At 44.4% G+C, this 72,089-nt stretch overlaps 1 protein-coding gene across 1 annotated transcript; it reads right to left on the minus strand.

Annotated features, from left to right (window-relative positions):
* Window positions 1-741: 741 nt before the first annotated feature.
* Window positions 742-49,037, minus strand: GLDC (glycine decarboxylase). Its single transcript, XM_040417150.1, has 24 exons — window positions 48,729-49,037; window positions 47,623-47,701; window positions 32,910-33,045; window positions 25,664-25,828; window positions 25,473-25,550; window positions 23,228-23,375; window positions 22,626-22,822; window positions 21,603-21,699; window positions 21,280-21,385; window positions 19,975-20,114; window positions 19,344-19,424; window positions 19,003-19,100; window positions 18,790-18,916; window positions 16,262-16,404; window positions 16,032-16,107; window positions 14,499-14,624; window positions 12,452-12,601; window positions 11,009-11,121; window positions 10,595-10,736; window positions 10,374-10,485; window positions 9,954-10,049; window positions 8,382-8,554; window positions 1,770-1,850; window positions 742-1,301 (listed from the first exon to the last, which is right to left on the minus strand). Exons 1-24 carry the CDS (start codon window positions 48,966-48,968, stop codon window positions 1,158-1,160), a joined length of 3,048 nt encoding a protein of 1,015 aa, XP_040273084.1. The 5' UTR covers window positions 48,969-49,037; the 3' UTR covers window positions 742-1,157.
* Window positions 49,038-72,089: the final 23,052 nt, after the last annotated feature.

Genomic DNA, 72,089 nt, shown 5'->3' on the forward strand with positions numbered 1-72,089 from the left:
ATGCCTCCTTGTTGGACAACTGTTCTTTGCTATCCATATAGGAGGTTTTATCTATAAGATGACCCATCAGCAGCCATGTGACCAGATATACCACTCATTCATCATTTGAACATACTGCACTAAACTGCTGAGGTGATGAGTATTTTATGGACAAGACCTCCATGTGGACAACACAAAATACTTGGCCAACAAGGGGCCCCATCTTCTCAAATCTGAAAAGGATTTCAACAAAGACTAGAATTAGTAGGTACCATATACTCATCTTACAAACACACTGAACAGTACCAGAAAGTGGCCAACCTCTTTAAACTCCAACTGTATGGATAGAAAGAAATAAAATACCTCCCAAAGCCCACTGTGTCTTACACTGGTCTAATGTATAAAAATTCCACAAAACAAATGGGCTTTATCCTATAATTGTAAAACTATGCCCCAGAAATTCTTTTAAAAAATGAGATCTTTATAATTGCCTTAAAGAGGACCAGTCATGATTTTGAATATTTAAAACTAGCCAATTACCTCAGCAGAGCAACGCTAGTTCAGGCAAGCAGCTAGTCATGAATATTCAAACTGGTAGCAGGGACTCTAACCGTTTAAAAGATGTACTTATGTCTAGACCATAAAAGCATCTGAAGAACAGGTCTACATCTACAGGATGGCAAGTGGACCAACGGCAACGTGTCAGAAGTAGACTGAATTTAAATACATAAATCTACATCCTGGTCTCAAAGGGGACCGGAAAAGGGAGGTCAACATGTTGCCATCCTCACAAATAAAAGTTTACAATGAAATCCTTGATTAAATAATGCGCAGTTATTGAAGTTTGTAGTGGCAGGGCAAAATAAAAATATTCTAAATTCCTTTACCGAATAGCAGATTGTGCTACAAATTTGAAAACTCAAGAACAGAACACTGCTCCGGCTGACAAGTCCAAAAAAAATAAAAATAAAAAAAAGACACAAATGCACATTATTTAAGCAACAGTGATGTTTTTTCCACAGGGTTGCTGAGTGGATAATCATTCAACAGTATGAAGACATCAGTATTAAAATATTTATACACCACGTTCCCCCTCTGAAAGGTGGGAGAAACAGCTGCCATTGGCAGGGGTGAATGACAGTCTGGTATTGGTGGTCACAAAGGGAGAGTCTGTAACACTATGAAGAAGCCCTTTTCTGTTCACTGAAAGGCGATTCATACGTCTCCATGGGAGGACAAGTGCACATCAAATGTTGGTCGCCATAGATGTCATCAATACGAGCAATTGTAGGCCAGAATTTACTCTCTGGTTTGACAAATGGCTGGAAGGAGGTGAAGACATAAAATTACTATTCATATACATGTACTACATTTTAACCATTATGTATACTAAGTGCATAGGAAAAAACATAATTGTAGACACATTGGGAGAAAACTGTGAAAGAAGGTTCCGTCCACTGTATAGTGGCCGTGCAGGAATATAGCAGCTCAGCTCCCATTCCCCCCCCCCCCCCCCCCCCCCAGCCTGAAGCCAGGGAAGTTTTAAACCACTTTAAAAGGCCATGGATACATTTGAAATGGTTTTTAAATTAATGTAACATACAAGTGCCCCAAGTTTCAGGCTGCATTATTCTTTACTTCATTCAATTTTCAGAGTCCCTAAGATACATTTAATGATAGGACAGTCATATCTAAACGTGTTGGGTTACATTCTAGTAAACATAACTCATTGGGCGGTGAAAGGTTGAGGGATAAAAAAGGTAAGGTTGTAGCAAACAAAGAGTCCTTACCAAGGGGAATGCAGCCACCTCCCGCGAGTATGGGCGGTCCCAGTTAGACGCTGCAATGGAAGTTAGTGTGTGGGGCGACATCTGGAAAAACAAACAAACATATAATTAGAATAAATCTACAGCAAAAAAAAATAAAAAATAGTTAAATGTAGTAAATATGTGGTCACCATAACACATGATTGGCTGCAGATTGGTAAGATTTAATTATATGTGCGAAGTTACATATAAAAAAAAAAACAAAAAAAAAAACAGTACAGACCAAAAGTTTGGACACACCTTCTCATTCAAAGAGTTTTCTTTATTTTCATGACTATGAAAATTGTATATTCACACTGAAGGCATCAAAACTATGAATTAACACATGTGGAATTCTATACATAACAAACAAGTGTGAAACAACTGAAAATATGTCATATTCTAGGTTCTTCAAAGTAGCCACCTTTTGCTTTGATTACTGCTTTGCACACTCTTGGCATTCTCTTGATGAGCTTCAAGAGGTACTCCCCTGAAATGGTTTTCACTTCACAGGTGTGCCCTGTCAGGTTTAATAAGAAGTGGGATTTCTTGCCTTATAAATGGGGTTGGGACCATCAGTTGCGTTGAGAAGTCAGGTGGATACACAGCTGATAGTCCTACTGAATAGACTGTTAGAATTTGTATTATGACAAGAAAATAGCAGCTAAGTAAAGAAAAACGAGTGGCCATCATTACTTTAAGAAATGAAGGTCAGTTAGTCAGCCGAAAAATTGGGAAAACTTTGAAAGTAAGGGCTATTTGACCATGAAGGAGAGTGATGGGGTGCTGCGCTAGATGACCTGGCCTCCAGTCACCGGACCTGAACCCAATCGAGATGGTTTGGGGTGAGCTGGACCGCAGAGTGAAGGCAAAAGGGCCAACAAGTGCTAAGCATCAAGACTGTTGGAAGACCATTTCAGGGGACTACCTCTTGAAGCTCTTTAAGAGAATGCCAAGAGAGTGTTCAAAGCAGTAATCAAAGCAAAAAGGTGGCTACTTTGAAGAACCTAGAATATGACCTATTTTCAGTTGTTTCACACTTGTTTGTTATGTATATAATGCCACATGTGTTAAATTCATAGTTTTGATGCCTTCATAGTCATGAAAATAAAGAAAACATTGCTTACCGGTAATTGTTTTTCCTCGATACCCATGACGGCACCCCATGCGACCAGGGACCTCCCATCAGGGACAGGAAACCTGAGAAGATAAAAGGGTCACACCCCCACCAAGCACCAGTGATAGTAATAAACAGTACTCTGGAGGTGAATACACGTAAGAAAAAGAGAGAGATCCAATACGGTACATTATATCTCTTCAATACAAGAGAGAAAACTCTCAGAAACCAATAAGGAAGTAGCGGGCTACTCCGCATATAACCTAATAAAAGGACAACTAAAGGATTTTTTTATTTTTTTTATTTTATACTTTTATTATAGGGAAGGGAAAATTTCGGGGGTGCCGTCATGGGTATCGAGAAAAACAATTACCGGTAAGCAATGTTGTTTTCCCCTCACCCATGACGGCACCCCATGCGAGATAGACTATTAATGAGAAACTAGGGGGGGACAACCGCCTGAAGCACCTTCCTACCAAAGGCGGAATCCGCGTGAAGTTGGAGCCTGTAATGTTTTAAAAAGGTATGTTGAGAGCTCCAAGTTGCTGCTCTACAAATCTGGGCCAGGGAGGCATCCGCCTTATCGGCCCAGGACGTAGCTACCGCTCGGGTGGAGTGGGCTCCAAACCCTGAAGGGGGCGAGAGACCCTGCGCTAAATAGGCTTCGGAAATGGCCCTTTTAACCCATCTAGCAATAACAGCCGTGGACACTTTCCGCCCCTTATTTCTACCCCAAAATTGAATAAGGAGGTTTTCTTCCAACCTCCAGGCAGAGGTAGACTCTAAATAAGCAAGCAGACATCTTTTGACGTCCAGGCAATGATACTCCCTTTCTAAACTATTAGAGGGATTAGGGCAAAAAGATGGAAGGACCACATCCTGACTTCTATGGAAGTCCGAAACCACCTTTGGCTGGAAGGACGGGAGAGGCCTAATAATAACTTTGTCGTCCAAGACCTGAGTATAAGGAGGAAAAGCCGAGAAGGCCTGAATTTCTGAGATCCTCCTAGCTGAAGTAATGGCCAGTAAAAAGGACATCTTGAAAGAGAGCATATCTATGGGTATGTCTGACAAGGGCTCAAAAGGTTTCTGTGACAGAGCCGTCAAGACCGTGTTAAGGTCCCAAGGAGGGGACAAGGGTCTTATCGAAGGGCGGATCCTGGAGGCTGCCGACAGAAACCTTTTAACCCAAGGATGCAGGGCCAGCTGGTAATCGAAGAAGTAACTCAAGGCTGCCACATGTACTCTTAGGGTGGGTGGAAGCCCTAAGCCCCTTATCCAAGCCAGCTTGTAAAAAATCTAGGACCCTAGAGACATTTGGGAGGAGAGAAGGGGTCAGGATTGATCCCTAAAAAGGAGGAAAAGACTTCCCAGATTTTATTATATTTTCTGGCCGTGGTGGCTTTCCTACTTCCCAAAATGGTGGAAACTACAGATTGGGACAAACCCCGACCTAACCAAATCTCCCTCTCAGCCTCCATGCTGCCAGATGCAAAATTCCTGGATTGGGATGCAGGATCGGGCCCTGATATAATAGATCCTCCCGAGGGGGCAGAATCCAAGGGGGGGGCTATTGCTAGGTCTAGGAGGCAGGAGTACCAGGACCTTTTCGGCCACACTGGGGCCACTAGGGTAATCGTTGCTTTCTCCCTCTGGACTTTTTTCAGGACCCACGGAATTAGGGAAAACGGAGGGAAGGCATAACCCTCCTCCTGAGTCCAGTTCTGTGCTAGTCCGTCTAAGGCTGTTGGATCGTCCAGACGACTTAGGGAGAAGAACCTTTCCACTTTCCTGTTTTTTCTGGAGGCAAATAGGTCGACCGTAGGGAGGCCGAATTTCTGCGTTAACTGGGAGAAGACCTCTGAGTTTAGGCACCAGTCGCCCTGCTTTAGCTGGGTGCGACTCAGAAAATCGGCTACTATGTTCTCCTTCCCCTTTATGTGGACTGCCGACAGGGATAGATGTTTCTGCTCTGCTAGCTGAAAGATCTGGTGACAGAGTATCGCCAGAGAAGGTACTCTTGTTCCGCCTTGATGGTTGATGTATGCCACTGTAGTCAAGTTGTCTGAGTATAGGACTATGTTCCTGAAGGATACGTCTGGAGCTATCGCTTTTAAGGCCATCTCTACTGCTTTCAGTTCTTTGAAGTTCGAGGTGGCTTTCCTGGTATTCAAATCCCACCTCCCTTGCCAACTCTTGTTCTCCGAGTGGGCCCCCCAACCCCACGGGCTGGCGTCTGTTGTAATTACCATCGGATCCCGAAAGGCCCATGGTACTCCTCCTGAGAGATTCTCTGTCACAGTCCAAAGAAGAGACACTCTCGCCTCTGCGGATAAGTGGAAGGGTCGGTCCAACGACTGCTTGCAGCCGTCCCATTGGCGCAGGATGCATGACTGTAGCTTCCTTGTATGAGCCTGTGCATATAGGACCGCTGGAAAGGTTGCTGTCAGGTGGCCTAGCACTGCCATTGCCCTCCTGAACGAGCAGAGGTAGGATCTGAAAAGATCCAAAACATGCTCCCTGATGGAAAATATCTTGGTGGGCGGGAGAAAGGACTTCTACTCGGGAGTCTAAAAGGATGCCTAAAAATACACAACTCTGGGATGGTGTTAGGCAAGACTTTTTCCCATTTATTTTCCAGCCCAGGCTCTTTAACAGGGCGCAGGAAACCTCGATGTTTTGAATCAAGCCTTCCTTGGTCTGGGAAACAAACAGGAAGTCGTCCAAGTATGGCAGCAACGGAACCCCTGACAACCTTAGGAAGGATGCTACTTCTGCAATCACCTTGGTGAAGATTCTGGGGGCTTGAGAAACCCCAAAGGGAAGGGCTCTGTATTGCAGGTGTAGACATTCCCCCTGAACCCAGACTGCAGTCCTCAAATATTTTTGGGAGGACACATGAATTGGCACGTGGTAGTACGTGTCCTCTAAGTCCAGAGTCGCCATCCATTCTTTGATAGGAGATCTATGGCCGACCTTATGGTCTCCATGCGAAATTTTTTGTAGCTGAGGAATCTGTTTAATTTCTTCAGGTTTAGGATTACCCGGAAGGAGTCATTGGGTTTTTTACTAAAAAAAGAGGAGTGTAAAAACCCAAGCCCCTCTCTGCCTGCAGAACCGGGACAACCACCCCTTTTCGCAGAAGCAGCAGGACCTCTGATTCTAAGGCCTGTCTCTTGACTAGATCCTTGGGGTAATCTGTCAGCCTGAACGAGTCAGAAGCTCCAGCCGGAACCCTTCTCCAACCTTACCCAGTATCCAGCCGTTCTTGGTTATGTTCTTCCAGGCTGGGAGGAAGAGATAATCTTCCCCCTACCTGGGATTCGGCGTCATTGCTTATCTTTGGGCCTTTGATCTTGGGGTTTAAAGAGGAAACCTCCGGATTTCTTAGGAAATCTATCCTTTTCTCTTTTATCATACTGCCTACCCTTTTGCCTTGGTATCTACGAGAAAAGGGAGGGCGTTGAGGAGCTGGAAAACCCTTCTTATCTGAGGCCTTTTCAAGTATATCATCTAGGGAAGATCCAAAGAGCCTGTCACCCTCACAGGGGATAGAGCACAACCTAGCCTTAGAACCCTGATCCGCCTTCCAGGACCTTAGCCAAATAGCTCTTCTAGCTGCATTGGATAAGGCGGATGATCTGGCTGAGAACCTAACAATATCTGTGGAGGCATCGGCTAAAAAAAAAATCAACAGCCTTAAAAAAGGTGGGAAGAGAAGCCAAAACTTCTTCTCTTGGTTTCTTCTCACTGAGATGCTGCTCTAACTGTTCCAGCTAGATATGTAGTGACCTAGAGACCCATGACGCTGCAACCGCCGGCCTCAAGCAGGTAGAGGATGATTCCCAGGCCTTCTTCAAATAAAAATCCGCTTTTTTATCCAGAGGATCAGATAGGTTACCAAGGTCATCGAACGGTAGAGCAGACTTCTTGGCAATCTTCGCCACCGGAGCATCAACAATAGGGGCCTTGTCCCAACAGGCTGCTACCTTCTCATCAAAAGGGATATTTCCTTTTGACAGAGCTTGGAACAAAAAACTTCCCATCAGGATTCTTCCATTCCTTTTTAATTAATGCCTGCACATTCTCATAAATGGAAAAAACTCTGCTTTCTGGGACCTAACCCCTGAAAGGCAACGTCTGCTGTCGACTTAGCCTGTTTCACCTCTTCTAACTGCATCGTCGCTCTGACCGCTTTAAGGAGGTTTTGGGTATCTTCAGGCGAGAAAAGGGATCCCCCTATTTCCTCTTCTGCTGACGAATTAGTATCAGAGAGTAACTGGCCTGCTTCTCTTTCCTCCACGTCAGAATGGTCTATATCCGAATCCCTCATATCCGGAGATCTTCCCGGAGACCGCGGGCGATTCGTAGTTAAGGATTTTAGGGAGGCTTTCACTTCAGATCTTATTAAAGATCACATATTCCTGGAAAGGCTCCGTGACTCCTCCGCCACCAATTTATCAAGCCATGGAAAGCATAACGGCTTAGAGTAGGAGGAAGCTAGGGGGACCTTACATCCTGCACACTACTTATGCTTAGTCTTTGAGGCCGCTTTTTTGGGGGGCTTTGCCACCTACACAAATCAAGCAGATAACACCCCATTAATAAAAAAAGGATATATCTCACCACCTTTTTTTAGCCCCCACTCCTCAGGACTGGTACCGGACTCGCGGGCCTTGAGGGTTCCAGGGGTTCGGCGCGTCCGTCTGCCGGCTCTGACATCTTGCTGCCACAAAGCCTCTTCAGCACCATACTGTGTGCCACATCAGCCGGCTGGGTTCCCCCCCTCTGCCCCATTTATATTTTAAAAGACGCGCCAGGGCACACATCGGCGCTCAACCCGACTTCCGGGTCAAGCCCTGCCCCCCCGCGTCGGGGCGCGCGCATGCGCAGACGCCCCTTCCGACGCCGACAGGAAGACGGGCAACCCGGGAGCAAGGAGGGAAGCCGCCTGAACACGGCCACAGCGGCTCCCTCAGGCCAGCACCGGAATGTGGGGGAAGAAGCCCAGACTGTAGGCAGCAGCCCCGGAGAGCATGACGCCACCTGGGGGAGGCCACCCACCGGATAAGAACCTGGGCCTCCCCCCGGCTGTAGGTGAGAACCAACGTGAGCTTCCCAGGGACTTCCTATCCGGAGGACAGGAAACATGAACTGGTGCTTGGTGGGGGTGTGAACCTTTTATCTTCTCAGGTTTCCTGTCCCGGATGGGAGGTCCCTGGTCGCATGGGGTGCCGTCATGGGTGAGGGGAAAACTCTTTGAATGAGAAGGTGTGTCCAAACTTTTGGTCTGTACTGTATATAATTATTAGACTCCTCTGGGGTGCAGTACTGCAGTTAGTCAATGGCAGAAGGGTCTAAGTTGGATGTTCTACAGCTTATCTGGACTAAAATGTCCTAACAGCACAAACTTGTACACATCAGCAGTTCCCCAGACTGCTCCACATTTGCAATAAAAATTTTTTAATTTTTTTATTTACCTTCAGAGGATTCATTTTGGAATCCATTCTACCCTCTTCAATATCAGCGATTTCCTGTCGTATATTTATCATGGCATCACAGAAGCGGTCCATCTCCGCTTTGTCTTCAGACTCTGTTGGCTCAATCATAAGAGTGCCAGCCACAGGCCAAGACATGGTTGGAGCATGGAAACCTGAAGTAAAAGACATTAGAGCGCACTGAGGAAATACGAAAAAAAAAAAAACTAATCCCCCCCACCTGTTTTGTTGCCAACTTGAATTTTACTTCTACTTATTCTAGAAAACTTATCCAAATATCATGGACAAACATTTTTTGTTAACTTATTGGAAAACCACTACGAATCCTAATAAGCAACACGTCTTATAGCCAAATACACGGAAACGAGTCAATGACCAGCATTAATTGTAGGCTATAAAGTGACAGTTACAATGGCCTTCACAACTAGTCTCAAATAATACACTACTAAAGCCTCATTACAGTGTCCAGATATTCCTGGACAGTTGACAAGCCTGCTCACCCTATAGATTTATAAAGGGGCAGCTGTAATCTGATCCTTCAGTCAGCAGATAGTCCATCTTGGTCTCAAGACAGACAGATTCAGCAGAGAATGCAGAAGAAAAAAAACAAACATTTTGCATAGGAAAGTGGGGGGTGAAGCTGATCACTGGAGAAAGTTATTTTTCTCTGATCAACTATATTAAAGTTTGCTATAATCATAGAAACATAGAATGTGTCGGCAGATAAGAACCATTTGGCCCATCTAGTCTGCCCAATATACTAAATACTATGAATAGCCCTTGGCCCTATCTTATATGAAGGATGGCCTTATGCCTATCCCATGCATGCTTAAACCCCTTCACTGTATTTGCAGCTACCACTTCTGCAGGAAGGCTATTCCATGCATCCACTACTCTCTCAGTAAAGTAATACTTCCTGATATTACTTTTAAACCTTTGCCCCTCTAATTTAAAACTATGTCCTCTTGTAGCAGTTTCTTTTAAATATTCTCTCTTTTTTACCTTGTTGATTCCCTTTATGTATTTAAAAGTTTCTATCATATCCCCTCTGTCTCGTCTTTCTTCCAAGCTATACATGTTAAGGTCCTTTAATCTTTCCTGGTAAGTTTTATCCTGCAATCCATGTACTAGTTTAGTAGCTCTTCTCTGAACTCTCTCCAAAGTATCAATATCCTTCTAGAGATATGGTCTCCAGTACTGAGCACAATACTCCAAATGAGGTCTCACTCTCCCTCTTTCTACTGGTACTAATTATTAACGTAAAGTTGTGTGAAATGTTATTAACCATTTAAGCTCAAGTAGATCATAATGTTACAAATCTAGTGGTGGATGAAAACACAAAAACACCAGGTCCATCAGGATCAGAAGATGGCTAGATCAAAATAATTCCAAAGCTGCTTCTCAAGATAAACCCATATGTGAACTAGAGTGAAAATGTAAGTCTTTGCTATACACTTATTTGCTACTGCATTTTAGAAAGGAAATCTGAAGAGTCTAATGTCTAAAGTGGTTTGGAGGATAAAAAAACTTAGTTAATACAATTCCCACATTTACCATAGTCTTGCAGTCTTTTTGCGATATCTACAGCTTCTATGTTAGCAGATTTCTTAAATGGTCTTACATCAAGAATGAATTCGTGAGCCACACGTCCTGAAAGGCATATTTAAAGCCAAATAAGCCAAGCATCAGAATCTTGAGAGCCTCAAAAAGTTAGCAACTCTAGTTGTTACAAGTTAAAAAAATAAAAAAGTTTCAATTTCTAGATATTTCATAAATGAAAGCCAACATGAATACATTATGTAATACAAGCATGTTCATCACTTGATAAAGTCTATTGTTTAAGTTACAATATATACAGCTGGATTACACTTGTAATCCAAGTATTGAACCTATGGGAAATACAAGTCTCCGTCCATAATGTGCAGACTTTCATTATATTTAGTTATATATGGAGAAAATACATTCCTAACTTGCCTCTAGATCCTCGGAATAAGATTTTGTAGTGTTTTTCCAGCCTTTTTGACATGTAATTTGCATTTAATATGGCAATTTCTGTTGCATGCTTAAGTCCTTTTGCACCCATCATCTGTAAGAAATTGAATCCTTTCTATTAATGTAGTCATTTTGCATAGACTTGTCAAACTAGTAAGTTATAAAGGGAGAACACTACATTAAAATCTCTAAACTACACCAACCTTGATGTAGGCCCATGAAATGGGCAAAATTGCACTTGAGCCCCATGGGGCAGCACTTATTGTGCCCAATGGTCGAGCATCATTGCCCTGCTGCAAGGGTATTACTGGATGACTGGGCAAATATGGCGCAAGATGCTTTTTTCTGAAAAAGGAATTAAAATTATTCAAGTACGTGCCTTGTTAGTCTTCCCAAAGAATGTTAATTAATTGTATTTTTAGTTATTAGGTATTTGCTACCATTTAAGACAAATATAGCATGGATACTATTTAAGGCATACTTAGCACAATATCTGCCCCAACACTTCTATTGTGCCAAAAGCACGTCCAATCTTTTTTTCAAATTCTAAGGCGCTAAAAAATATATATTTATTATTTATTATATATTATATATATAATATTTAGGAAATTACTCACACTCCTATAGGTCCCATTCCAGGACCCCCACCACCATGGGGTATACAGAATGTCTTGTGAAGGTTCAAGTGTGACACATCAGAACCATAGTCTCCAGGTCGGCACAGCCCAACCTAAGTGTAAGAGAAGAAACTACATTAATATGCTAAACTCTTTGCAACACAAAGTTGATGCCATATGTGGCTCAGCATCAAATAAGGGTGAAATTCCATTATCCATTGAAGCATGTCTCATTACAACCTCCTGGGCACCCCCTTTGGGAACACTTAGGGCTGTTTCACACGAGCGGATGAAGTGCGTGGCATCCGCTCCGTGAAAGTGTGTCAAGACCCGATGCAGACAGCAGAAGCACGGAGCATTAACATGACTGATAATGCTCCGTGCCTCTGATTTCTTTACTACGAAATCAGTGACAACTGTGATTTCGTAGTAAAGAGATCACAGAGAGGCACGGAGCATTATCAGTCATATTAATGCTCCGTGCCTCTGCAGTCTGCATCGGGTCTTGGCACTCTTTCACGGAGCGGATGCCACGCACGGCATCCGCTCGTGTGAAACAGCCCTTAATTCACTGCACTGGAGAGCTGCTTGCAGAATTGATTCAAATTTTAATTTAGCTTAATAAAAACTAATTTATTTACAATGTCTAGGTCAGTGTTTAAAAAAAAAAAATACTGAAAAGAACGAAGTGTAAAGCGTTTCACAAAAATTAATTACTTTCCATGCCAGTAAATATTAGATGAAGTTATAACTTCTGTACATCAAGACATAACCAGTATAAATGTGAATATATCTAAGCTTGTTGGCCTAATGGCGTGCCAGGTGCATGTTAAATTGTATCTTATTCATACTGGATTCTACCAGAAGCAGGAAGTTTCAATAAGGTGGGTGCTATTAACATTGGGGTATTTGTTGCCATTAAAGCAGTTGTGGCCAGTTTGAAAGTTATACCCAATCCACAGGGCTGGTTCAATCGCTGGGACCCCCACTAAAACAGACAACAGGGTCCTTCGCCCCCTCTTGATGGAGTGGTTGGTCAAGCATGTGATGTGCTGCTCCATTCATGCTGTATGGGGGCTGTCAGATGTAGTAAAGTACAGTGCTCTTATTTTCAGCAGTCCTACAGAGAATGAATGCAGCAATATGGTGCATGCACGAAGGGAACCCCCCCCCCCCCAAACAGACCTGTGAATAGAGAGGGTAACTTTTAAACTTGCCACAACCCTAAGATAAAATGGTATTGCAGATCAGTTCCATTCACTTCAAGGTGATATATTTCTCATCTTGGACAACTTGCTTCTCTAGCAAAGACTAATTATTTCAGAATAGACATCCACAGTTTTTGGTCTGCTACGTTTACACTTCAAACTTGGGCCTCCATTTTCAACATCCTTAAAAGTCAAATTTCAGCAATCACTACATTTCCACATTCTAAATTCTCACCTGAGCATTCATGTTCGCTCCATCCAAATATACCTGACCACCATGTTTGTGTACCAAGTCACATACATCACTTATGTCTTCCTCAAAAACTCCATTGGTAGAAGGATAGGTGATCATTATGGCAGCCAAATAGTCCTTATGTTTGTCTACCTACAGACGGAAAAATAAAATATGTGAACATACTTCATACCATAATATGACAAGGCCAGAATCACTGGATAATGCAGAACCCCTTAATAGAGAGCACAATATTTACTACATAAGAGACGTATGAGAAATGTTCTACTACAGCAAATAGGTTCTACCTGTGTAATATTCACCAACACTGTTAACAGGTCACAGAGGACCAAAATATTTGGTGCTAACCAAGTAGCTCTACTAACACAATGAAGGACATTTATCAAGGTCTGTACGCCACAATTGTATCTTAAAAAAGTCGCACATTATGGCGTACAGCATGTGCACACCATAGTTTGTGACTTTGAGCTTCAGCACTTTTCAGAAGAGGGGGCATGGCTTTGCACTGCCACCACATTTACTACAACTTTCTGGAGAAAGTAGGGGAAGTTATAGCTGAAGTCTACGCCAGCCTGCCGCTGGTGTAGACTTCCCTGCTGTGCACCAGAAATGGAAGAGATGCGCCCGATTTGTTACAAGGCTTCTGCCTCTTAACAAATCAGGCGCCTCTCACGCTTGTGCAGGGAGATAACGTCTTGACATATCTCCCCCAATGATTGATTGTTTTAACTTAGATACCAATTTTAAAAAGGGGTTTTCCAAAGAAAAAATAAATAAAGGGGGGGGGGGGGGGGGGAAGAGAGCTAATCTGTAAGGTTAATATACAGATACCCACTGTCCTGTTTCTGCAGTCAGAAACCTAGATTGCTCAGCTTGCTGTCCGTTATTAACTCATGCAACCTGTCCAATTGCTGGCCCCAACAAAGCAGGAGACAGGAGAGAATTACATGGCAGATGTAGGGGCTGTAACCCTATCACACCATCTCTCAGCTCTGGGATAAAGAGCACACAGACACTACTGCTCAGCTCCTCCTGCCTGCAGATTGCAGAGGTTGGCCACTTTCTGGTTACTGCTGACTAATGTGTTAAAGATTACTATATGACCCTAACATAGCAGATGTTGAAATTCTGCACCATGTTTCAGAAGGTATTTACCCTCATTTGTTAAACCTTTTGTGCTGTCCACACAGAGGTCTTGTCCATAAGATGGCTGCTGATGGAGGATCATGTGACCAGGGTAATCACCACCATGTGAGGTCTCCTCCATTCACATACACTGCACCCGCCATTGCACTTGTTCTGTTAGGAGTTTAGTGTAGGTACAGTGCGTTTGAATGGAGGAGACATTACACACAGGCGATTTGTCTGGTCCATAAAACCATTTTATGGACAGGAACTGTGTGTGGATGGCACAAAAGACTTTATACAAGGAGGGTAACCTTACGATATACAGAAAATGGTGCAGAATGTTAACAAAGGCTGTATTAGGAAGTGCTGTATGATCATCTCAAACACATTGGTTATCAGTAACTAGAAAGTGGCCAATCCCTTTAAGCATTGCACATGAGTGCAGAGGAAGTTAAGAGATCATGCATAGCAAGTCAGGCAATTCAGCTTCAGAGATATTAAGCTTTCCCCTGAACGCCCGTCCTTCTATTTGGCCTTTAGAGGAGGCTTTATATTCACATTACAGTAGGATATTTTCTACTGGCGCTCTTCCTTAATACATTCTGGTCATTCACTCCAGGACAAATACTCCTTGACTTTATTGTTCTGCACTGTGAGATTATGTAATGGTTTTATTTTTCTGTATATCTTTCATTCTGGCCCCCGTCATGTCCTCGGTGTACGTTCACTATGAGATATTGTAAGCATTTCTATTGCATTTCTTCAATAACACAAGTTACAATACAAATCGAAATGGGTTAGCAGAAGAAACAATCATGGCAGAGGGTCTCTTAGCACGGAAGGCCTTCGGACCTAGACTTCATCTGCAGAAGCCTAGTAAAAGACAAAATCAAGCACTTACCATAGCTTTCAGATGTACTAGATCAATGCTGCCATCTTTGTCTACTTCTACTGGCTGTATTTTCATTCCTGCCATCTGAGCACTTGCTGGATTGGTTCCATGAGCAGATTTTGGGATGAGACAAACCTGCAATAGCCGAACACCGGGTTTACTTAAAATGGTTGCGTTATAAACAGATGTATAGTGCAAGTAAACCCATAAATGCTCTTTAAAGCGGAGCAGTCACCTCTGACAGGTTTGTTGAAGCAACTACTTGCATTCCCCATGTAATAATTCTGGAGCATCTATTCTTACGACTATGTTGTGCCATTTCTTTATTATTTGTACTAGAAGTTATGAATGAATTGTTGGCTTGCAGTAAAAGGTACAGATGGATGTCACCAGTTGGGGGGGGGGGGGGGTCAGAATGTCACACCAGCAGCACTGACTGGACAGAGCCAGACACAGCCACTACTGATAACACCCAGCAGCAGTACCTTTACTGCAGACTGCTGGCAATTTGTAACCTTCTAGCAGGAATACTACAGGATTAGCACATCAGAGTCCCAAGAATAGATGCTCTGGAATTAGTATAACACGGAGAATGCAAGTAGTTACTAAAACTGACCTGTTAGGAAAAAAAACAGGGTCTTTAAGGGGTTAGAGGACCTGTCTCCTCTCCTATTTTTTGCATTTTTGTTTTTCACTCCCCGCCTTCCCATATTCTTAACTTTATTTTTCCATTCACCTAGCCTTATGAGGGCTTATTTTTTGCGGTACTTTCTAATGGCACCATTTACAGTTGCCTACTATGTAGAGTGAAGGAGAAAAAAAAAAATATAAAAATATAAGAAAAATTCCAAATGTGGTAGAATTGGGAAAAAAAATTGCAGTTCTGATTAAAAAAATAAAAAACACACTGTACACTAATCCGTAAAATTGACCTGTTAACTTCATTCTCCAGGTCAGCATGGTTACAATGATACCACACTTGTATAATTATTCTTGCGTTATTCTGACCCCTATAACTTTATTGTAGTTATGTGTGAGGGCTCATTTGTTGCGGCACGATCTGTTCTTTTCAATAATTCCATTGGGTAGCTGAAATGGCCGTTTATTTTTTTTTAACCCCGTTACGCCATTTGCTGTATGCCATTAATATTGTTATATTTTAATTTTATAGGCATCTTTGCACGCAGCGATGCCCATGATCTTTATTTTTTTTTAAATGTTTCCACTTATATTGCCATCATTGAACACCTAATTTGCACTATATCAGGGATGCTCAACCTGCAGCCCTCCAGCTGTTGTAAAACTACAACTCCCACCATGCCCTTCTGTAGGGCGATAGCTGTAGGCCGTCCGGGAATGATGGGAGTTGCAGTTTTGCAACAGCTAGAGGGCCGCAGGTTGAGCATGCCTGCACTCTAGCAATACAATGCTGCCACCTAGTGGCCTGTATTGGTATATTCCTGAAATAGGCACCGAAGCCTGCTTGAGGCTTCGGGCCATTTCAGAGATGTAACAGGTTCCCCGGATCTCAGACATACTTACTGTTCGATGCGGTTCACCCTTTGCATTCAAATAAGCCTTGATCGCAGCCAACCCAGCATATTCACCCTGTGCGCCGCTGATCACACATACAAAAAAAAATAAAAAATAAAAATTCAATGTAATAGTCAATCCCTGACTCTGTGCGCGCGCGCCCCCCCCCCCCCCCTTTTCCATATACAAATGTACAATAGCTACTGCACATTTAAAGTGTTACATTTTATGATTTTTACCTGTTTGGCTGAAATGAGATTTTGTCATATCCGGTTATATCGCACAAGTCCTTCTCAAGCTCCTTAAACAGCTGCTGATATCCCTGTGCCTGGTCCAGAGGCACAAATGGATGAAGGTTGGCAAATTCAGGCCACGTAATTGGCTGCAAAGAAAAAAAAAATAAAAAAATTATATATATATATATATATATATATATATATATATATATAATATATTTTTTTTTTACAAAACTGAGTTTTCCAAAAAATAAATGCATTAACCTGTACACTAATCATGCTCGGAGAAAACCGGTTACATTGTCACTAGACTGGAAATAATTTTAACCTCAAGGAAACTGCAGATTCATTCATGCCTGCAAAGGATTCAGCAGATGCGACTTTCTCTTGGGATGAAAATTTACATTGTGATATGCTAAATATTTCTGCTGTGTGTATGTTTGAATAATAATGTAAAGTTATGTCAATTAAATTTAATGCATATAGTTGGATACATTGCTGAAACACATTACAGTGAATTTCTCAAGGTTTGGTAAAGTCTTAGGGGGTCATTTTTATTCTGAAATATGCCTGGCGCAGATTGCAGCGCAATGGTAAATTGTATACTGCATATTGCGAAAAGGTGAAATCTATTGTCAAAATCCTTAAATTTAAAGGGGTTATCTAACCCTCAATGCCTGGGCCCCTCATAGGTTATACTTACCCCGCTCCCCGGCACTCATGTCACTCCCATCAGTCGATGCGGTTGCAGCCAATAGCAAGCCGCCACAGGGAACAAGCCTCCCTAGCGTCACCCGCAACATTTTAGCAGCTGCTAAAAAGTCATTACAAAGCAGGAAACAGATATTTGAAGCTGCTGGTGCCTCTGGAGTCCCGCAAGGTGTAGGATCCTCCAGATGCTTGCAGTTGTGCATAAACCTACTACTCGGCCACCCCTAACCAGTGCTCACAAGCAGAAAAGGTTGCAGTGGGTCCAGACATACATGAAGACTAATTTTCAAGCAATCTTGTTTACTGATGAGTGCCGTGCAACCCTTGATGGTCCAGATGGATGGAGAAGTGGGTGCCCATCATGTCCCAACAAGGCTGCGATGTCAGTGGCAGAGTTACAGCATGTTTTGGACCAGAATCATGGGGAGAACTGGTAGGCCCCCTTATGTGTAAAAATGACCTTGGCAAAGTTTGACTGACCATTTTCTTCCATAGTACAAAAAGAACTGCCTTCCATAGCAAATACATCTTCATGCATGACGATGCACCATCTCATGCCGCAAAGAATACCTCTGAGTCATTGGCCGCTATGGCCATAAAAGGAAAAACTTATGGTGTGGCCACCATCCTCCCCTGACCTCAACCCTATTAAGAACCTTTGTAGTATCCTCTAGCAAAGTATCTATAAGGGACTTCACATCAAAACAGCAGCTCTAGGAGGCTATTCTGACACTGCAAAGAAATTCAAGCAGAAACTCTCCAAAAACCTCACAAGTTCAATGGATGCAATATTTGTTTAGGTGACAAAGGGGTCCTATGTTAACATGAAACTTGGCCTGTTAAGATGTTTTTGATTGAAATCGCTTTTGATTTCAGCAAATGTAACCTTTTTATGGGGCAAATTCAACAAAACGACCCTTTTCAGTTCATCACAACCTATAAAAAGGGTTTTGAGACACTTTTGCATAATTTGTGCATTTTCAGTTTTTTTATTTGTGAAACTACTGGGAGGAGGTTTGTTCAATAAAATTTGATTTACACTCTAAAGGTTGGCGACTTGAAAATACTGTCATTTGCATCGACCATTTCAGTAAATCAGAGGGAAAAAAATTTGCATAATAATTTGGAATGTGGTGTATTGTGCACTTTATGCTAGAAAATGGTGTAAACAGCACATTTTAAACATCAATGCATTTATCAAGTTATCAAAATGTAGCTTCATCTGCCATTTCCACTTTTTGAAAAAGGGCTGTGACAAATTGGGGGGGGGGGGGGGTGTAGGGTTGGGAGAAACCAGAAGAAATAGCAGCTTTAAAGGTCCATTCACACGTCCGCAATTTCGTTCCGAACGGAATTGCGGACCTATTCATTTCTATGGGGCAGCACGATGTGCTACCCGGATCCGGAATTGCAGATCTGCAATTCCGATCTCGAAAAATATAGCACATGCCCTATTCTTGTCCGCAATTGCAGACAAGAATAGGCATATTCCATTAGTGCCGGCAATGTGCGGTCCGCAAAGTGCGGAACGCACATTGCCGGTGTCAGTGTTTTGCGGATCCGCAAACCACACACGGATGTGTGAATGGACCCTAATCCTTTACACCAGTTTTCTGGTGCAAAATAATAAATGAAAGATATTACAGTAAGAGACAGGAGGATGCGCTTAATTTGTGATGAGGCACGCACCTGGTCATAAATTAAGTGTATTCCCCATGCAGCACAGGGGATAACAAGGCTGGCAAACAGGTGTTGATAACGCACTCCTATTATGCACAAAGTTGCTAGCTTACAGAAAGAATAGACGTAAATTAACTTACTGTAAGCTCAGAGGAACTGTTAAGTTTCATTGTGCAGGACCCCAGAGGAATCATACTATGTACAAGAGAAATATCCTTATTTTCCAAACGCTTCATGTAGCGCACAAGATTAGTTTCCGAATGGTAGCTTAAAAGGCAAAGAAAAAAAAACATTTAAAACTTGATCCACACATTTCAGCTGTGGCGTTTGAAGTTTTCTTAACTATATCTCACCTATTAAATACTGGATGCATAAGGAATCTACTTGTCCTTTTAAAGGCAGTGGCCAAAATACCCTTGTTCTCCTCTCCCATGCCTTCAGCAACTAGTTCCTTGGGGAAGGGGGGTAGAAGAGTTACAAAAATTCCACAAAAAGACCCCAAAGACAATATACCAGCTAAGATTTAGATGATCGCAGTAGGTAAACCAGGCCAGATCAGCAAGGCTGCCACTTCTGTCTTTTTTTTTTTTTTTTAAAGACGAACACATTCCTAGAATTTTGCTTCGAGAAAACAGTAATGGAAGCACAAGAAAAAAAAAAAAAAAAAAAAAAAAAAAAAAACCTGTATACTTACTGCTGAGGATTCACAGCCAAACACCCACAAAAGGTCATCCAGATCTTTCTCCTTTACAGTTTCATCAAGAGATACTCCAAGCTGCCAAAAGAATACATTTATTTAATTGCTACACTGCTTTCAAGATCTCTGCATGCACAGAACCATTCTGATTTCCATACAGAGGGGAATAAGCCATCAAGTCCTGGGCAGAGATATATTCAACATCTTTGCCTGCAGTTGCAGCAGAAACTTAAATCTTAAAGGTCTAGCAAAAACTAGGAATAGCTCAATAAAAAGGAAAAAATAAAATTCACTGCTTCATAGTGTAAAAACACTTCAAAGCAAAGGGGGCAAATATGGTGTCAATTATGCTCACCTTTCAGGATTGTGCTCAGAGTACAAAACGCTGGAGTCCACCCCTAACTACCCATTTCTAGTATTGTGGCAGTCCGAAAGAAACCACAGATGACAATTTTTTGCTGTGACAAAATTCAAGCCAAACTAGGGGTACAGCTCAACTTTTTTTCTTATCGAGACACAAGATGCTTAAAAACCAATTTGTTCGGGTACTAAACTGGTCCCTCAGTTTAAACACAGGGATGAGTCCACTACCTTGCCTCAAAAAAATAAAAATATAAAAAATACTTACTGAATCGTCACTGTACACACGAAGGTTTATTTGTCGCTGTGCCGCTCGATCTTGAACCTCTTTCACTGGACAGCCACAATGAATCTTCACTGTATCAAAGAAGAGCTCACTGTGTAGCTGATGTCCTGCTCGCTTTAGACCTAAACAATTGGAAATGTAGGCAAAAAATAAATAAAAATAAATTTAAAAATTTGGAAACCTGTCCTCATGGACAGTGCAGTGCAATCTGCAGGCAGCATGTTAGAGCAGGAGTTGTCGAGCAGACTGATGTACTAAATAGTTTCCCACAAAACTACACAACTTCTAATTTACATATAGTCTGTACTTTCAGAGTTCAGTTGTACATAGGGCCATCTTATCAGTGACTGAGCATTTCTGTATACACAAAGCGATTTATATGCTCCGACTTGCAACCAATTATTGTTCCTTCCCAACCAATGGCTGCTTGTTCAGTGCGGGTGAAGCTCTCATGCCGCAATCACTTCTATTGTACGAGGATGAGAGGCGAATACTGCGATCGATTGTACTCATACAGCTGCATTGTATCTGCGCAGCGGACTGCTGTTTAGATAGTACAATCTACTGCCCTTTGTTCACTGGGTGAAATTTGTTGAGGCAGACAAGGGTTTCACTCGTTCATTGAATGATTGGCGCCAACTTTAAGTAGGTCGTTCCATAGATATCTATCACAGATAAGCTAGCCCAATGTACAACTGAACTCAGAAAAAGCAGACTCAAAAGTATAAAAAAAAAAATTGAAAAAAGTTCACCGAATCCCAACAAAGCGATCTATAAATCTGTTCAGGTCCTTCTGCTCCAACATGCCACTAGATAATCACTGACTAAACCCCCAGATTTCAGCAGAGCCTCCGACTTTCCCCTGACAGATGTCAGATAAAAGGATCAGGCAAGCTGAATGTCAATGCCCGATCATTTTGTTCTGGCATGAGAAACAGTCGATGAAAGCTTTCCCCTTCTATCTTGCTAATGAAAGTGCATGCATTTTTGGCCAGACTGCGCATGCATCTTACAGGAGGAGTTGGGAAGAATGCCAGACAAATACCCACAAGTGTATAAACAATACAAAATGTTCACGTTTGTCATTAGCCGTGTCGTCAATGTGGCCAAAACAGCAATTGACACCAAGACTAGGTTTATTTCAATTAGTGTTCAGGGAAAAGCATGTGGATGGTTCTCTGCAAGATTGTTTATACCAGTGCTGCGAGCAAAATATACATGCAAGCTCATATTATATATACACTGTATATAATGAAATACATTGAAAAACAGTGAATGAAATATTACCTTCTGCAAGTATTAGGGTGGCATTGTGAACTCTACGTGCAATATGCTTGAGCCCATTTGGACCATGGTATACACCGAACATTGCAGCCATATTTGCCAGCAGAGCCTACAAGATTGCATTAAGAAGAGAGCATACATTATTGTTTTGGACACACACACTATAATATATATATATATATATATATATATATATATACACACACATATATATACACACACACACACACACACACACACACACACATACACACGCAGCAGTGGTTTCAAAAAGGTCTTAATTCCATAAAGGTCCAAGTATGTAGCATAGGTACTAGGGAAGTTACCTGTGCAGTACATATGTTGCTTGTGGCTTTATCCCTTCTGATATGCTGTTCTCTAGTTTGTAAAGCAAGGCGGTATACTTCCTTCCCAGTTGCATCTCTAAAATCAAAGATAGTATAAAGCAAACATCAGCACATTCTCATAGAAAGCATATCATAGCATGTCTGAAAGTCTACTCCCCTACCTAGATACAAAGAATTACCCCATACAATTTTTAGGATAGTTTAACAGCAGTGCAATTTATATTCTAAATCACTTTTTAGCAAAGGAACGGTCAGTGTGGTATGAAGGCATACAAGGACACATGCCATTCTTTATAACTTGCATCAAACATGGCTTGGAAAATGCTACCTACATTACACTAGACCAGTGGTCCCCAACCTGTGGCTCAAGACCAACTGCTGTGTTGCTAGCCATGAAAGTCCTGAGTTATGACCATATGTACTGGCAATTGACATTGCTGCAGACCTTGCCACTTTGGATAGTATAATGCTAGTGTTACAATTCACACTGAAATATTTATCAGCATATGTTTACAATTTCACTTTCTTTCTCCACATTCAGAATTTCTCTCCTGTATTTTTGAATAGCCTGTTGCTCCTGACCATCATTGAAAGTTGAAGATGGCTCACAACGTACTAAAGGTTGGGAACCTCCACACTAAACAGGCAAGCGATCAGTTCCGGCACTCTGATACCCATCACATTGCTGCCATCTGTGGAGACCGACTATAGGCTGTATTTTAATCTTACCAACTATGTTGTCTCCCGATTTTGCAACCCTGTTTCGTAAGACAGTCTAGTGATGGTGGGCTCACCTATGGTTTCAATGAACAATTTGTCATGTAGAAACCAAGTGATTATTAACTTGACAGTGTGCTACACTATTAATGTAGCGTGTCATTCTAATAGCATGTGTACTAGAATGATGAGCTACATTAACCGCATAGTGCATCAGTCAAGTTAATGGCTGCTGTATCTGTAGGCCTTCTATGCCAAATTTGAGTTGATTTCCATGCCACATACCTAGTCACACCAACCATTCTGCCAGGCATCATCCGGACCAGGTTCTCCTTCACTGCAAAGAAGGCTGCATGTGGTCCCCCATAGTACAATGGTACTCCAAATCGCTGAGAACTGCCAAGAGCGATGTCTACTCCAAACTCACCAGGTGGCCTTAAGATACACAGTGCCAAGAGGTCAGTAGCACAGCACGCTAGGGTCTGGGGGGGGGGGAAATAAAATAAAAATAAATTAAAAAAAGTCAAATTAAAAACAGATTGCTACTTACTCACATCTTATCTATGGATTAGGAATCTAAAACCATGGTATTCTATTTAAGTAACAGACACATCCTTAGCTGTATAAATTGTTCTGCATCTAGTCATATGCAATAGTGTAGTATAATGCTGATCAACCTAGAATTCTACCTGTGAGCAATAGGTTTTGAAGTAAGCAAAGCTTTGTACTTTTATATTTATCCCATTTTGAATAAAAATGTATTTTTAGGTATAGAACAGTTTTTACGGCACAAACCAATAGGTCAGCGTTTTGTGTTCCCGGCTTTTCCCATCACCACACTGACTCAATCCAGAAAACTAAATGGTCTCTGTACATGTTCCTCTTACCCCATTTTGGTGAGCTCTGTCAACCAGCAGGGTGAAATCTTCTATTTTTCCATCAGTGTCTGGATACTGATACAAGACACCACTGACATCTTTTCCACTGAAATCCATCTCTTGGGGCAACAGAAGCTGTGTAGTAACACCAATATAACTAAAAGAGAATTAAAGAGCTATGAAGCAGCAAAAGTCAGAATGTTAATCACACTGATCATGATCTATTAGTTTGTTCAGTACAACAGTTTCAATCACTATTTTTACAGCTTATTTTTTTTATATAAAAATAAGTGGCAAATGATCAGCCATTCAACAGATCATGACATACATCCTGTAGTTTTAGCCGACCACGTCAGATTTTTAAACCCTGACCCATCACATTTGACAAACAGAACTCTGCCATCAATTACAAATGCTGATTCACCTAAAATTCATTTTAAATCAATGCTTGCATTATTTATCAACTTCAGGGCCGTTTCTACAGCCAGGCGAGGGGCGCAACTGCACTGGGTGCATCACTCAGGACAGAAGAGGGGGGCGCCGTCGGCAGGGCCCAGCGCCGAAGGGGGGCCCTTTCTGTCCGGAGGCAGCATGAGTGGAGATGAGCGCTTGTGGAAGCGTTCATCTCCATCTGTATCGCCGTCCTCAGGACAGCATTACAGATGAATGGTGCGGAGGATCAAGGGAGAGTAGTCCCCGATAGACTTGCCCGTCCCCGATAGGCTACAGGCCAGGTGACGTTATCGCGCCGCCTGAGCCGTACAGCGCGGGACACAGACCGAAAGAGGCCTGCATCACATCACTGACAGCAGCATAAGGCAAGTATATATGTTTGTTTTTATTATTTATAGTATACTGTGGCAAGAAGAGGGGGGCCTATATACTGGCACAATATGGAGGAGTACTATAGAGAAGAGGGGAAGGAGCACTCTGGGGGCCCTATGTACTGGCATTATTGGGGGGGGGGGGGGGGCTGGGACACAATTACTGTTGGGGGCACTGTAGGAGCACTATTACTACTAAGTGCACTCTGGCACAGAATTACTACTATTGTTGGGATTTTGGGGAGCACTATTACTGTGGAAGCACCCTGGCACAGTATCAGCTTAGCACAGTTATTTTTGGGGGACATTCTGGTTACACCATTAGTGTCAGGGGCACTGTTTGCTGGGTGCAGTTATTTTAGAGCTTTGTGTTCCAATAATTATTGGGGGCACTATCTGTGTGACTAGTATTTTCAGGGGGTTTATCAGTTTATGCATTATAGTTTTGGGGGTGCATGATGGGATGTTGAGAAGGTGGGAGGATGATGGAAAAGTATGAAACTAAGAGGTCTGTCAAACACTGCAGAGAAGAAATGGCTGAAAGAAATCATGGTGGTCTGAATGGAGAAGATAAAGAGAACATCTACTTCAAAGGAGACATCACTGGATGCAAGAGGTATATGGACCTATATTAGGCTACTTTCACAACTGCGTCAGTGATTCTGGCAGGCTGTTCCAGCAGAGAACAGCCTGCCGGAATTCACTGGACCCAGCACTGCAGACTGAACTACAATGGAGTGTGGCAGAGATCCGGCTCAAATCCGCTTTTATGATGTTCGCTCTGTTAGTAAATTTCCCTAGAAACTGCCGTGACACTTTCCAGGGGATTTTTTATTTATTTTTTTTGTTCAGTGCTATGGCTAGACTTCACAGCCCTGTAAATATGTCTAAATATCGATTCAATTAAGGGGTCAGTGGCATTTTATTTTTTTTTCTTCAAAATTTAAAAGGGAATCTGTCACCAGCATAATCACCATTAAACTCAAACTATTGTCTTGTAGCAGTTACTACCTCCTTTCCAGTTGCGCTTCTCTTTACTTGATGCTTGAATTCGATCTCGAAAAAAAATCCACTTTATTCCTTATGCAAATTAGCTAGTAAGGTGCCCAGAGGGGCGTTATTTTAGTTCAAAGGCACCCAAGCCCGCCTCTCGGCTCATACTCTACGCCCCCAGCAGCGCCGTTTCTCCCCCCCCCCCCATACTATACCACTAACAGCAGAGAACCCCCGCCCACCTTTGCCTTCAGCGTCACTGACAAATCTCGCTGCGCTCTTCCAGCAGAGGATGAAACAGTCACTGGGCTCAGCGCATGCCCAGTGAAACATTTAAGGCTGATACCCTCAGTTCCGAACACTGTCTGCGCCTCCACTCTGACGGTTTAACTGAGGGAATCAGCCTCAAAGGTTTCATTTTCTCAAGCTACACTTACTTGGCTCTTGTCTGCACCACAGCGATGGTCTGAGGATGGCATCTGCTGTCCACATAGAACTTCCTTCTCTTGTTTTGCCTATAGAAAGTACACAGAAAAGAGAAATCTTAGTGACAATATTGCCACTAACTGGGGCAGCCCCTCCTTAGAGGCACAGTGGATAGCATCAAAATACAAATGAGGCTTCTGACCTGTGACACAACTGCATTGCTTCAGCTGCAGCCGTTCCTTCATCCAATAAGGATGCATTGGCCACATCCATCCCAGTGATATCACACACCATGGTCTGATAATTCAGTAAGCTCTCAAGTCTGCCCTGGGACACTTCTGGTTGATATGGAGTATACTGTGTTACCCTATAATAAGAAGGCAAGAGTTAAAAAACAAAAAACTGTTTAGCAACATGTCATGGTAGAACATTAGGTCTTACAAAAGGTGATCAGTTGTGATAGGAGGCCTTGTCTAAATAAAAGGGTCACATTGCTTTTATTCTCTGACAAACAAGAGAACATTGGCTTGGGGTCAAAATACATGTTTTTACTACACTGTCGCCTGATGATTTTGTTGTACTGTGAAATGTAACTCATCTTGACTTTCTCACTTAGTACAAGTCAAGTGATCTTGATTTATAAATTGGGTCTAAATATTTTGATCCCTCAAAGCTGAAGTCATTAGTTTTCTCCTCACGTTGCTGGAATTTATTGTCTCAGTTTCCAAGGAGACTGGATTCCAATTGGCATTTTTGGAGTGGCTTCTAACAGAGCCTCTGCTCTTAAAATTTAACACTTTCCTAGCAGCATACTTAGCATTTTGTGACAAAATTGCCATGGGAGTTTTCTGAAAAACAAAACCACACACACCCTTTAAGATTTGAGTAATGATTAGTGTTGGTCGAGCACCAAAGTGCTTGGGTGTTCGAATAAAACACCTCGGTATGGCTCGGGTGCTCTATAGAGCACAATGGAAGTCAATCAACGGGAGAACCCAAGCATTAAACCAGGCACCCCCTGCTCTGAAGAGGGGAGGGTGTCTGGTTCATAGGAAAAGGTCAGAAATTGATGGAAACACTACTGAAATGGTTCGGGAACAGCATGGGGAGGATGTCTGGATGCATCTTGGACTCCCAGGTCACCCCTGGGAACTATGTTGTCCGAATAGTAAGCCACTTTTACAGACTGACAATGCACACAAAAACGAAGATAAAAATTTTAAAAAGGGAAAATTGTTGTTAGGAAACATTTCCTGTATAATTTACTTATATAAAGTGCAAGTGCTGCAAAAAATAACAAGGAAGAGGCACTCCAATACACTATTACACATAAAGGAGGGCATCATACACACCCTTGAAAAATTATGATTGATGGCCTGCTGGTGACCCTCTAACACATTATGGGTGAGGGCAGCCTAATAAGCATGTTGATATGATGGAGGAGGAGTAGGAGGATGAGAAAAGGGAGATTGAACCATATACCCTTTTTAGTAGTGGAAGGGGTGTATGGGAATACAGTGTATTCAATACACCATAAAAGACACATTTAGAGTGCCTTCATGTTCAGCTGCTTTCCTCTGGTGGAGTAGAGAAGTCAGGGGCAATCCAGGCCTTGTTCATTTTTATAAGAGTCAACCGGTCAGCATTTTCAGTTGACAGGTAGATGCACTTATGAGTTATTATGCCCCAGCAGCACTAAATACACACTGACAAAATGCTGGCGGCGGGGGAAGCCAGCACCTCCAAGGCGTAGAGCGCCAGTTCGTGCCATGTGTCCAGCTTGGACACCCAATAAATGTAAGGCACAGAGGGATCACTGAGGACACTGACACAGTCTGCTATGTACTACTTCACCATCTTCCAAAAGGTTTCCCTCCTCGTGACACTAGGCAGCACATCAGGTTCCGGGTGCTGGCGGGGTGTCATAAAACTGTCCCAGGTCTTGGAGAGTGTTGCCCTGCCTCTGTTGGAACTGCTGTGTGTTCCCCTCCTCGGTTGGCGAAGGAACTACGTACTCTGCAGCCAGTGCTGTGAGCTTGAAATTTTTGGAGCAATTTTTCCACAAGGACCTTCTGGTATTGCACCATTTTGCTCGTCCTCTCCACCACAGGAATGAGAGATGAGAAGTTCTTTGTAGTGGGGGGGGGGGGGTCGAGAAGGGTGAACAACCAGTAACCGGTCTTGGCCAAAATGTATACAACGCAAGGGTCACGGGAAAGGCAGCCAGTCAGCCATGTGTGCCAGAGTCCCAACAGTCAAGACTTCGCTGTCCTCATCAGGAGGATGACTCAATCCTCCTCATCCTCCTCTTCTACCCATCCATGCTAAACAGATGAAATGAAACTTCCATGGGTACTACCCTCTGTAGCAGAGGCAACAGTTTCTTGCTCATCCTCCAATTCACGTTGAGAAGACAAACTGAGGGTGGTCTGGCTATCACCCTGTGTACTGTCTGCCCCCATTTCCACATGCAAAGAGTCTGCCTTAATTGTGAGCAGCGAGCGTTTGAGTAGACACAGAAGTGGGATGGTTACGCTGATAATAGCCTTATCGCCGCTCACCATCTATGATTCCTCAAAGTTGTGCAAAACCTCAGGTCAGACATCAATGCCCACTCGTCGCTTGTGAACAGCGGAAGCTGACTGGAAAGGCAACGACCATGTTGCAGCTGGTATTTCTCTACTGCCCTCTGCTGCTCACAAAGCCTGGTCAACATGTAGAACGTAGAGTTCCAGCGTGTGCTCACGTCGCACAACAGTCTGTGAGCTGACAATTGCAAGCGCTGCTGCAGCATTGCCAGACTGGCAGAAGCTGTTGATGACTTGCAGAAATGGGTACACCTTCACCAGTTGCTAATTGGGGTAGGTTTTGAGAAACTGCTGAACCACTAGGTCTAACATGGGATGTGTCTGAGCTTGCCGAGCTCCAAAGCCGCCAAGACACGGCCAATATCAGACACAACCATGCCTGGTTCTAGGTTGAGTGGCGAGAGCCACAGCTCAGTCTGGTCCCTTATCCCCTGCCACAGCTCTGCGGAGGTGTGCCGTTTGTCACCCAAGAATATCAGTTAAAGCACGGCCTGTTGCCGAGTCGTTTCCTGCACCGCCCTGCAAACTGGGACATGAAGCTAGGTATCCTGGATAAGTGTGTTTCTTGTGCTCTGGCAGCAGGCACAGTTTCACGGTGCCCAGGGCCACGGCCTCTGCGTGCACCATTAGCAGCACGGCCACTTCCCCGTCCCTTACTGCTCGCCTTGCAAGCATATATACCATTTAATATGCGCAAGTATGTCACACGTACAGTAGTGCAGGTTTTGTAAGTGTATGCGCAAATAAAGTACAGACTGTCACTGATATTTTTAGGATGTGCACACGTTAAACAGGAGGTATAGCGCAAGCAATGGAGATGTCACCACCGCCTAATAAAAAATTACAGTGAATGAATGTCACTGATATTTAGGATGCACACGTTAAACAGGAGATGTAGCACAGATAATGTCGCTGTCCGCAGAGTCTATGAAAAAAGTACACTGAAAGTCAGATAATTTTAGGATGCGCAAACGTTATACAGGAGGTATAGCGCTAATAAAAAATAAAAAAATAGTAATGGGACAGCTCACTCTATATACACAGATAGGTGCCAATGTCCAAAAATGAATCACCCCTTCAAAGACAGTAAATTTAAATAGTATTGGACCGGCACTCAAACGTGTGGGTTCACGCAAAGAACCAATAGAGTAGAATAGTGCAATTTATTAAAACACAAACATAAAAGCATACAAACACGTAATAGTGGGATGGATGAGATAATGGGTAGACTCATGTATCAAGTTCATAGGATGCAGGTTATTGAAGAAAATGGATAATGTCCTGTACTTATGCAAATAACTAATAGGCGAAATCGATAGCAAACAGTCTCATAGTATGAGGAGTATGATACGCGACACCGAGGTAAGCGCTCTTACATGTGGATACTCAAATTTCATTATAATACATAGTGTGAAAGTGGAATCGTGTATAATATCGCCAATGTCTCATTTTTTATTCCATAGTTCAGGCTTCCTATCCTAGAGTAGTTTGGGATATGTGTGCCTATCTCCAAGGGGGGGGAAATCACAGAGTGCCGATAACACGGCCAGACATGTGATTCCTCATTGGATGAGAGGCACACATCCCAATATTATCTGAATATTGGGATGTGTGCCTCTCATCCAATGAGGAATCACATGTCTGGCCGTGTTATCGGCACTCTGTGATTCCCCCCCCCCCCCCCCCTTGGAGATAGGCACACATACCCCAAACTACTCTAGGATAGGAAGCCTGAACTATGGAATAAAAGATGAGACATTGGTGATATTATACACGATTCCACTTTCACACTATGTATTATAATGAAATTTGAGAATATTCCTTTAATGGATACACATCTTATAAGATTTATGGGATCATGTTCTTTTGTTAATCTGTATGAGTTTTATGATTCACTATAGGGGTGCTCCCCTACTTCTCTATTTCTTTTCACCTTCCAATTTTTATTTTTTATTTTTTTTTAAAGGTAACAATGTTGTAGACCTTTTTCCTTCATCACACAGCCTAATTATAGCATTGTGCAAACAATATACAAAAAACGCACATGAAGATAAAAAAAACGCATAGAAAACACAACTAAACCGCAAGGATCAACTTTTGCTCCAGTCCCTCTTTTGATGACTACCGGAGGGGGTATAAAAGGATATGATGGATTAATGGGGGTAGAGCCACCGAGGAAGGGGAAAGAAGTCCCCCGAAACGCATCTGGGGTGACCCACCCCTGCATCTTTACTACCTGGATACATTAATATTCTTGGATGGGCTGACTACATCAAAATTGGAGTGCTCCAGAGTCCTACACTCCCAGGATCGTGTTAATCAACAACTCGAATACGCAAATTAAAAGGCCGCTCTTGCGATCCCTGATGGAAACCACGTGATAGCCAGTGGTGAGCGAGGACGCCGACGGGGGAAGCAGAGAGACGCTTGGTGCGGTGAGTAGGAGTTTGCGGTATGGAGCCAAGTGCCACCAGTTCTGACACGTCGCCAGTAAGACATCTAGTACCACTTGACCTACCACCTTTATCTAACCACCAGTAACATACCTGGCTAAAATAGTTTTGTTGATAAAATCTACGCTACGTCTATTGAACTGACTCTCGGCATGATTGGACTAATATAGGTCCACTGTGGTCTTCTGTGGATGGATCACCCTTCTCATGCTCAAACCTGGACATTGCTGTAGCAATATATTGCTGTCCACAATCAGATACTCTCAGAATCTAGAGGAGGACTCCTTTATCACAGCCGTTGGATTTTCTTTGCTGCACAGTTAACTAAGGGACTACATACACATTCTTTGGCAGTTTTATTGTGATCTATTTGTCCTTATGTATGTGTTTTGTTACACACTTATCAATGGATATGCATCACTATTAGCAGGAACCGTGATGCTTACAGTTGACCCTATTGGAGCCTATTAGTCTTGAAAACACTTGGAAAGATATTAACGATAGGTTACACGTATGAAATTAGGTCAGAAACAAAGTGAGAAATAACGTGCTTACTTAAAAGAAATTGATACCTTTATTTAATAAATGGGTATGAGCAGGATCAACGATGTGCTCAGATAATATATTTGAAAAGAACCTCCTATTATAGATAGGTAATGAATATATGAATCACTAGAGGGTTGGGGGAAATAGGTAAATCTGTGGGAAATTTTTTCCCCTAGATAACCCTATGGAACTAATGTCCTGAAGCACAGGGATGTCCCCTGATGGTGGAGACACCCTGCCCCCATACCTAAGCCTAGATATGGCCCTAGTGACGCCCTACTTAAAGCTGGATCGGGAAATATTGATCCAGAGGAAAAAAAAAAGAAAAAAAAAGTCTAATATAAAAATATATAATGACACAATCCCAACACGTTTCGACTGCATACAGCAGCTCATCAGGAGGTGATGTAGGTGTAGTAAACGTTATTTCTCACTTTGTTTTTGGAGCCTATTAGTGTCTTATACAGTTTTTTTAACGTAATATTTTTTAACATAGTACTTTATTGTATTAGAAGCATACATTTAATAAATTGTGATCTTTTCATGTGATTCACATAAGTTGAGTGCCAGTCTTATACATTTTTTTTCTATTTTTGTCAATTATCCCTGAGGTTACCTCCTACAAATCTCCCTACCTGCACACTGCATAATATTCTTGTGTGCCGTGACGTCACCGGACCAGAGGGGAGTTAATTAGCGCAGCCCGTTGCTGCCTACTACCCGTGCTCTGAATAATCTCAGTCAGTGCCAGTGACGTTACTGGGCTCCTTGCGAAGCGGAAGAGGCTTCGCTCTCCACAAAGGGGGCCCGATACGTAACTAAGGCTACTTTCATGCATTTTGGGCGGATTAGTCATGGATCTGCAAAAACAGATCTGTTACAATAATACAACCACATGCATCCGTCATAAACAGATTCGTTTGTATTATCTAACAGCCAAAATGGATCAGTCATGAACTCCATTGAAAGTCAATGGGAGACAGATCAGTTTTCTATTGTGCCAGAGAAAACGGATCCGTCACCATTGGCTTACATTGTGTGCCAGGACGGATCAGTTTGGCTCAGTTTCGTCAAGCAGACACCAAAAAGCTGCAGGCAGCGTTTTGGTGTCCGCCTCCAGAGCAGAATGGAGACTGAACTGATGCATTCTGAGCAGATCCTTTCCCATTCAGAATGCATTAGGGCAAAACTGATCCCATGACGGATCTCCCAAATGGAAAGTCAAAACGCCAGTGTGAAAGTAGCCTAACTTGTAGAGAAACCACATTTACTGCGCAGAATTTAGAGATTAGAAAATTGGGCATCAGAAAAGGGAAAAAAAAAAGTAATGTAGACACGCATGTACAATTAAGGAGACTACAGTGTACTTAAGCAAATGTCCCCAATCCCGGACAACCCCATTTGAAGAGGACCTTTTACCACTCCTGATCTTCCCATGTAACAATTCTAGAGCATCTCTTATGACTACGTTGTGCCATTCCTTTATTATTTCTACTAGAAGTTATGAATGAATTGCTAGCAGTCTGCAGTAAGGGTACAGAGGGTGGTAGCCAGTTAGGGGGGGGGGGGGGGGGGGGGGGTACCTGCACAGACTCACTCTATCCAATCAGTGCTGTCATGTTCAGACTGTGCAGGTACACACCCCAACTGGTTACCTCCCCTCTGTACCCTTACTGCAGACTGCTAGCAATTCATTCATAACTTCTAGTAGAAATCATAAAGGAATGGCACGACATGGGTCATAAAAATTACTACATGGGGATTGCATGAAACTATTAAAGCAGGCATGTCAGGAGTGGCGACAGGTCCTCTAAGTACGAGTAATGAACTGACATGACAAATGTGAAAGGAACACACTTACCAGCCTGAATTTTCCAGCAAATTTCTCAAAATGGCTTGGGGCGCTGAACAGTTATAGTACCCCATGCCAATGTAGGACCTCCAAATCTTGTTTTTTGATGCAATGTCATGTATAGTTTCAAGAATTTCATTTTCACCTGGATGTAAACAAAAAATAATAGTAGGTCAATAGCCATTTACAATATTAAAAGGGGCTTTTAATTCAATATCAGATCGGTTTGGGTGCCAGGTATCAGGGCCCTGCCATTCAGCTATATGAAGGGAAGGTGCATGCAGTGTGCACGTGCCGTCTCCCATCTCTCTTCCTGGTTTGACGCAACAGATGTGCAAATCTTTCCATTATAGGTTCTCTGTGCAGCCTACACTCTTCAAAATCATTGATGGAAATCATTTATTAAACACTAACCAAACACTGACTGAGATCAACCCCTTCAAGACCATTTTCGTTTTTGCCTCCCCATGTTCCAAGAGCCATAATTTTATTTTATTTCCTCCCTGTCTTGTATTGGAAAAAAGGGGGGGGGGGGGGGGGGGATTTTGTGGGGGCAATTAGATTTTTATTTTTTTTACCAGCAAGTGTTTTTTGTTTTGACATTACGGCGTTCACCAAGATAAAAATTACAATACATCCTTAGGCCTCATGTACACGGCCGTTGTTTGGGTCCGCATCCGAGCCGACATTTCACTTCAATGGGTCTGCAAAAGATGTGGACAGCACTCCATGTGCTGTCTGCATCTGTTGCTCCATTCAGTGGACCCGCTAAACAAAAAAAATAAAAAAAATGTCCTATTCTTGTCCGCGCTTTGCGGACAATAGGAATTTATATTGAAGGCTGTCCATGCCATTCCGCTCGGACGCCATCCGTGTTTTGAGGATCCGCGATTTGCAGAACGCAAAACACCATGGTCGTGTGCATGCGGCCTTATTCTGTGGGTAATACGATTACAGCAATACCAGATTTGTATAGTTTTTGTTTTACTAAAAAAAAAATGAAAAACCAACATTTCTTTTTATTTCTATTATCTGACAGGTCATAACTTTAAATTTCCATTTACAGAGCTATATGAGGGCTTGTTTTTGGCAGAACTGTAGTTATTAGTACTATACCGATTTCAAGTCTGCTTCAGAAGTTGCATGTTACTTCTTTGAAGCAGATTTTCATCTGTAATCCTCCATTGAAGCAAATGGAGAATGGCTAAAATAGCTTGTGGTCTTTTACATGTTTTGGTCAGTGTTTACATGGCCAAAAACATTGTTCAAAGTGAGACCCACCTACTGATCTGCTACTGTTTGTTGCAAGGATATTTAAAGAGGACCTTTTACCGTTCCTGACATGCCCATTTTAATAGTTTCATGCATCCCATGTAATAACAATTCTGGATCATCTATTCTTATGGCTCCATGTTGTACCATTCCTCTATTACTTCTACTAGAAGTTATGAATTGCCATTAGCCTGCAGTAAGGGTACTGAGTGGAGTTAACCAGTTTGGGGGGGGGGGGGGCAGGGTGTACCTGTACAGACTGAACATGACAGCACTGATTGGATACAGTGAGTCTGTGCAGGTACACACCCCCCCAACTGGCTACCACCCTCTGTACCCTTACTGCAGACTGCTAGCAATTCATTCATACCTTCTAGTAGAAATAAATATGGAATTGCACAACATAGACATAAGAGATGCTCCAGAATTATTACATGGGGAATGTATGTAGCTACTAACAGGCATGTCAGGAGATCATCATTAAGAAAAAGCTACAGAACCCCTTTAAAATCCGGCAGGCTGTACCAGCAATGAATGGCCTGACGCATTGCGTTGCATTCTGACACCATTAACTAATGGGGACCGAAGGAGATTCGCCAATAACCTGAGAATTGGCCAGACGAAGACTGCTGAAGCTAGTCTCAGTAGTCATTTCCCTTTATTACCTATAATGTAATATTACTTGTTAATTTACTGAGAAAGTTAGTTAAAGGGGTATTCCTATCTTGGACATTGGGCCCATATCCTAGCAATATGCCTCCAATGTCTGATAGGGGCAGGCCCCACAGCTATACTTAGAAAAAAGAGCCCGCAAAGTTCTGGAGGGTACACCCTGCATGTGCAGCCGTCTGCCATTCCTATGGGAGCTCCGAAAACAGCCGAGCGAGGGCTCCACTATTTCAGTCAGCCCATAGAAGTGAATGGAATGGTGGCCGCGCTTGCACAGCACCCTATTCATTTTAATGGTACTTCCAAAAATATCCAAGTGTTCCGCTCAAATGGAGGGCAGCCTGGTGTGCGGCTACCCTCTGGCACTTTGTGCGCTCGGTTGTAAGTATAGGTGCAGGTCCCAGGGTGAGACCCGCACCTATCAGACATTGGGGTCATATCCTAGTGATATGCACTTAACATCCAAGATGGGAATACCCTTTAATGCATAAAAATCCTTATTGCTCAGTGTCAGGTGACCACCACTGCATTTGTTTTACCACATCTAAAAGCAGATTGCAGTGCAATGAGCAGGTTCATAAAGAACACACCAGCTGAGATAACATGGACAGGAAAAGATACGGCCGGAAAAAGCGGGATACATTTAGCACAGTTCAATGTCAACAGGTATATGATTCCACAACATAGCTGAGAACTTCTATTTACAGTATGCACTTATCTACAGCACAAAGTAACAAGGGCAACCCTCTTAGTATCTATAGGTTCAAGCTGACCGCTACTTTGTAACCCCCTTTAGGACCAAGCCATTTTTCCCCTTAGGATACTTTCACACTTCTGTTGTTTTCCAGTAACTATGGTGATCCAGCAGAGGATTTCAAGGGGGGGGGGGGGGCAACAAAAAACAAGTGTAAGTCAATAGTAACAGATAGGGGCCTAAAAATAAAGGCTCCGTCACCCATTGACAGATCAGTTTTTTTGCGCTTACATATTTATTTTTATGTCCTGAACATGATTATGGGGGGGGGGGGGAAGCAGCCATCTTGCCCAAGCTGTTAAAAGCATAAAAAAAATAAAAATAAACACTCTACCGCAGCCACATGGGCCATAGAGTCAAGGTCTATGGGACAGCACTCTAAGCATGCTCTTACCTGTGCAGAGGTCCTTTTACAAGAAAAGATCAGACAAAGTAAAAAAATTAAAAAAAGCTAACCGTTTGCATATGGATTTCCAGATCCAGCAGGCAGTTCCGGCAACAGAAGTCTACAACACATTGAGCTGAACCATGAGCAAGAAGGACTAGTAACATACTGTCCCATCTAGAGAACCCCGTTAATACCCGGAAATAATTTCTATGTCTGTTTTTACAGTATTTTTTTTTTTTTGGGGGGGGGGTTGCTTAATGATGTGATTCATCCTCCACCACAATAAGTGCCTGGTCCTGAGCTATTAAATATTGGCACAGTAGACTTGTTTGTTTCATGCATGACTCTTACACAAGAAAGCACATGTATGCGAAGTTTCGCCATGCTTTTTACTGGAAATCGCATTATCTGACTCAGTACCTGATTATTTGTGCTATGAAAATATTTCTTGTTAAAGAGCTGCAACCAACTTTGTCGTCGAGCTTGTGACATCCTAACAGGGCATTTGCTAAACCCCTTTGTAATGCTTCTATTCAAAAAGTATTTTTTTCACCAAATTCTACAGAACAAAATTTCAAGAAATGTTTATTTGCTCCATCATCTATTTCTGAAGTTCTAAATATCCAGCTGTAAGGCCGATTCTTACCATCTCTGTATACACATTTACTTCCAGCATCTGTTTAATGGCATGAGCAGGGTTAAAATTCACAGACACGTTTTCTGTACTAGGTTGTGCTGGCAGACAAAGGTCTCTCCTCCAGTTTAGACTGGTTTCATCAGAAATACAAAAAACAATCCATATACATTATAGAAGGCAAGTTGCTGTGGAACCATTTCTGTTTAGATTTACACACATAGTAACCAAAAATATCCGTTATTTTACCAGTTTGCGTAGTATAGCTGCCATGGTAAGAACCTGGTTATCATGAGCTCTAAACTCCACATTAGTAACTACTGGCAAAAAAATAAATATAAAACTAAAATCTACGGGGAGATTTAGAAAGACTGACGCCTGCCCTGATCCCCTGTGCAACTGTGCGTTTATTAATAGGTCCTCTTGATAAATTAGGCACATCTCTGGACCTGTGTACACCAGAAACGTAGACGTGTTACCTCTCCGGACAGGTCTATTTTATTAAAGGGCTTCTGTCACCCCCCCACGTCTGCGTTCAAAATCTCGCGCCTGCGCCGTACCGGTCTTCAGTCGGCGCAGGCCACTCCTTCCTCAATGAGCCGAGAGAGCGTCCTCCTATCAGTGCGCCTGCGCCGACTGAAGACCGGTACGGTGCAGGCGCGAGATTTTGAACGCAGACAGGGCCAGCCAGAAGACGAGCGCGTTCGCTGGCCCCGTCAATCAACATGAGGAGGGGGCGTCATTATGAAAGGAGGATGCGGCTGCTACCAGCAAGTAGCCGCCCTACTTGCTGGTAGAGAGGTAAATTACATATTATAAAAGTCTGTTTTTTGAAGAAACTACTGAACGAAAATGAGTAAGAGCCCTATATATTGATCGCAGCATAAGGATTTTAAGGAGCCAAAAAATAATAATATGACTTTAGGGGGGTGACAAAAGCCCTTTAACCACTTGCATGTAAATTCTGGAGCATCTATTAAAACTAAAGTGTGCCATACATCTGTTATTATTTCTACTAGAAGTTACGAATGAATTGCCAGCAGCTTGCAGTAAGGCCCCTTTCACACGGGCGAGTTCTCCACACGGGTGCAATGCACGAGGTGAACGCATTGCACCTGCACTGAATCCGGACCCATTCACTTCAATGGGGCTGTGCAGATGAGCAGCGATTGCAACGCACAAGTGATGCGGGATGTGAAAAATTGCAGCATGTTCTATATTCTGTGTTTTACTCACGCAAAGCAGGCCCCATAGAAATGAATTGACTTGCGGATGCTATGTGATTGTCACACATGGTTGCTAAGAGATGTTAGTAAATTGATTAAAGACATGGTTATCAAGGAAAATAAACGCCTCAAGCAACATTTTAGTAAGCACTGTATTAAGAATGTGATTTTCCTTCCTAACCATGACTTTATTCAAACTACGGACATTTCAATGGGGCCGGAGCAGACCTCCGGCGGCACGCGTGCCCTACCGGCCACACGGATCCGGCAGGCTGTTCACCCGCCGAAACTAGCCCAAGCCACTTCTCACCATTTTAGAAAAGTGCTAAGTCACAAATTATAGAGCAAACATTACGTGTGCCATAATTTGAGACTTTTGTTAACTCCCCCCCCCCCCCCCTCCCCCCTTATAGGCTAGTATTCCCAGTCACTGCCATGTCTTCTCATTAAGAAAGCTTATTCTCAGCTCAGCGCCCACTGGCATTGGGCTAATCCAATCAGAGCACTGTCAGATCTAGTCAGCTTGGGTCTCCTCAGACATAAATGAGACTGCATAGAAGCGTACTTAAATGATGCACTGCCAGTAGAATCCAAGACAACCCCCTTAGAGGTCAATAATAAAATCAGATTTAAAAGGGGCATTCCCGTCACAGACAATGAGGGCATAACGCTAGGACCCGCACCTATCAGAAAATGGGGGCATATCCTAGAGATATGCCCCCATTCTAGGCGATGGCAAAACCCCTTTAATACAAGGAAAGATTTACTTATGTAAACCTAGACCGTTGTCTAGACGTGGACCATATTTATCACAGGGGTTCAGACTGGATGAGGAATCTGGTGCAGGGAAAGACAACTTTGAAACAATGGGGGGGGGGAATTAATCAAAACTCATGTAAAGGATATCTGGCTTAGTTGCCCACAGCAACCTGATACCACCTTCCATTGTCCAAAGGAACTCCAAAGGAAAACCATAACAGCCAGTTTTCGATAAATCTCTCCCAATGTGGTATATTAGGCCACGCCTCCTTCTCAAAGCCACACCCCTCTCCTGTTAGGGGCAGATCAGGTCTCCAAGTTCCACCATCATTTCTTGCGATTTACACCAAAAATCAAGGTGCATTCCTAAATGTGGGCCAATATTCTGACCACCACATTAGGCCAGTTGCACACAAGCGTATTATGGATGTATTTATGATCCAATTTACAGACCAGAACTCCCAGCACCTTAGGGATCTGGATGCTGCGAGTTCTAGTCAGTAAACCTGTGGTCAGCTGGGACATACATCTGTCATACAGACCTGTGACCACAGCCTTAAGGTCCATTCACATGTCCGCAAGTGTTTTGCAAATTGCGGATCCGCAAAACACAGATGCAGGCCATGTGCGTTCCGCATTTTTCAGACCGCACTATAATAGAAATACCTTTTCTTGTCCGCAAAATGCGGAACAGACATGGCCTGCGTCAGTGTTTTGCGGATCCGCAAAGCACTTGCGGACATGTGAATGGACCCTAAGGCTGTAGTCACATGTCTGTATGACAGATGTATGTCCCAGGTGACCACAGGTTTACTGACCAGAACTCGCAGCATCCAGATCCCTGGGGTGCTGTGAGTTCAGGTCTGTAAATTAGATCATAAGAATGCAGACAAGAAAAGGACATGTATTTTTTTTTTTGCGGGGCTGCAAAACGGAAGTGCGGATGTGGACAGCTGTCGCATCTTTTGCGGCCACATTGAAAATGAATGGATCCGCACCCGTTCTGCAAAATTGCAGAAAGGATGCGGACATGTGAATGGACCCTTACCAATATTGTGGTATCATTGTGTAGGTATCTGAGGGTCACGTCCATCTTTCATTCAGTTAATCTGAAACCCCTTCTCATTTTGACCAGTTTGCCTACACTGTGACTAATAGGGAGGGATAATGCCAGTCTTTGGCACCTGCACTGAATCCCGACCCATTCATTTCTTTGGGGCTGTTCACATGAGCGGTGATTTTCACGCATCACTTGTGAGTTGCGTGAAAAATTGCAGCATGCTCTATAGTGTGCGTTTTTCACGTAACACAGGCCCCATAGAAATGAATGGGGTTGTGTGAAAATCGCAAGCAAGTGAGGATGCGGTGCAATTTTCACGCACGGTTGCTAGGAGAAGATCGGGATGGAGACCCGATCATTATTATTTTCCCTTATAACATGGTTATAAAGGGAAAATAATAGCATTCTGAATACAGAATGCATAGTAAAATAGGGCTGGAGGGGTTTATTTTTTTTTAAAATAATTTAACTCCCCTTAATCCACTTGATCACGTTGCCGGCATCTCTTCCGTCTTCTTTCTTTGCTGTGTGCAGGAACAGGACCTGTGGTGACGTCACTCCGGTCATCACATGATCCATCACCATGGTAAAAGACCCACAGGTCCTGTTCCTGCACACAGCAAAGAAAGAAGACAGAAGCGATGCCGGCAGCGCGATCAAGTGGATTAAGGGGAGTTAAATTATTTTTTTTAACCCCTCCATCCCTATTTTACTATGCATTCTGTATTCAGAATGCTATTTTCCCTTATAACCATGTTATAAGGGAAAATACAATCTACAGAACACTGATCCCAAACATCTGTGAAGAAGTTCGGGTACCAAACATGCGTGATTTTTCTCAAGCGCGTGCAAAACGCATTACAATGTTTTTCCTCACGCGCGTGCAAAACGCATTACAACATACCCGCAACGCCCATCTGAAAGAGGCCTAAAACTCCTTGTTGCACCTACTTCAAGCTTTTAATTCTCCTAGGTAGAGAACATCGCTAAAGGGTTGTCCCATTAAGAAAGTTTATCCCCCACTTCTCCGCACAGCAGAAAGCTCCATACACTGCAGAGGCCATGCCGGGGGACTGTAGCGAGCTGGAACAGATCATGGAGATTCCTGCTGACACCCTTATCTGCTGTATTGGTGGGGGTGGGGATGCTGACTGTCAGAGCCCCAATGTCTAAGGATGGATCATTAATATATGTAAGAGTTAGATAATACCTGAAGTTACCTGATGCTTCTATAGACCTTACACTAGCAGAGTACACAGATTGCGAGCCCCATTGGCGACAGGTATTCATCTAACAGTACATCACATGAAAACGCAAACCTTACAGGCAGCATCCTGATGAAGCTGCTGCGGCGAAACCTGGGTCGAGCGGTGTTCTAACTACGGAGATTTTATTCTGTTTTATGCCTTTGTGAGTATAATAAAATCTATTACCATTGGTGGACCTTCACTATGTGCCTGAACCTTTATATCTACAGAGGGGTGGTTTTGTGACCGAGATTATCCTCCTGTGGAACCTCGCTGTTTGGCATCACCAAAAAGCTGTTGTATCCTATCCTGATCAAGACTTTCGAATTACAGCCAAGTGAGGCAGCGTGATTTGAACAAGCTTACAGACAGCACGATTAAAAAAAAAAATAAAAAAAAATTGCCAATATTGACATCTAAATAGCAATTTCTCATACAGAAAAATAAAATAAAAAACTGTAAAAACCAGACACAAAAGGCATAAGTCCAATGTGGTAATCTCCAGGTTCAGACTCGCTGTGCTTCTGCATCCCACTGATGTCATCCTGAGCCAGCCAGATTGAACTGGTCACAAACTAAGCTAAATAGGTTTAAAGTTTGCACTCCAGCTGCAATGTGCTTCCTATACAATTACACGGGAGAGGAATGAGCAGCGGGGGACAAGTCTGATGGAGGAAGACAGCAGGAAGCGACAATTAGCCCGAAGTAACGCGTCTCAGCTATTTAAAGGGAGGCTACAATGAAAATAAACTACTTTATTATCTTTACTTAAAATCAAGGGGACCACACTTGTAATCATCTATAAGAAATACAATGCCATAGTTAGGAGCGGCTATGGTACTCCCTGCTGATCTCGCCGAGTACCTATATCAATATACTGACAATGTTTGATATTAGAAGCAGCACATGATCCTCTCTGCTGATCCAGCCGGGTACCTATAACAATGTACTAACACTGTTGCGTACTGGGTTGGGATGCAGACTATATAGTATCCTATCGGTAAATACTGCCCTCACCCTCAGTATGAACCAGTACCCGCCTTCTATCCTACAAACGCCCCCATATCATGACCAAAGTCCCTCACCACTGACTAACAGAAATACATCATAAACGTGTTTCTGGTTAAAGAACCTCATCAGGAGCCCCATCACTAACTGCCAGGGTTGCCTAGTGCTGGGAGCGCTGCCATATGTGAGCGGTGGCGTGCTCACTTTTAGGTTTGTCTGTAGTGATATAGGCAACACTGGCAGATACACTGATAGCGCTCCTGATGAGGTTCTTTAACCAGAAACACGTTGAGCCAGGGTCTAACTGCAGCCAGTAGTAAAAAAGTTTAATGCAAGACAATTTTCCCAGGGACCGGGTGAAGGGGGGGGGGGGCTTTTATTTTTTTCTGTTACAGCACTCACCACAGAGGAATTTTTTTTTATATTTTAATAGTTTGGACTTTGACGTGGCAATGTGTTTTATGGTTTATATATTTTAGATGTAAAATTTAGAAAGGGAGTGATTTATACTTAATGTTTGTTTTTTACTTTTTATTTAACAATTTCTCCCCTTAGGGGCTAGAACCTGGGATCTTTTAACCCCTTGTCCTATTCACCCTGATAGAGCTCTATTAGGGTGAATAGGATCTCACACTCTCCCTGCTGCCCTGTGCAGAGTACACACAGCAGCAGGGAGATTACCATGGTAACCGATCGGAGCCCCAGGATTACACTGCTGGGGCTCCGATCAGAAGCTGCCACTGATGGGGAGGAGAGGAGGGGACCCTGTGGCCACTGCTACTAACGATTTTAATACTGGTGTGTGTGTGTGTGTGTGTGTGTGTGTGTGTGTGTGTGTGTGTGGGGGGGGGGCTGCACTGCGCCACCAATGATAAATAACCTTTAATACAGATACAAGAGGCAGAATCACATAGCCGGCACCCGACCTCTGAAAGAGAGCTGGGATCAGCGGCAGTTAACCCCTTAGGTGCCGCATCCACCTCCTGTATCTGTAAGAGGACCTTTCATGGGTCCATACTTTATTAACCAAGTAGCAGGACATGTAGAGCAGCACCCAATGATCTCCCTGCACTTATTTCTGGGCGCCGCTCCGTTCACTCTGTATGCCAAGTAGCAGCATCAGAACACCAGGGAGGAGACATCAGCTTCTCTCCCTGGCTGTAGCGCTGTTCAATCGCAGCGCGTCACAGCCAGGGAGAGGGAGAGTTTTTTTTTTCTCCCTGGCTGACATTCTGTGCTGCGATTGGACAGCGCTACAGCCAGGGAGAAGGAACGCCCAGGGAGAGAAGCTGATGTATCCTCCCTGGTGTTCCCATCCCGGTACTTAGCATACAGTGCGGGAGAATGTAACGGGGGCCACAGCAGCACAATGGAGCGGCGCCCAGGAATAATAGTAAGTGCAGGGAGATCACTGGGCGCCGCTCTACATGTCCTGCTACTTAGTTAAAGGGGTTCTGCACTTTCATTTAACTGATGATGTATCCTCTGGATAGATCATCAGCTTCTGATCGGCGGGGGTCCGACACCCGGGTCCCCCGCCGATCAGCTGTTTGAGAAGGCAGCGGCGCTCCAGCAGCGCCGCGGCCTTCTCACTGTTTACCACCGGCCCGACTAGTATCAACTAGCGTGGGCGCGGCTAAGCTCCATTCAAGTGAACAGAGCTTAGCCGCGAACACGCTAGTTGATACTAGTCATGACGTCAGTGGGCTGGCGGCCCGGCAGTAAACAGTGAGAAGGCCGCGGCGCTGCTGGAGCGCCGCTGCCTTCTCAAACAGCTGATCAGCGGGGGTCCCGGGTTCGGACCCCTGCCGATGAGAAGCTGATGATCTATCCAGAGGATACATCATCAGTTAAATGAAAGTGCAGAACCCCTTTAATAAAGGCCGGACCCATGAAAGGTCCTCTGGTTAATCATCATTGCTGGCACAGTGGCCACAGTCCCTCCCCTCCTCATTGATGGCAGTGGCTGGCCGGAATCACACTTGGAAGGAACGCTCTCCTTCCTTACTGCTGTACGTCCGCACTGTGTGTGATGTGCGCGTCAAGAGAGTGCATGCGCCTGGCGTCTCCGCTCCTCTGTACTGCCGCGGCCCGGCAAACAATTTTCCTGGGCCGCAGCCCGGCGGTTAGGGATTGCTGCACTTAACAGTCACAATGTATGCAAACTGAAGACAAAGGACTGCGAGCTCAAAACAATCACTGCCATCTCCATTATTGATGGTGGAGATGGACATCAGATTGATTAGCTCAGCACATTGTTCGCTAGGTAGTTAAGATTTAGGGATAAACATACATGACTAATTGGCCTCCCCCTCACCAGACTCTACTCTCTCCAATCTATCATGAACTCAGAAGCCAGGCTCACCTATCTGTCTAACCACTACGCTGACGCCTCCCTTCCTGTACCAATCATTGCACTGGTTGCTGTACAGGATTCAATGTAAACTTCTCATTCTAATTACCCACAAAGCTCTCCACAGTGCTGCACCCTCTACATCTCTTCCCTCCTTTCTGTCTCCCATCTTACCCATGCTTTCCATTCAACTAATGACTTCTGACCAACAACCATCGTAATGCAAACCTCTCACTCCCGTCTCCTGAGCTGCACCAGGTCTCTGGAACCACTGACCCCAAGCCATTAGGTTAATTCACATCATCCAGTTATAGACTCTCCTAAAAACACATTTGTAGGATGGACTACTGCATTCCCTAATCTCCTTCTCCATTCCACTTCAAACTTATCCTTCAAAGTCTGATCCATCATTCAGCTACATCCACCACAGAAGCTCTAAAGATATTGGCTGCTGACTCATACAGCTTGATATTGTTAAAGTGATGACAACATCTACTCTATTGTGTTAAGATATCTCGACCATCGAACAAATCAAGCAGTTGTTACCTTGTATCACACACTTATTTCCTCAGATTGTAAGCTCTTGTGAGAAGGTCCCTTGTTCCTCTGGTTTCAGTTGTTGCCATGTTATTTATGACTCTGGTTGTACGTGAATCCCTGATTGTAAAGCTTATCATTATGAACACAATGGACCGCACCAAGTCCTTCAACCCAAGCACACAGGAATCCACTAGGAGGTTGTGACAGTATAAAAAAAGAATGCCATCCTTAAAAACAATTATATCTGCACTTTGTAACGAGCCCCAGCAACTATACAGCAATAGGAAAGTCCATAAATACCAGAAGAAAGGGGGGGGGGGGGGGGGACGCTACTGGGTACAAGCTATGCTGAGGACATTCAGTACAGAAACCAGCTAAACAAAAGGATTTAGTCCGAAACTCAATAATAGGTCAGCAGGAACAAACAGAGCACTGTCAGGGGTCACTTGACCTAACACTATTTAGCCACATATCTGGATTAATTGCTAAGCAACTGTGATCTTACGTGGGAGAAGGACCAGAGACAGCACTTCATTTCAGAAAAGATCTTCACCTCGGTAGAACATAAGTCCTTCATGAATCGTGTGTTCTAATGCTACTATACGAACCGTACAGAGGATAACTGTCTGATCGACTGGGGTCCAAGCCAATCATAAGAATCATTCTGAGCTCAGAAGCCCAGCAGGTGGTCCTACCATCTCTGTATGCAAACTCATACAGGGGAGGCCATCAATCAAGACCACAAAACAAAAAATATTAGATGCAGACAAAAATATATAAGTTTGTGAGCATGAGCCCTAAAGGATATGACAGGTTCCCTTTAATGAGGTTTTCCAGGTGTTTTATTGATGGCCAATCTTTAGGTGATCTAATCAGCTCTTTTAAGAGGCCATTGGATAGCAGCTCAGCCCCATTAGCTTGAATGGGACTGAGCTGCGACAGGCCATGTGACCAATCAGCATGATGTCACTGACCTAGGAATAGGCCACAGTATTCACCGGAGGTCCCCGCTCCTATACACACCTGATCAGTAGGGGTGGCTGGGTGACAGACCACCACCAGTCAGATACTGATGGACCATCCTGTAAATAGGTCATCAGTAAGAACACCACAAACACTTATCATCCAGTTAAAAGAAGAAATGTCACAGCAGAACAGATATATGGACGGTACAGCAACAATTCAGACTTGCCCCTTCTCAGCATGGCCGCGGCTTTAAGCTGCTGCTCGGTGACCCTCAGCGCTGGCTCTCACTGAAATGAATGGGAAGTAGAAAGGACGCACCTGATGGTGGGTTTTCAGTGAAATTTCAGAGTGGTGGTCTAGTCCAAAATTCTGGCATGACGAGTGTTCCGTGTTCCATACCCCCCCCCCCCCCCCAAGGATGCCATGAGGTGTTCCATACCCCCCCCCCCCCAAGGATGCCATGACGAGTGTTCCATACCCCCCCCCCCCAAGGATGCCATGACGAGTGTTCCATACCCCCCCCCCCCCAAGGATGCCATGACGAGTGTTCCATACCCCCCCCCCCCCAAGGATGCCATGACGAGTGTTCCATACCCCCCCCCCCCCCAAGGATGCCATGACGAGTGTTCCATACCCCCCCCCCCCCCCAAGGATGCCATGACGAGTGTTCCATACCCCCCCCCCCCCCAAGGATGCCATGACGAGTGTTCCATACCCCCCCCCCCCAAGGATGCCATGACGAGTGTTCCATACCCCCCCCCCCCAAGGATGCCATGACGAGTGTTCCATACCCCCCCCCCCCAAGGATGCCATGACGAGTGTTCCATACCACCCCCCCAAGGATGCCATGACGAGTGTTCCATACCACCCCCCCCCCCCCCAAGGATGCCATGACGAGTGTTCCATACCACCCCCCCCCCCCAAGGATGCCATGACGAGTGTTCCATACCCCCCCCCCCAAGGATGCCATGACGAGTGTTCCATACCCCCCCCCCCAAGGATGCCATGACGAGTGTTCCATACCACCCCCCCCAAGGATGCCATGACGAGTGTTCCATACCCCCCCCCCAAGGATGCCATGACGAGTGTTCCATACCCCCCCCCCCCCCCCAAGGATGCCATGACGAGTGTTCCATACCCCCCCCCCCCCAAGGATGCCATGACGAGTGTTCCATACCCCCCCCCCCCCAAGGATGCCATGACGAGTGTTCCATACCCCCCCCCCCAAGGATGCCATGACGAGTGTTCCATACCCCCCCCCCAAGGATGCCATGACGAGTGTTCCATACCCCCCCCCCAAGGATGCCATGACGAGTGTTCCATACCACCCCCCCCAAGGATGCCATGACGAGTGTTCCATACCCCCCCCCCCCCCAAGGATGCCATGACGAGTGTTCCATACCCCCCCCCCCCCCCAAGGATGCCATGACGAGTGTTCCATACCCCCCCCCCCCAAGGATGCCATGACGAGTGTTCCATACCCCCCCCCCCCCCCCCAAGGATGCCATGACGAGTGTTCCATACCCCCCCAAGGATGCCATGACGAGTGTTCCATCCCCCCCCCAAGGATGCCATGACGAGTGTTCCATACCCCCCCAAGGATGCCATGACGAGTGTTCCATACCCCCCCAAGGATGCCATGACGAGTGTTCCATACCCCCCCCAAGGATGCCATGACGAGTGTTCCATACCCCCCCCCAAGGATGCCATGACGAGTGTTCCATACCCCCCCCCCAAGGATGCCCCCCACCATTTGTATTTCAAGGGGATACTTTGCACATTCAGCAAGGTCTTTGACAAGGGATGTAGAAAAATTATGAGATGTGGGCATCAGGATTTAACTTACAGACTTGGTCATCCATTTTCAAGGGTCTTAACAGTCGAATGCTTGCGGGGACTGTCTGATCAATCAGCTCATCAATGCTCTGATAGGAAGAAAAAAAATAAAATTATATGAGACCTTCTATTATACTCAGTTTAATAATGAAATACCAATCAGTCGAATAACTGGAAAAACTATGCACAGATGAAACTGAAGAGGTATACCCACAGGGTGCCAAGGGAGGGGTCAATGGTAGAGAAGCCTGTAGGGCATACAATGCATCACTGGTGACTGGATTCCCTTTGTATCTGTAGTAAAGTAAGGAACCGCACTCAGTTCAAAAAGGTGTCACCGGTGCCAATGAAGGCCGTTATCCAAGTAATGAAATATTGAGGCACTCCGGTTGGAAGTTTTGCAATTCAAGTATATAGTTTTATTTCATATTTTTTGCAGAAAATATGAAATAAAACTATATACTTGAATTGCAAAACTTCCAACCGGAGTGCCTCAATATTTCATTACTTGGATTCCCTCTGTATACCCACAGGGTGCCAAGGGAGGGGCCAACAGTAAAGACGCCTGTAGGGCATGCACTGGTGACTGGAGTCCCTCCGTATACAGTAGCCTCAGGCTTCATTCACACGTCCGCAAATGGGTCCGCAATTTTGCGGAACGGGTGCGGACCCATTCATTTTCTATGGGGACGGAATGGATGCGGACAGCACACAGTGTGCTGTCAGCATCCGCATTTTCGGAGCGCGGCCCCGATCTTCAGGTCCGCAAAAGATAGAACATGTCCTATTCTTGTCCGCAGCTTGCGTACAAGAATAGGCATTTCTATAGGGGTGCCGGGCGGGTGTGTTGCGGATCCGCAATTTGCAGAATGGAGCCTTAGGGCTGAACATTCCTCGGTATGGAGGCACAGCATCCAGAACTGCCTGGATAGAACCAGTTTAAAGCGAATGAGGCTGGAGAGGGATGTGTGACATCACAGGGTTAACCCCAATAAAGAGCTTAGGATGGATAATACAATCATTGTCTATTAGGAGCTGTGAGAGGGGGTGATCGGAGCAGACTGGGGTGGCTGATACCAGAGAATACTAGAGGACAGGCTAGAAGAAGCCACTCACCTCTAGCCCCAGAGCTTGGAGCATCTCCCTCTTCTCCTTGTCTCCAGGTCCGATGTGCCTCTCGGAGAAGTCATCGTGCCTGGGGAAGAGCAGCTCGATCTGCCTCCGGGAGGACGCCGCTGGCACCCGGCTACTGCTGCTCCTGGATGCCCCTTGGATGAGGTGCCAGGCGGCTCTCCTGTGGCAGCCAAGCTTCACCGAGCGGCACAGCAGCCCCCAGGATCTCGTGCAGCTCTGCATGGCGGGAGCACCGGATGCCTGCCTCACACTTCACAAGAAAGTTGCAGTGTGTCGATCACCTGCGCATCACTTTGTACTGATGTACCAGCCGCACATGGCCACGCCCCCTCGTTATGTCCGTCCTCGCCAATCAGCTTGGCGACAGCAGCTGACGTGGAGCCAAGCCCCCGTTACCGGAGTGGTGCGAGCTGGAAAGTGCGTGGCTTGCAGAACGCCCGTCCGGCCAACACGTGCTGATATAACACCCGTCTACTCCCACTGCCCCATAGGACGGCAGGACCAACTCCCCGCACCGGACTCTGCTCCTCTCCGCCCAGCAGTCAGTGCGTGCTCCACATGGCTGGTCTGTGCCTCAGCACTCTTCTACTTTCCTCAGAAGTCACCCCACACAAAGGGCGAGCAGTGAGTGACACAATAGGGCAGGATTGGTAAAGTCTGTAGGAAATCCACAAGGTTGCCTTCCCACGTCGCAGAAATGTTCCGTTCACCTGCACGGAGCTGGCAAACGTCCAGGTTTGGCGATCTGCAAATTGCAGATTCACAAAATACGGATGGGTTCGTGTGCATCCCGCCTCATAGAAATGCCTTTTCTTGTCTGCAAAACAAAGAAGATTGGGAGTCCTTTCTAGCTAAGGAGAGGAGACGAAGCACCTGCTTAAGCTCCTTCTCCTGGGAATGACATTCTCCAGAGAGACCAACAAACTTCAGCTTCAAGAAAGTGCCTGAGAGACAAGACAGCAGAGTGATCAGCAAAATATTGCTGTATAAACACTGCTGCAAGGTGAGGGACTACGGCTCAGACACCACCACCTATACCACCACTAGGCCGGATAATGTTCAAGTAGTGGACACTTATACCCTCAAGTGCCGATATATAGTCTATATACTATGATGGCCATCGCGCGGCTGCCGCGCCTCACTCCTCATATGCAAATAGCCACTCCCAACAACGGACCATCCAATAGATGGAGAGGAACGGCTCAGTACTCCTCCCCCCGTTGTATACAACCCTCGCAAATCCACCAGCGGGGGTACAAGAAATACAAAGTTAACAAGTGACCATTAGGCGGCTATTATTTGTACTCATTGGAGACATAGTAAATTATAATGCTGGCATCCCATTATCGAGGCCGTGGTAGATCAGAATAGTTATCGAGGCCGTGGTAGATCAGAATGAGGACACAGAGGGGGTTTTTTAGGGTCAGTTTAGCCACTATCAGAATACCTACTGAGGAACAGAAAGTAGACATAAGACGTTCGGTTCTGACAGATGAGTTGCAGATTATCAATCTAAGCAATCACTCACGGAAACAGAAATGAGTTTTTTTGCAAAAAGGTTTAGTCTATGTTTTTGACTGTAAATATAACCTATTTGGATGGGTAAAAGACATTAGTTTATTTATTTGGAGGCTCAAATGGCGCAAATTCTTTCTGACACATGATAGGGACCAATGCCTAAAACTAGGTATTGAGCAGGAAGAACTTCTAGGCGTCAAATTGTTAGCTGGATTAATGAAAGAAGGGGAGCGGGGCATAGGTGATGGGCCCTTTACAGATCTACGGTTACCTTCAAGAAAAAATCCACCCATGAGTGATTATTCACCTCTAGATGCATTCCTAACAGTGATTACTGAAAAGCTTAGATCCCTGGATTTTAGGGGTTTGAAGACTACCCATACAGTATAGGTAGGTTTAGCGTTAGGTCCCTTGCCACTTGAGAAACCTTGACGTGGTGCGCAGGCTTATATATGTCCTTAATATAAGCATATACTGGCTAAAGTCGCATTTTTAACATCAGTGTGAGGGTTTAGTCAGATGTTACTGTTTGCATCCACCACAGTAGTGCACCTATTCTTATAACTATTTATTTTATATATTATTCCACATCCACACATTTTACCATCTGGTGTAGGATGTCTCTGTGGCACTTGTGGTCTGCTGCGGGCATCCTCCACTGCAGGGCTGGGACAAGGTCCACCGCCAACAGAGGCTGAGCTGCCCAATTGCGCCCCCCCCCCCTTTTTTTGTCATTTAAAGGGAACCTGTCATCTGGATTTTGTGCATAGAGCTGAGGACATGGGTTGCTAGATGGCCGCTAGCACATCTGTAATATCCAGTCCCCATAGCTCTGTGTGCTTTTATTGTGTAAAAAAAACGATTTGATACATATGCAAATTAACCTGAGATGAGTCAGAGCTTGAAAATATGACTCTTCTCTGGTCACACAAGTAAGATATGACTCTTATGTTAATTTGCATAAAAGGCAGGAAATACATAAATGCATAATACTTAGTGAATTCGTCTGCAAATGAAATTAAAAGTGTAATTTATATGTTTAGGGTAACACAATGAACATTTAGAAACGCTCAGTGAGGGTAGCATAGTAGAGGTGACAGGTTCCCTTTAAATCGTATATTTATATGTGGAGGTGTATAAACTCCAATCTAAATGCGCCTTAATTTAGGTGCACCTGTGAGGCCAGCCATGGGTGGGACTCTAGGCCTCCTCCCTCTTCCCATTGTATGTGTGGTTAGTCACACTGGAGGGAACTGGGAGCTGTTTGCTGTGAGTCGGACCTTACTCTGCTGTAACTTGCCCACTGACTCCTGGTACTACCCATACGGTACAGGTAGGTTTAGCGTTAGATCCCGTGCCACTTGAGAAACCTTGGCATGGTGTGTGGGCTCAGGTATGTCCTTAATATAAGCATATACTGGCTAAAGTCTTATTTTTAACATCAGTGTGAGGGTTTAGTCAGCTGTTAATGTTTGCATCCACCACAGTAGTGCACCTATTCTTGGAACTATTTATCCTGACATCTAATTTGACCCTAAATGAAAGAAGGCTCTAAATGCCCTGCAAAAGGATCAGACTATAGTTATCAAACCCTCAGATAAAGGGGGGCAACATAGTGGTCCTTCAGAACTTGGGATGTGTAAACGAATCCTAGATGATGGGACATGCTATAGGAAATTGGACAGTAACCCCACTGATATATTATAAAAGGGATTGGCACTGATCCTGGACAAAGCGAGACAACAGCAATTGATCAGCAAGGATGAGCAGACATTTATGCTACCACAATACCCAGTGCTACCATCTTTTTACAGTCTACCTAAGATTCACAAGGAGGTATCCCCCTTGAAAGGTAGGCCAATTATGTCGGGTATTGGCAGCCTGACAGAAAAGATCAGCATTTATGTGGAGAGGATTTTAAGACCATTTGTAGTGAGTCTGCCATCTTATGTACGAAATTCAATGAACGCGTTAAGGCGTCTCAATGACGTGCATTGTGAGGATGACACGCTCCTAGCAAGCCTGGATGTTGAGGCTCTGTACATTTCAATCCCGCATGAAAAAGGATGTGAGGCTGAGAGAGCTTTCTTGGCAGAAAGAGGGACACATATCTCGATGCATAATGATTTTGTGGCAGACCTACTACAATTTATCCTAAGATACAATATATTCTCCTTTCATCGAGATATCTACCACCAGCTCAGGGGGATGGCAACGGGGAGCCCGTGTGCCCCGACTTATGCAAACCTATACCTGGGCTGGTGGGAAAAGGAGATTGTATTTGGGGAGAGGATGGATCGATGGATCTCGTCCATTGTGTTATGGATGAGGTTCATCGATGATGTATTCACCCTATGGAAAGGTACAAGTATGAAATTTGAAGGATTTGTTTACTCGCTAAATGTGAATGATTTGGGGCTATATTTCACATATGAGATCATTGACACCCATCTCACATTTCTGGACCTCTCTATTAGCATCAGTCAATCGAGAAAAATAGTGACTAAGATGTTCCGCAAATCAACAGCCACCAACTCCTTATTGCAATGGGAGAGTGGTCGTCCACTCCCGTTGAAACGTGGTATTTCCAAGGGCCAATACCTGAGGGCCCGATGGAATTGATCGGAATGGACAGACTTCAAGATGGCGGCAAACAACCTCTAAAGGAGGTTCATACAAAGAGGCTACCCGTCGTCCGCCCTCAATAAAGCGTACCAACGTGCGGCGAATTACAATAGGGCTGATCTGTTACACCCCAAAAAACGAGAGACCGGGGAGGAGAAAGTGAGGATTATCTGGACATATGACATAGCATATAGAGAGGTACGAAAGATCCTTCAGGACCACTGCGGAATCCTGAAATCAGATCCGGATGTAGGTGACTTAGTGGGTGATTATACAGTGATCACCTACCGGAGAGGGGGCAATCTGAGGGATAGACTGGTCTACAGTGCATTCAAGACCCCCATTGGAGAGAGTTGGCTTTCCAAAAAGACTTGTGGCACATTTAAATGTGGCAACTGTATCATATGTAAAGTCATCAAGAAAGGCAGTAAAGTAACTAGTTCTGTGACCAAACATAGCTACAATATAAGATCCTTCATCAACTGCAAAACCATAGGCGTAGTATAAGTAGCCACATGTGAGTGCCAAAAACAATATTCGTGGGCAAGACCAATAGGGAGCTTACAAGACGGATAGGGGAACACCTATCCAACATAAACAAGATGATACCCCAATAGCGCAGCATGTGTTGAGGTATGCAGGAAGCAAGAATTGCATCAGCTTTCAGGGGATTAAGCATGTCAAACCGTCCCCAAGAGGGAGGGACATTGACAATCTCCTGCTGCGTAAAGAAGCAGAATGGACGTTCAGGCTTCAGACCATCAAACGGAACGGATTACACTGCGTGCAGAATTATTAGGCAAATGAGTATTTTGACCACATCATCCTCTTTATGCATGTTGTCTTACTCCAAGCTGTATAGGCTCGAAAGCCTACTACCAATTAAGCATATTAGGTGATGTGCATCTCTGTAATCAGAAGGGGTGTGGTCTAATGACATCAACACCCTATATTAGGTGTGCATAATTATTAGGCAACTTCCTTTCCTTTGGCAAAATGGGTCAAAAGAACGACTTGACAGGCTCAGAAAAGTCAAAAATAGTGAGATATCTTGCCGAGGGATGCAGCACTCTTAAAATTGCAAAGCTTCTGAAGCGTGATCATCGAACAATCAAGTGTTTCATTCAAAATAGTCAACAGGGTCGCAAGAAGCGCGTGGAAAAACCAAGGCGCAAAATGACAGCCCATGAACTGAGAAAAGTCGAGCGTGCAGCTGCCAAGATGCCACTTGCCACCAGTTTGGCCATATTTCAGAGCTGCAACATCACTGGAGTGCCCAAAAGCACAAGGTGTGCAATACTCAGAGACATGGCCAAGGTAAGAAAGGCTGAAAGACGACCACCACTGAACAAGACACACAAGCTGAAACATCAAGACTGGGCCAAGAAATATCTCAAGACTGATTTTTCTAAGGTTTTATGGACTGATGAAATGAGAGTGAGTCTTGATGGGCCAGATGGATGGGCCCGTGGCTGGATTGGTAAAGGGCAGAGAGCTCCAGTCCGACTCAGACGCCAGCAAGGTGGAGGTGGAGTACTGGTTTGGGCTGGTATCATCAAAGATGAGCTTGTGGGTCCTTTTCGGGTTGAGGATGGAGTCAAGCTCAACTCCCAGTCCTACTGCCAGTTTCTGGAAGACACCTTCTTCAAGCAGTGGTACAGGAAGAAGTCTGCATCCTTCAAGAAAAACATGATTTTCATGCAGGACAATGCTCCATCACACGCGTCCAAGTACTCCACAGCGTGGCTGGCAAGAAAGGGTATAAAAGAAGAAAATCTAATGACATGGCCTCCTTGTTCACCTGATCTGAACCCCATTGAGAACCTGTGGTCCATTATCAAATGTGAGATTTACAAGGAGGGAAAACAGTACACCTCTCTGAACAGTGTCTGGGAGGCTGTGGTTGCTGCTGCACGCAATGTTGATGGTGAACAGATCAAAACACTGACAGAATCCATGGATGGCAGGCTTTTGAGTGTCCTTGCAAAGAAAGGTGGCTATATTGGTCACTGATTTGTTTTTGTTTTGTTTTTGAATGTCAGAAATGTATATTTGTGAATGTTGAGATGTTCTATTGGTTTCACTGGTAAAAATAAATAATTGAAATGGGTATATATTTGTTTTTTGTTAAGTTGCCTAATAATTATGCACAGTAATAGTCACCTGCACACACAGATATCCCCCTAAAATAGCTAAAACTAAAAACAAACTAAAAACTACTTCCAATGAGTTTTTTGGGTTCATTGAGAACATGGTTGTTGTTCAATAATAAAATTAATCCTCAAAAATACAACTTGCCTAATAATTCTGCACTCCCTGTAAATGACTTTATATCATATACTTGTTTCATATAGCATTGAACTGGAAGCTACAAATGGGTTGTATACATTGTCTTCTATACCCCCTTAGCCATTTGCTACATCAATATACTCCTTTATAACAATTTTTTGGTGGGGACTAGCTTTATCTATACTTCAGAACCACTATATTCAACCCTGTTTTTATTTTCATTACCAGGCTATAGATGCACGTATTGAGACATCTTGATATGCCTTTAGAATACGTCTCTATTTTCAACCTGATTGTTATTCCCCTTAGGAGAACACATTTATGTATCTTGGTCACACTAGCACATTGACATTGCGTCTATGTACTCAGTTTTGCCATCATCTGTTAACATATCTATTTAAGTACACTGCTAAGGCTGGATAAAGATCTATTATATCTGATGCCCCTTAGATGACTATAAGGGTGTGAACGCCATCAAGATGGGGCGCTGTTTCAATATTCTGACACACCCAGTATGCTTCAGAAGTACCATATGGCTTGTCTTACCCTTACCTTCAGGGTATATACATACGGACACTGGCTGTCGGGATTCGAACCCGTGACCAGCCACATCCCAGCTTACTAGGCTACTGTCCTCTCTGGACATTCCTCCCTGAAGCCTATTAGTTAACCTCAGTTTTGCCAAGCCTTGCTCATTACCCTTGATTCCCCACACCTGGTACTTCCCTATATAAGTCCAGCCCCTTGCACTCCAGTTTGCTGATTATTGAGCTCCTGAGCCTTGATCAAGCTTCTCCTCATCTGCAGCTCTTGCTACTGCTGGAAGTCCACTGCTGACCAGGAATTGCCTACCGACTACTCTTCTGCTTTATCCCTACCTACCGAACTTCTACCACCGTTGCCATCCGGATTGTCTGACCACGCTTACTGCCGCCTGCCCTGACCCACCGCCTGCCTGCTGACTACTCTTCTGCTTTATCCCTACCTACTGAACTGCTTCCACCGTTGCCATCCGGATTGTCTGACCACGCTTACTGCCGCCTGCCCTGACCCACCGCCTGCCTACCGACTACGCCTCTGCCAGACTTCCTGCACCTACTAGCTGCCTGCGGTCCTTGCCACTGGGCTCCACTCCTACCTTCCTACCTCCAGCAAGCGGTCCTCTGACTCAGGTGAGCCTGTAGGACTGTTACACTGGCGTACATACAGGGGTCGCAGTTGGGACCGGCACTCCAGGGGGCCCGGCCGCCTGTGGACCCCCCCCCCCCCCAGGCCGCTGGCAGGAGCCCCGCTGTACTCACATGTAATGGATCGCTCTGATGGGGCCCGGCATGAAGTATAGTGGCAACTTCGGGCCCCATCAGAGCGCTCCATGCCTCAATTACATGTATAATATGGGGGGGGGGGGGAGCGCGCACTTACACACATCCGGCCAGGCAGTTCGTTTCCATAGTGAAGCAGAGAAACCTCCCTGCTTTACTGATCTTCAGAACTCAGGAGCTCCCACATCACGCTGCTGGCTGTGGGAGGAGAGCTGAAAGCCTGGGAATCTGCCTTCAGCACAGCCAGCAGCGAAATGAGTGTGGGAGTCTGTCATCAGGGAAGAAGGTAAGTATGTTTATTTTTTTCTAACGCTGCAGACTGGAGGCAAGGGGTGGGGGGGGGGGGTGTTTGATGGGCACAACTAGAATGAGGGGGCACAAAAGTGGGCATCTCTACCGAGGGGCCATAACTAATTTGAGGGGGCACCTAATCTGGCATAACTAGTGTGAGGGGGGCACATATGAAGGCATAACTATGAGGGGGCACATATGAAGGCATAAATACTGTGAAGGGGCACATAATCTGGCATTACTACTGTGAGGGGACACATAATCTGGCATAACCACTCTGAGGGGGCACATATCTGGACATATCTACTTTGAGGGGGCACATAACTGGGCATAAATACTGTGATGGGGCACATAACTGGGCATAAATACTGTGAAGGGGCACATAATCTGGCATTACTACTGTGAGGGGCACATAATCTGGCATTACTACGGTGAGGGGGCACATAATCTGGCATTACTACTGTGAGGGGGCACATAATCTGGCATTACTACTGTGAGGGGATACATAATCTGGCATTACTACTTTGAGGGGACACATAATCTGGCATTACTACTGTGAGGGGGACACATAATGTGGCATTACTACTGTGAGGGGACACATAATGTGGCATTACTACTGTGAGGGGCACATAATCTGGGCATTACTACTGTGAGGGGGCACATAATGTGGCATTAATACTGTGAGGGAGGCACATATCTCGGCATAACTACTGTAAGGGGACACATATTTGGCATAACTACTGTGAGGGGGCACATATCTGGGCATAACTACTGTGACAGGAACAAAGGTGGGCAAAACTACTGTGAATGGATCAGTTTTGCACCGGGGCCCCATGTGTGTACGCCACTGCAAACGGAATCTGATATCTCGTATTTGTATGCATGTATTATTTGGACCTTTTTTTATTAACTAGTACTATATCTGTGGAATGGCGGCTTCATCGCTGTCTAGGAATTCAATTACTTTCAAGGGATCCCAGCATTATTATTTACTATGTCTCCAATGAGTACAAATAATAGCCGCCTAATGGTCACTTGTTAACTTTGTATTTCTTGTTGTACCCGCTGGTGGATTTGCGATGATTGTATACAACGGGGGGAGGAGTACTGAGCCGTACATCTCCATCTATTGGATGGTCCGTTGTGAGCGCTCCACCCAGGGGGAGTGGCTATTTTCATATGAGGAGTGAGGCGCGGCAGCCGCGCTACGGCCGTCATAGTGTCGGGAGCTATGTGAAACTGCGCACATGATATCAGAGGTGTGCAGCAACATGCCAATATTGTTCAACTGTTTTATCTAAGGGCTGCTCCTGATGAAAAACTGCCAATGTCCAGTATAGAAACGCGTCAAGCTAGATGCTAAATAGTGAACAAAGCTCTTAGTATAGCTCATAGGGTGAATTATGGGGGATGGATAAAGGATCCACTATAGGGCAGCACTGGATTGTATGTAGCCAACTAATGCCAGGTGATTCAAGTGGGCCAAAGATTAGGCTCAGGTGATCAGCATTGGAAGTCTGGCTGCTTGGTATTCCAGTGCACTGTTCATCTCTACCTCTTGAGTGGTATTGGTAAACAAGATTTTGGGCCCACGTGCACCTGGAGGGGTAGAGAGGTTTCAGTACACAATAGCCTACTGTTAAAAGATATCCCCTGTTGTATTGGGGTGAATGTAGGCATCTATGGATAATGTGGACCATCCACCCCGCACACCCGGAGTAATTATATAAAAAGAGGCAGACAGCCATTTTAAGTTTTAATAGTGACTTTATTAAAGTTTTTTTCTTTTGAGCGCCACTTATAAGCTTAGTTAACAGATTTGTAAACTGATAGGCGTTAACCTCTATATCATTTTCTTAGTTAACTTGCAGGACTTTTGTCTCCGCTTCAAAAATCTTCCTCTGAGCAGAAACCTAACGGACCCCATTATAGTCTATGGGGTCCTTAGGTTCCGTTCAGCTCAGTTATGTGCAGAATCCGTCCTTTCTGTTCTCCTGCTCCTAAATGGAGCAGGAGAACGGAAAGGCTGAACGGTGATGTGAACGAAGCCTAAGACATGCAGATTTAATGGGAAAGGGGTAAGTCCACACAACTTTTTCAGTGCAGATTTGCTGCTAAAGCCCCCTTCCATTGTTTTCCATGAGAGTTTATTCTGTAGAGGATTTTTCCTGTGCGATTTTCCAGAATAGACGCCAAGAATATACACGTCCATTCTTAGGACAGTTACCTTGGTAAGCAGCAGCGGGAGCTTGCTTGCAGTTTAATTTGCAAAACCTAGAGCACCAATCAAGATGGAGACCCCTGGCAGAAACTGCAGTGGTTCCTGCAGTAGAATATGAGGCAGATTTTGACACGGTCAAAATCTGTTGTGTGAACGTACCCAAATTCAGCAAAAACCGCATGGAAAGCCACATGATCGACACTGCCATGTGCGTATACCCTAATAGTGTTCAGGTTAGGCGCCTGTAATAAACAGGAAGCAGATTGTAAACTCAAGTTGTCTTTACTCTGAGGAGGCTCAGAAGCATAAGGATACGGCCACACAGAGTTTTTTGGACAAGGTTTGGAAGCAGATCTGTCAGCAGGATTTTCTGACAGAAGTAGATTTGAAAGGAATCGGAGATATAAAGGAAGGCGTTAGGCCTCTTTCACATGGGCGAGATTTCCGCGCGGGTGCAATGCGTGAGGTGAACGCATTGCACCCGCACTGAATCCGGACCCATTCATTTCTATGGGGCTGTGCACATGAGCGGTGATTTTCACGCATCACTTGTGCGTTGTGTGAAAATCGCAGCATGCTCTATTTTGTGCGTTTTTCACGCAAAGCAGGCCCCATAGAAGTGAATGGGGCTGCGTGAAAATCGCAAGCATCCGCAAGCATGGTTGCTAGGAGATGATTGGGATGGGGACCCGATCATTATTATTTTCCCTTATAACATGGTTATAAGGGAAAATAATAGCATTCTTAATACAGAATGCTTAGTAAAATAGGGCTGGAGAGGTTAAAAAAAAAATTATAATAATTTAACTCACCTTAATCCACTTGTTCGCGCATCCCGTCTTCTCTTCTTTCTTCAGGACCTGGGTAAAGGACCTTTGATGACATCACTGCGCTCATCACATGGTCCATCACATGATCCATCACTGTGACGGACCTTGTGATGAGCGCAGTGATGTCACCACAGGTCCTTTTCCTCCTGCACAGCAAAGAAGAAGAAAGAAGAGAAGCCGGGCTGCGCGAACAATTGGATTAAGGTGAGTTAAATTATTATATTTTTTTTTTAACCCCTCCAGCCCTATTTTACTAAGCATTCTGTATTAAGAATGCTATTATTTTCCCTCATAATCATGTTATAAGGGAAAATAATAAAATCTACACAACACCAACACCTAATGTTCGGGTTTGGGTACCAAACATGACGATTTTTCTCACCCGCGTGCAAAACGCATTAAAATGTTTTGCACTCGTGCGGAAAAATCACGCATTTTCCTGTGATGCACCCGCATCTTATCTGGCCCAAATCCATGATGCCCGTGTGAAAGAGGCCTTATACTTCTCCTTCCTGCTGGATCCACTTCTGGCTTTGGCTGCAAATCCTGCAGGCAGATCTGCCTCAAGTGCTAAAACAAACACAATGAAACAGCACTCTGCAAACACGAATAGTAAAGTAAATACAATAGTGCCATACTCAGTACAGAAAATGTACTTATTTATGCCTGTCTACCAACGACAAGGCAATCTCTTTTAGGACAGGAAGCTATGCTAAATACTACCTCCTCTGGTGCCATACTGGCCCTCATTAAATTCAGGGAATGCAGGTTCCACATGCATGCTGAGTCCATACTGTATTATACTGTATTTTTCACCCCCATAAGGCTCCCATTCCTTTCTATGTGACTGCACGATGTACGGCCCGGATCCTGAAAAAATGCGGACCCACATTGCCGGTGTCCGTGTTTTGCGGATCTGCAAAACACACAAGGATGTCTAAATGGAGCCTTAGATGCACTTTTTTCCCCAAACACCGGGACCAAAACTGTGTGTGAAAGAAACTTAGGTCTTCAATATTTAGGCACTCTGCACTATTAATGAAATACCGGGTACCACGTGACCATGAAAGGGGTTAACTAATCCCTGAAATGCCCCCGCATATGCCCGGGCCACTCACACACAATGTACTTACCTCTCTCCCCGGCACCCACGTCACTTCTGAAGCCCACGCGGCCGCCGCTGCATCTGCCCATCTGATTGCGGGTGGGGTAGGGGGGGGGGGGGTCAGCCAATAGCAGGCCACGCCGGGAACGAGCCTCCCTAGTGGGCTACTTTTTCGTGGGCCACCCTGTATTATCGTTCCAGGCTATCACATTTATTTTTTTCTGTATGATTTCTATGTATATATAAATCAGTGTATATATAGTATGGACCTATATGTCCACTGTTAACTCAGCACCATGGACAGGGCAAAGATGCCACATTAGTTGGGCTGCATTATAAATTAAGTATGCAATTTTAATAAATGCATTGATGACACTCATATGTTTTGTTTAATTTACTTTTTTTTTCATTATTCATGACTTATTGATATTTATACAATATTTTCTGAAACAAGCTGAAGCATTTTTATATTCTAATGCACATTACTACAGTGTTCATCATCATGTTACAGCTATTGCAGTTAACAGGCAAGAGCTCAGATTAGCCTAAATAACGTACAAAATGTGGATCCTTGGTCGGCGTAGCAGTTATGAGCAAAAATGTGAAGAGAATATGAATAAAAGCAGACTGTAAGCTAATCTGGAAGTCCAGCTTGTTATAGAATAGTAGTATTGTGATCCCTCAAGATACAATGGCCTCAGGATACAATATTTTCAACACACAATGGTCTGTTTTTTTAACCACAATGTAAGTTGAAACCAGACTCAACATACACTGCCTCAGACTCAGCTCCAACCAATCAAGGTCACTTCTCTGGTAAAATAGCTGGATTAGATGCTAGTTAGCAGCTATTCCTGACTGTTATATGTGATATCGTCGTTTGCTCCTTTATCTCGTTCTCACAACCGAAAAATCCTTGGTGTAGTGTGCGTCGATGTGTGCGCAATTCATCCAAAATAACATCACAGAGACGTTCTCAAGTGGGATCCAATAATGTGCCTGCTTCCAACAGCTAGGCAAGGTTTATTTACAAACCGGATTCCAAAAAAGTTGGGACACTAAACAAATTGTGAATAAAAACTGAATGCAATGATGTGGAGATGGCAAATGTCAATATTTTATTTGTAATAGAACGTAGATGACAGATCAAACGTTTAATCCGAGTAAATGTATAAATTTTAAGGAAAAATACGTTGATTCAAAATTTCACGGTGTCAACAAATCCCAAAAAAGTTGGGACAAGTAGCAAAAAGAGGCTGGAAAAAGTAAATTTGAGCATAACGAAGAGCTGGAAGACCAATTAACACTAATTAGGTCAATTGGCAACATGATTGGGTATAAAAAGAGCTTCTCAGAGTGGCAGTGTCTCTCAGAAGCCAAGATGGGTAGAGGATCACCAATTCCCACAATGTTGCGCAGAAAGATAGTGGAGCAATATCAGAAAGGTGTTACCCAGCGAAAAAATTGCAAAGACTTTGCATCTATCATCATCAACTGTGCATAACATCATCCGAAGATTCAGAGAATCTGGAACAATCTCTGTGCGTAAGGGTCAAGGCCGTAAAACCATACTGGATGCCCGTGATCTCCGGGCCCTTAAACGACACTGCACCACAAACAGGAATGCTACTGTAAAGGAAATCACAGAATGGGCTCAGGAATACTTCCAGAAACCATTGTCAGTGAACACAATCCACCGTGCCATCCGCCGTTGCCAGCTGAAACTCCACAGTGCAAAGAAGAAGCCATTTCTAAGCAAGATCCACAAGCTCAGGCGTTTTCACTGGGCCAGGGATCATTTAAAATGGAGTGTGGCAAAATGGAAGACTGTTCTGTGGTCAGACGAGTCACGATTCGAAGTTCTTTTTGGAAATCTGGGACGCCATGTCATCCGGACCAAAGAGGACAAGGACAACCCAAGTTGTTATCAACGCTCAGTTCAGAAGCCTGCATCTCTGATGGTATGGGGTTGCATGAGTGCGTGTGGCATGGGCAGCTTGCATGTCTGGAAAGGCACCATCAATGCAGAAAAATATATTCAGGTTCTAGAACAACATATGCTCCCATCCAGACGTCATCTCTTTCAGGGAAGACCCTGCATTTTTCAACAAGATAATGCCAGACCACATTCTGCATCAATCACAACATCATGGCTGTGTAGGAGAAGGATCCGGGTACTGAAATGGCCAGTCTGCAGTCCAGATCTTCCACCTATAGAGAACATTTGGCGCATCATAAAGAGGAAGGTGCAACAAAGAAGGCCCAAGACGATTGAACAGTTAGAGGCCTGTATTAGACAAGAATGGGAGAGCATTCCTATTTCTAAACTTGAGAAACTGGTCTCCTCGGTCCCCAGACGTCTGTTGAGTGTTGTAAGAAGAAGGGGAGATGCCACACAGTGGTGAAAATGGCCTTGTCCCAACTTTATTGGGATTTGTTGACACCATGAAATTCTGATTCAACATATTTTTCCCTTAAAATGGTACATTTTCTCAGTTTAAACTTTTGTTCCATGATTTATGTTCTATTCTTAATAAAATATTAGAAGTTGGCACCTCCACATCATTGCATTCAGTTTTTATTCACGATTTGTATAGTGTCCCAACTTTTTTGGAATCCGGTTTGTATACCAGAAGATGGAAGTGTCACCGCCAGCTCTCTGAGAAGCTCTGGCAGACGTTCTTCTGTACCTCTTGCATGATTTTCTTTGTTTTGGTTTCACTTTGTCATCTCTTTTCCTTCTCCCAGCTGTCATCTATTTACACTGATTGCCTCCCTTTATATTCCCTCCCATCCTGCCTTACTTTGCGGTTTATACTACTTCCTGGATTGTGTTTACTGCTAGAGGCTGCAACTGCTGGTTCCTCAGAGAAGTATTTTTCCTTTATTTGTGTTTCCGTGCTGGCTTGATTCTAGGTGACCCTGACTCCCTCCGTATTAAGTGCAGGGAGCCGGTGGTTGTGTCCCCTCACTATTCTAGGGTTTTCAGGTGGCACACAGTCTAGGTACGAGGGCATGCAATCATCTATCATAAAGATCTTTGCATGGGCATAGCAGTCAGGGAGAGCTCTAGGGGTTTTATAGGGCTCACCCATATGTTCCTTAGTTTGGGATCAAGTCAGTCGGTTGTTTATTTATAACTTCCAGTTTTCTGCAACACCATCCGTGACAGGAAGGCGGTCTTACAATCATGACCAATGGAGAGACAGGTTATGGTATGAAGTGATTGGCTGGAAGGCGGTCTTACAATCATGACCAATGGAGAGACAGGTTATGGTATTAAGAGACAAATAGTAGTGTAGAAGCAGCACTGTGCGGTCTCAGGATAATGCGTCTATGTCAATGCAGCAGCCTAACCGTAGGCCCTTGATCCATCAGGCCAAATCGTATACGTGTAGAAAAGAAGATGGCTTCGGCAGCATTCCGCAATATCAAAAATACTTTAATCGTACCTCCAGACACAGATGGCAACGAACGTTTCGACTGTGTAACAGTCTTTGTCAAGCCTAATGACACAAAATCTGATAGGCATATATATACCCCCCTCATATAAAATACACACCCCGTTACATCATTAGTGCAGATCACTACACAATAGGATACACATGTTCATACTTTAACTCACAGCTAACGACATGTCCAACGAACTCGTGTAGTTCTCCTCGGCGTTCCCTTATCTGTAATGCGCAGTCGCGTCTCAACCCATCTAAAACCCGGAAGTATCATACGTCGCCATGGCGCCCGGAGGCGCACGTGTCTCTAGCCAATGAGCTGCCAGAGGGCCTCACTGACGTCACAGACTGCGCGTCAACCTCGTAACACTCACCCAAGAGCGCACATCCGTGCGTCGATGGCGTGGGTCACATGAGGTACGCAGCCAGTAACAACATCGCGCAGGTACCGGCGCCATGACAACGAAGACGCCACGATCCACGCTGCTTACTGTGGAGTAAATATGTGCTATCCGTATCCAAAATGAACTGGTTTGTGCAACATATAGACGACACAGATAATAGCCCGATTACAGAGGGACATCAAGCCGGACTGTACATATTCATGATCATAACAGGTATAGGGCAAAAACATATCATAGCAAGTACAGATAGCAATACAAACAGTGTATCCCATGTATACTTCACATATGGATCATCATCATAGCACTTTGACATATAAATTTGGGGACCAATCCCCCGGTGGATGCGCTACATATAGGTTAAAATCATAATGTCCCTATACTAAGAGGACAAAACAATGACACACATCAATCGATGGATGAGACATTGAACTCTAGATTCAAACCAAAGGGTTGAAGGGACCTAAGGGTATGGATCCATTTAAGTTCCTTTTTCCTCAGGATTCCCTTCCTGTCCCCACCCCTTCTCAAATATCCCACGCTATCAATAGCCCGAAATCTCAATTGATTGATAGAATGTTTGCAATCAATGAAGTGTTTGGCAACCGGTTTGTCGAGTGCACCTGTTCTTATTGTACTTTTATGTTTATTAATTCTTTCCCTCAATTCCATCGTAGTCTCACCCACATAGATCAAGCTACATGGGCACTGTATCATGTAAACCACATCTGTGGACTTACATGTATAGTGACCCTTGATTTTAAACCGTTTACCACTATAGGGATGTGTAAAACCGTCGCCTTTCATGATGCCACCACAGTTGCAACAGGAAAGGCAAGGGAAATTACCATTCCTCATTGGTGCTAGTCTTTTCTGTCTTTCGATGTCCTTACCCCCTATATCCGCTTTCACCAATCTATCCCGTAGGTTGGGGCTCCGTTTGTATGCCATCATTGGGGGAACTGAAAATTCAGTGACTGTAGGCAATCCTTTCTGCAGGATCTGCCATTCCTGACGTAGGATGGTGGCTATATTGCCGCTATCACTCCCAAAGATGGATACAAATGGAATTCGGGGGGTCTCATGTTTCTGTGGTTTCTTTACCAAAGTGGAACAACGTTCCATAGATGTAATCCTATGCTTGGTACGGTTAATCAATTTGGTGGGATAACCTCTCTTACTAAACTTATCGCACATCTCATCAACTCTGAATTCAAAGAGGGTGTCATCTGATACGATGCGACGTACTCTAAGTAATTGACTCCACGGAAGGGAGCTTACCATATTCTGAGGGTGACTACTGTCATACATTAACAAGGTGTTCTTGTCTGTAGGTTTTTGGAAGAGATCAGTACAGATCCTTCCATTGAGCACCTGAACTCGGACGTCAAGGAACTGCAGCTCACGGGCAGAATGCATCACGGTGAACTGCAGGTCCCGGACCCCAGAGTTCAGGTGCGCATGGAACTCATCCAACTCAGGCACAGTCCCCGTCCAAATCAAGAAAATGTCGTCGATGTAGCGCCACCAGCACAGGACTCTCTCAAAAAATGTGGAGTGATACACCAGCCGATCCTCCACCTCCGCCATGAAGATGTTTGCGTAGGTGGGGGCCACATTGGACCCCATCGCCACACCCCGCTTTTGCTGGTAGAAGGTGTCCCCGAAGAGAAAATAATTCCTCCTCAGGACCACCTCCAGGAGGGCGAGGATCAGCCGGCGCGCCCCAGGAGAGAGCCCTGTGCCGGCCAGGGCCACATCGACGACATTTAGACCATAAGAGTGATCAATGGATGTATACAGGGATACAACATCAAAACTCACAAGCAAAAACTCCGCCGGCAAATCAAGTGAATTCAGCTTTGTCAAGAAATGGCCAGTATCACTGATATAGGAGGGAGCCGTGGTCGCGTGGATCCGCAACACTTTGTCCAAAAAGATGGATACAGGATTAAAGATGGAACCCCTGCCCGACACTATAGGTCGGCCAGGGGGATCCACAAGACTCTTGTGGATCTTTGGTAATACATATATCACAGGGGTGATCGGATGGCTCACCCGCAGAAAGCTGTTTAGTTCATCGTCAATGACTCCTTGACTAAGAGCCTCATCCAATAACACCCCTATGATATCTGCTATGTCCCACCTCGGATCCTTGCCCAACATCTCATAGACATTAATATCTCCTACCTGTCTTTTGATCTCATCAATATATTTACAGGTGTCCATCACGACCACGGCGCCCCCCTTGTCAGCTGGCTTGATCGTCAATTGCTTGTTGTGTTCCAGTTCAAGAACAGCCCGCCTCTCATCTTGAGATAGGTTGTGTTTGAACTGGTGGGTTCCCTCCACCCTCAATTGCTCGATCCGTTTCCTGACAAAGCTGATGTAGGTTTCAATCACATGGTTGTTTTGCGGTGGAGTAAAGTGACTTTTATTGCGTAAATCGAAGTTTTTGCACATTAAGGTATCAGTGGAAACATCAAGTTGACTAATAGGTACATCAATATTTCTAACTGAAAAAAAAGCCTTCAGTCTCAAGCGTCTAAAGAACTTTTGTAAGTCGAGCTCAAACTCGAACCAGTCCCTTGATGTTGTAGGGCAGAATGTTAGGCCACGGCTTAGCACACTAATTTGTGCTTTGTCAAGCTGGAAGGAAGAGATGTTCACGACCAGGTTCATCATTTCCGCTGTCCGCGTCTCGTTACTCTCCCCTGGATATGGGTGGGGGCCTCTATCGATATTGGGGGAAGGGTTCTTGTTGGATCGGTGGTGTTTCCTACCACCCCTTCTATATCGCCCTCCCCTCTTTTTCTGCTTGGGCCTAAAAAATTAGACGCACCTGATTCGTCAGCGGAATCAGATTCCCCAGTGCTGAAGCCAAATCTGCCTTGATCAAAGCGTTTACCCCGTCTACGCCTATTAAACCTTTGTGGCTGAGATGACTGCCAGTTGTATATTTTGCCAGACTGGTAATCATCTAAGTCTCTATGCCACTTATCTCTCTTGACGTGTTCCACTTCCAACTTATGTCGTGCAATATGTTGTGTGGTCTTGTCTTTGTATACTGTAAAATCCTCAGCACTCATGAGGTCCTGGATCTGGACTTCCAACTCGGCTGTGGTTTTCCTCAGGTTGTCAACCTCTTTCTGCAAAAAGTCTATGTTTAATAACATTAATTCAAAAGAATATTGATTGTTGATAGCTTCAAAGGCTTTACAAAAATCACCATTCGTCGGGAATAAATTGGGGCGAAGATTAGATCTAAGTCCCCTAGGTATCCTCTGTTGCTTGTAATATTCCCTTAAGGTAATCAAATGTAATTCCATAGTATTCAATCTCTTGAGGTCCTGCTCTACTTTACGTTTCAGGATATCAACAGAGGGGGAGCTTAAAAATGTCACATCACATCCATCTACATTGATAAGTCGCTGTATGTCCTCATCAGTATATACATACATGTGTCTTGGCGAGGTATCCATATTCTTACTTGGACCTGGGGGACCCTCCATGATGTGTATCACCACTGCGTCCAACTCCCCAGTGCACGCCTCTCGGATCAAATGTAGAGACAAATAGTAGTGTAGAAGCAGCACTGTGCGGTCTCAGGATAATGCGTCTATGTCAATGCAGCAGCCTAACCGTAGGCCCTTGATCCATCAGGCCAAATCGTATACGTGTAGAAAAGAAGATGGCTTCGGCAGCATTCCGCAATATCAAAAATACTTTAATCGTACCTCCAGACACAGATGGCAACGAACGTTTCGACTGTGTAACAGTCTTTGTCAAGCCTAATGACACAAAATCTGATAGGCATATATATACCCCCCTCATATAAAATACACACCCCGTTACATCATTAGTGCAGATCACTACACAATAGGATACACATGTTCATACTTTAACTCACAGCTAACGACATGTCCAACGAACTCGTGTAGTTCTCCTCGGCGTTCCCTTATCTGTAATGCGCAGTCGCGTCTCAACCCATCTAAAACCCGGAAGTATCATACGTCGCCATGGCGCCCGGAGGCGCACGTGTCTCTAGCCAATGAGCTGCCAGAGGGCCTCACTGACGTCACAGACTGCGCGTCAACCTCGTAACACTCACCCAAGAGCGCACATCCGTGCGTCGATGGCGTGGGTCACATGAGGTACGCAGCCAGTAACAACATCGCGCAGGTACCGGCGCCATGACAACGAAGACGCCACGATCCACGCTGCTTACTGTGGAGTAAATATGTGCTATCCGTATCCAAAATGAACTGGTTTGTGCAACATATAGACGACACAGATAATAGCCCGATTACAGAGGGACATCAAGCCGGACTGTACATATTCATGATCATAACAGGTATAGGGCAAAAACATATCATAGCAAGTACAGATAGCAATACAAACAGTGTATCCCATGTATACTTCACATATGGATCATCATCATAGCACTTTGACATATAAATTTGGGGACCAATCCCCCGGTGGATGCGCTACATATAGGTTAAAATCATAATGTCCCTATACTAAGAGGACAAAACAATGACACACATCAATCGATGGATGAGACATTGAACTCTAGATTCAAACCAAAGGGTTGAAGGGACCTAAGGGTATGGATCCATTTAAGTTCCTTTTTCCTCAGGATTCCCTTCCTGTCCCCACCCCTTCTCAAATATCCCACGCTATCAATAGCCCGAAATCTCAATTGATTGATAGAATGTTTGCAATCAATGAAGTGTTTGGCAACCGGTTTGTCGAGTGCACCTGTTCTTATTGTACTTTTATGTTTATTAATTCTTTCCCTCAATTCCATCGTAGTCTCACCCACATAGATCAAGCTACATGGGCACTGTATCATGTAAACCACATCTGTGGACTTACATGTATAGTGACCCTTGATTTTAAACCGTTTACCACTATAGGGATGTGTAAAACCGTCGCCTTTCATGATGCCACCACAGTTGCAACAGGAAAGGCTTTGTCAGGAAACGGATCGAGCAATTGAGGGTGGAGGGAACCCACCAGTTCAAACACAACCTATCTCAAGATGAGAGGCGGGCTGTTCTTGAACTGGAACACAACAAGCAATTGACGATCAAGCCAGCTGACAAGGGGGGCGCCGTGGTCGTGATGGACACCTGTAAATATATTGATGAGATCAAAAGACAGGTAGGAGATATTAATGTCTATGAGATGTTGGGCAAGGATCCGAGGTGGGACATAGCAGATATCATAGGGGTGTTATTGGATGAGGCTCTTAGTCAAGGAGTCATTGACGATGAACTAAACAGCTTTCTGCGGGTGAGCCATCCGATCACCCCTGTGATATATGTATTACCAAAGATCCACAAGAGTCTTGTGGATCCCCCTGGCCGACCTATAGTGTCGGGCAGGGGTTCCATCTTTAATCCTGTATCCATCTTTTTGGACAAAGTGTTGCGGATCCACGCGACCACGGCTCCCTCCTATATCAGTGATACTGGCCATTTCTTGACAAAGCTGAATTCACTTGATTTGCCGGCGGAGTTTTTGCTTGTGAGTTTTGATGTTGTATCCCTGTATACATCCATTGATCACTCTTATGGTCTAAATGTCGTCGATGTGGCCCTGGCCGGCACAGGGCTCTCTCCTGGGGCGCGCCGGCTGATCCTCGCCCTCCTGGAGGTGGTCCTGAGGAGGAATTATTTTCTCTTCGGGGACACCTTCTACCAGCAAAAGCGGGGTGTGGCGATGGGGTCCAATGTGGCCCCCACCTACGCAAACATCTTCATGGCGGAGGTGGAGGATCGGCTGGTGTATCACTCCACATTTTTTGAGAGAGTCCTGTGCTGGTGGCGCTACATCGACGACATTTTCTTGATTTGGACGGGGACTGTGCCTGAGTTGGATGAGTTCCATGCGCACCTGAACTCTGGGGTCCGGGACCTGCAGTTCACCGTGATGCATTCTGCCCGTGAGCTGCAGTTCCTTGACGTCCGAGTTCAGGTGCTCAATGGAAGGATCTGTACTGATCTCTTCCAAAAACCTACAGACAAGAACACCTTGTTAATGTATGACAGTAGTCACCCTCAGAATATGGTAAGCTCCCTTCCGTGGAGTCAATTACTTAGAGTACGTCGCATCGTATCAGATGACACCCTCTTTGAATTCAGAGTTGATGAGATGTGCGATAAGTTTAGTAAGAGAGGTTATCCCACCAAATTGATTAACCGTACCAAGCATAGGATTACATCTATGGAACGTTGTTCCACTTTGGTAAAGAAACCACAGAAACATGAGACCCCCCGAATTCCATTTGTATCCATCTTTGGGAGTGATAGCGGCAATATAGCCACCATCCTACGTCAGGAATGGCAGATCCTGCAGAAAGGATTGCCTACAGTCACTGAATTTTCAGTTCCCCCAATGATGGCATACAAACGGAGCCCCAACCTACGGGATAGATTGGTGAAAGCGGATATAGGGGGTAAGGACATCGAAAGACAGAAAAGACTAGCACCAATGAGGAATGGTAATTTCCCTTGCCTTTCCTGTTGCAACTGTGGTGGCATCATGAAAGGCGACGGTTTTACACATCCCTATAGTGGTAAACGGTTTAAAATCAAGGGTCACTATACATGTAAGTCCACAGATGTGGTTTACATGATACAGTGCCCATGTAGCTTGATCTATGTGGGTGAGACTACGATGGAATTGAGGGAAAGAATTAATAAACATAAAAGTACAATAAGAACAGGTGCACTCGACAAACCGGTTGCCAAACACTTCATTGATTGCAAACATTCTATCAATCAATTGAGATTTCGGGCTATTGATAGCGTGGGATATTTGAGAAGGGGTGGGGACAGGAAGGGAATCCTGAGGAAAAAGGAACTTAAATGGATCCATACCCTTAGGTCCCTTCAACCCTTTGGTTTGAATCTAGAGTTCAATGTCTCATCCATCGATTGATGTGTGTCATTGTTTTGTCCTCTTAGTATAGGGACATTATGATTTTAACCTATATGTAGCGCATCCACCGGGGGATTGGTCCCCAAATTTATATGTCAAAGTGCTATGATGATGATCCATATGTGAAGTATACATGGGATACACTGTTTGTATTGCTATCTGTACTTGCTATGATATGTTTTTGCCCTATACCTGTTATGATCATGAATATGTACAGTCCGGCTTGATGTCCCTCTGTAATCGGGCTATTATCTGTGTCGTCTATATGTTGCACAAACCAGTTCATTTTGGATACGGATAGCACATATTTACTCCACAGTAAGCAGCGTGGATCGTGGCGT

This window comes from Bufo bufo, chromosome 2 (genome assembly GCF_905171765.1).
Source record: "Bufo bufo chromosome 2, aBufBuf1.1, whole genome shotgun sequence".
NCBI lineage: Eukaryota > Metazoa > Chordata > Amphibia > Anura > Bufonidae > Bufo > Bufo bufo.

Coding starts and splice junctions, on each gene's coding strand:
- GLDC (XM_040417150.1), bottom strand. CDS start 48,968: ATGCAGAGCTGCACGAGATCCTGGGGGCTGCTGTGCCGCTCGGTGAAG. Junction 14,625..16,031: donor AGGGTGAACCGCATCGAACA/GTAAGTATGTCT, acceptor CGGCTATTGCAG/GTTTGTCTCATCCCAAAATC. Junction 8,555..9,953: donor AAAAAGACTGCAAGACTATG/GTAAATGTGGGA, acceptor CTTTTACTTCAG/GTTTCCATGCTCCAACCATG.